General features: G+C 57.6%; 1 protein-coding gene across 1 annotated transcript; it reads right to left on the reverse strand.

The window, feature by feature from the left end:
* Nucleotides 1–24,747: 24,747 nt before the first annotated feature.
* On the reverse strand, nt 24,748–26,733 carry ADRA2C (adrenoceptor alpha 2C). The gene has a single exon (XM_082727546.1). The coding sequence runs from the start codon at nt 26,728–26,730 to the stop codon at nt 25,312–25,314; it is 1,419 nt and encodes a 472-aa protein (XP_082583672.1). The 5' UTR covers nt 26,731–26,733; the 3' UTR covers nt 24,748–25,311.
* Nucleotides 26,734–70,333: the final 43,600 nt, after the last annotated feature.

The following is a 70,333-nucleotide window of genomic DNA, read 5'->3' on the forward strand; positions in this document are numbered from 1 at the left end:
TGAGTCAGTGCTCATGACATGTCCTTGCTCTTCCCCAGAAAGACAACGCAAGTCCAGGGGGAGACAGAATCTCCCGGTTCACGGAGCGGCTACAGCAGGCCGGCCTCTGGGAGAGGAGAGGGACAGGCAGGAGGCCTCCCTGTCCCCCTGCTCCCGGAACTGCGGTCGGCTGGGGGAGGGGGCTGTGTGGGTGCCTCGGGGAGGGGAGCGCAAGGGGTGTGAGGGAGCTGCCATCAACTCCACGCTGCCCGTGGGCGTCTATTTGTGGAGTTAAGTGCTGGAAAGCCCCCCACTTGCTGCCGTTCTATTGGTTTCCCTGGCTCTAGAGTACCCACCGCCCCCCGCCCCGTGAGAGCTGTGTTTTATGTGAAGCACAAAGCCGCAGGTGCACCTCCAAGACGCACCCGTAGGCCCAGCTCTTGGGGGAGGGGAGCTTCCCCAAGGCATGAGACCCCAGAAAACCACAGCTCCAGGAACGCACCACGATCCAGGACTCACAGGCCTGCCAGGCTGCCTGTCCCCGAGGCCCCAGCTCTGGGGCACAAAGGGTGCCCGCCTCCTGCTGTGGGACGTCAGGGAGCAGCCCTCCTCCTGCCAGGGTGCCTCTGCAGAAGTACAGGATGAGAAGGACCCAGAAAGTGCCCTCCCAGGGGGTCCGGGGGTGAGAAGAGAGGGGATGTGCAAGCAAGAGGCTCTGTGTCCCCATCGGCAGCCTGTGGATGGGGCGGGCGCGCGCACAGCACCAGCCGGGGATGCAGAGCAACGAGGACACTGCACCTTTCTTACCCACAGCCACTCTGTGTGCTGCTGCTCCTGCCAGGGTTGCCCGACTGAGCTAAGGGAGGCCCGGCTAAACTTCAGAGAAACAACGAACACGTCCTTCCTTCGAGTACCAGCCTTTCCTGATGTCTCACGGGGCCTCTGAGGGGCCGTCACCCATCACCCGACACGGAAACTGGACTTGCCGTCCTGTACTCTTTCTGCCAAATTGGGCGCATTCCACTGCTCAGCCAGGAACGCGGCAGCCCGGCAGGGTCTTGGTGTCTGGCCTCCAGAGCCCAGGTGCTGAGCTCGGTCTCCAGCCCGGTGGGAGGGAGTGCCATCCCCCTGACACTCCCCGCTCGTTCAGCTCAATCAGAATTCAAAGACTGAACGCAGGGTTTGGGGTGACACAGTCTTCAGGCTGAATCCTCTGACGACCATTTTTGCTGTGCGTTCTTGGGCGGGGGGACTCAACCTCGCTGGGCCCGTCTCCTCGTCTCTGTAGAGTGTTAGAGTGATGAGCAGTGATGCACGGCTGTCTGGGGGACCAGCCCTGGGCACTGGGCCCCTCGGAGGATCCCTCCGGCGGGCCCCGGGCCCGTGCCCCGCTGGCGCCAACCTTTCCTTGTCCCACTGAAAATCCCACGTGATGAAGTAAGCGGTCCGTGGGATCCTGCTAAGGATGCAACAAAGTCACGTGTGGTAATTATTAAACCACCGCTTAGAGTTGTCACCTCCTGAGAGAGAATGACACATTATTCACCCTCTGTGCGCGGTGTCAGGAGGCAGGCGTCTGATTCCTGATCGCTCTTTCATCTGCGAACCCCCTGGAGACTAGTGCCTGCATGTTCCATGCACAAGCGAGGCTTTTGGCAAGGGGTCCCTGGGCCAGGAGGCCACCCCCATTGCAGGAGACTGGCCCTCTGGCCCTGTGTCCTGCTTCCGGCCTTTCCACCCCCACAGGCTCCTACTCAGGAAGGAAGTTTGGCCCAAAGGAGCTGCCCACACCTGCTTCCACAGCTCATGGCCTTCTCCTGATACCGATCCCCATCTTTATCCCATGTCTCCCTGCAGGCAGGCTGAACTGAAGTTTCGGGGGTCACCAGGATGGGATGGGGAGAGCCTCCCCTCCCCAGGGCTCTGTCCTCCAGCTGCCAGCAGGCTCTAGCTGCCCTGCCACTGTCCTGAGCGGTCGGCTGCTCCGGGGGCATTTCCCTCCTCCGTGAGTCCTGCCCCACTCCCGATGGGCTTCTGGAGTCACCCACAGCTCTGGTCCTTCCCCATGAGAGTAGCTCCCAGCCTCTCCTGTCCCTCTGTTCCCACGAGCCTAGGAAGCCCTGACGGGGTTGGTATTCCTAATCCAAGGGAGGTTCTCCCCCAGGAGGAAGGGTCCCCCGAGCCTGCAGCTCAGTCCCACCCAAGGCTTCCCCGCCTCCCGGGAAATACTTCCTCCCGCTGGAGCGGCCGTGTCCTACTGGAGGGAGGAAATGCAGGAAAGAAGTGACCTGTGGTCTAACCACCCCCGCTCCGCTTTTTGAAACATGTGTTTCTGATCTTGGCTGTGTGTGTATGTGCTTCTGGAGTCTCCTGTCCATTGACCTCACATTCCACAATTCAGGACTAGCATCGTCAGGTGCCACTCCAGGGTCATAGGGACCGACCACCAGGACCCCTCAGCATGGTGGCTGCGATATGTCCTGAGCTGCTCCACTGGGGTGGGGCAGCCGGGAGCTGCTGTGGGCCAGACCCCACCAGTGTCCCCGCAGGGCAGGCGTGGCAAGGGTGAGGAACCGCAGAACAGATGAAGGAGTGGCTGACTGCACAAATGCTCTGAAGCCACTCTCAGTGGGGCCTCTCCTTGCTGGCGTGAAGCATGAAGAACCCTGCTGGGACGCGACGTGGCCATTCCTGCAATCCCATCCACCTCTGAGCGCCCAGCCCCTCGCAGCTGAATCTGAGCAGCTATCAGCCAGGCCTGGCCCCTGGTATTCCCTAATGTGCTTGCCCTGCAGCACAGTGACGACCTTGGCCCCTCCTGGCTCCTGCCCCAGCACAGCTCTGCACAGAAGCCTGAGGTCAGGGCGGGAAGGGGACCCGACGCCCGATTCGATCATTTGGAGTTCTGCTCACAAAGTACAGCTCATTCTGGCAGCACCCTGTGCCCATGTGTGTAAATGTCTGTGTCTGAGCGAGTCGGGGTGAGGTGAGCCCCCTCCCCCATGCAGGTTTGGGGTCTGGTTCCCCCCCTTCCATGATCCTGCCCCTAAGCGGCGTCCCTGCTCACTTCATACTTGGGCCTGGTATGGGGGCCACAGCCACTGGCAGCTGGTCCTCTGTACAGGGGCACCCAGGGAAAGGGGCAGTGGCGATCCAGCAGGAGCAGATCAGAGGCTCTGGGAGGTCCTGGGAGCAGGGTCTCATCCTTCTGCAGCTGCTCAATGGCTTTGGCTGAATGTTTTCCCTCCTGGGCCTCACTAGCCTCTCTTCCCAAGTGGGCTAATAGTCCATACCCTGCTGGAAGCTTCTAGAGCAAGTTGGAGAGCGCAGGCCACGCCTGGCCTTCAGGCAAGTAGTAGAATCCGGTTCTTCTTTCCCCATTTGTTCAAGACCCTGAACTCCTTACACGCCACCTCTCTTCCTCTCTTGACTTGGGGAGGGTTTCCAGAGAGATAGGGAGGAGGTCCACGTGGGGTACCTGTGACCCTCAGCAGATTCACAGTGGAGAAGGGAAAGGCATCCCTGGACAGCTGAGTCTGAGTCAGTGAGTGGCCCAGATGGTGATGGGTTGGAGAAGAGAGATAAATCACTGAGGGCTTCCTGAAGGAGGCAGCTTCTCAGCTTAGAGTAGGAGAAAAGAGATCAGACAAACAATAGCAACCCAAGAGTCTCAAATGGAGTTCCAAACGTCTCCAAAGTTCTAGCTGACACATTTAAAGCATCTTTTCCACAACAGACTATCTAGTGGCCATTGCACATTTGGATAGAGACAAATGTTGGGTAATCCGTGAAACCATCCGTCATTCCTTCAAGGGTCCCATCTGGTAGCTCAGCCCCCAGATGACCCTGCCACAGTGTCCCACAGACCTCTGTGCACGGCCTGGATCTAGTGATTGTATCGGGGAAAATTCTTGGAGGACCACCAGGCTCTGGCAAATGCAGAGCCCCCCGGCTCATGGAAGCAAAATAGACTTGTCTAGAGACAAAAGGCACTGGGTCACTAGAGCCCCTGGCATCTGTCTGGCAGAGCTGGGTATTAAATGGATGCCTGATTTATAATCCGCCCCGAATGAAGGCAGCTGCCTGAGCCCCCCACACATAGGCAGGATGAGAGTCAGGAATCAGGGAGCATCTCCAAGCCAGGAGCCTGAAATCCAATTTCCACCCTGTCCTGGGGACTAAAAGCTTTCTGTAAACAGCCACACCAAATTCACAGATCCAATTAGATGGTGCCCGAGCCACTTGCCAAGAGCAAGGGAACAAGCCAGTCCTCTGAGCCCAAAAGGCTCTGGTTCTGGGCATCACAAGCTGGACTGGTACCCAGAGGCAAGAACGGGTCCCAATGAGCAGGCTTCCAGACTTCTCCTCCAAGGCTGATCCTGACCTTCCTGGCCCTGAGCATCCAAGGAGAGGTGGCCCCTGGACTCCTGTTCCCATGGAGCATCCCTCCCTTCAAAGTCCATCTACCTCCGAGCTGCACCCGTGGTGCGTTCATTCCCACTCCGTTCCTCGCTCCTATACTGGCCGGCTCCTCCCCAGAAGCTCATGCCATCCTCAAAGGATTCTACCCAAGAAGGGCTATATTGCTACAAGTCTAGCTTGTCCCAAACATGTCCCACAGAACACAGTCCTGGGTATGTTAATCCGCGGGACATGTGTGCACACACAGGTACACACATACGTACATGTTCAGGACCACAATCATCTCTTGGAAGTTCAAAGGTGCATTCAGTAGCCTATTAAAGGGACTATCAGAAGCCAGGCAATTATAGAGAACTGTTCCATTGGGTTTCACCCAAAATTATCCTAATTACTGAACGTAGATATGTGTTTCGTGGCACACCTGTGATATCCTAAAGAATGTTCTATGGAACTCCAGTTTGGAAAGTCAGTTTGCAGAGGGGTCCCTGGACAGAGGTGACCTACTTGGTGGATTAAGGCAGAGATCTTGATAGAGAATAGAAAGGTTTTGTGAGTAGAACTTACTTTGGGCTTTATGTACAAGAAGGGTCTCATGGTGCCCATCCACACCCATGGAGACATAGCACAGACAGCTGTGTGCCCATAGCCTGTGGCTCAGTCTGCTTGGGCCCAGCTCTGCTGCGGTGATGAACAATCCCACCCTAGGGGCCGGTAATCATAGAAGATTTTCTCCTGCTCAAGCTACACCTCTGGTCTGTCAGCATCCAGGCTGGTGGCAGTTGCCATTCTGTGTGTTACTGAGGGAAAGAGCCCCATGGGCAGCCTTGAGCTTCTGCTCCCAGGTGAGACACATCACTTCCACCTACCTCTCGCTGGCCAGGGTAAGCCACATCTCTGCTCCCAAGTTCAATGGAGTGGGAGGGATGAGTGGGCAGTGAGTATTCGAACAACAAGACAAACAGCCAGCAGGCTCTTCCACATGACGTTGGCGTCCTTGGTGAAGGACGCTGCTCATCTTCAGGGTTGGACAGCCCTGGTGAGTGACCCTCTGCTCCTCCACTCTAGGGCAGGACCAGCCTTGGTCATGCCTTTCTATCTGTGTTCTATACTTACAGTCCCTTCCTCTCAGAGTATCCTTCCCACAAGATGCTTGTAGGTCAGTGTGAACACTGCTCCTTCCAGAAGTGCCACCCAAGCCCCCCAGTGGGAGATGCCTCCTACTCTGAGCCTCTGCCAGGACTTTCCTTCACTCTCTGGCCATCGGCAGTCCATGATCCTCCCCATCCCCACTCCCACCCTCCTGTCCCCACCCAATGGCCCTTAGATGCCACCCTCAGGATTCTTCATGCATCTCAAAACCCAGGAGCATGACCATGACCTGCTGCTGTCACAGGCTAGAGGTAGTCTGCCTACGGGTTCATTGCATCCTGAGGAATTGCAAAATTAGTAATTATTGGCCACCTGTCTACAGCACCCCCTTTAAAGAACTTACAACCTAGTTGCAGAAGCAACTTTGAAATATCTAGAAATGATGGATTGATTTAATAGAAGAGCCCAGAGTGAGATGCAGTTCTTCTGAAGCAAGCTGGGGATCTGGGGAGCTGAGGAAGGTCACAAGGCCTGAAGCCAGAGCTGGATGTAAAGGGAAGCTGCAGAAGGTGGGCAGGAAGAGAGAAGACTTCATGGGGTTGTTGTTTTTTTGCTCTGAACAACAACGGCAGTTGTAGTAATTAAGCCATAGTCACATTAAAAATTTCCAGTAGTGAAGTTTCACCGGTGCTCTGTTCCTACTCGTAGGGGAAAGAACTCAGTCTTCTACCAATGAGCATGAGGTTAGCTTAGGCTTTTCACAGATGCTCTTCCCTGGGTTGAGGAAATCCCCCAATCCCTGATTTACTGAGAGGTTTGTTTTTTTTTTTAATTAGCAAAATGATGTTGGATTTTGTCAAACGCCTATTCTACATCTATTAAGATGATCATGTGTTTTTCCTTTCATAGTCTATTAATAGAATGATTTGTATTGGTTGACTTTTGTGTGTGTTAAACCAAACTGGTATTCCTGAAATAAAACCCATGTGGTCGTGACGTGTTATACTATTTATATATCACTGGATTCAATTCGTTAAAATGTTGGTAGAGCATTTTTATAGCTATGTTACTGAGATATATTGATCTATAGTTGTTTTCTTGTACTGCTTTTGTCTGATTTTGGTATCAGGGTAATATTGGCCTCAAAGTGTTGAGAAGTGTTCTTTCCTCTTTTATTCTTTCTTTCTTTCTTTCATGTTTGGTACAATTCAGACATTATTGAAGCTATCTGGGCCTGCAGTTTTTTGTGTGTGAGAAGGTGTTTAACTACAAAACCAAATTCTTTAATGGGAAAAGAACTACTCAGGCTCTCTATTTCTTCTAGAGTGAGCTTTGGCAGTTTGTGTTTTTTCATGACTTTGCCCATTTCATGTAGAAGTCAAAAGTAACACTGTTCTTAAAACTCCCTTATCCTTTCAACATCTCCAGAATCCATAGTGCCTCACCTATTTCCTTTCTGATATTGGCAATCTGTTTCTCACCTTTTCTCCTGATCAATCCACTAGAAGCTTATCAATTTTATTGATCTTTGCAAAGAACCCGTTTGGTCTTAGTGATTATTCTCTGTTTTCTCTGCCGATATTCCCTTTTTGTTTGGTTGATTTTTGCTCTGCTCCTCACTATTGATTTTCCAATCTGGGTTTAATTTGCTCTTCTTTTCCTAGTTTCATAAGGCAAGATCTGAGATCATTGACTGGAGACTGTTCCTCTTTTCTTGTCTAGACATGAATGTATAAATTTCCATATCCAGGGGCACCTGAGTGGCTTAGTGGGTTAGGCCACTGCCTTCGGCTCAGGTCATGATCTCAGGGTCTTGGGGTCAAGCCCCACATCAGGCTTTCTGATCGGCAGGGAGCCTGCTTCCCCCTGCCTCTCTGCCTACTGTGATCTCTCTCTCTCTGTGTCAAATAGATAAATAAAATCTTTAAAAAATTTTTTTCCATCTCCAATCACTGTTTTAGCAATATCCCACATGTTTTAATATGGTGCTTTTCTTTTCATTCCATTCAAAATACCTTCTAGGTTTCCTACTTAATTTTTTTTTCTTCAATCCATGAGTTATTTAGAAGTGTATGATTTGGCTTCCAAACATTTGGAGATGTTTCAGATGTTTTTCTGTTATTGTCTTGTCCAAGTCCACTGTGGTCAGAGGGCATACTTCGTATAATTTTAAAGTACTGTCACTTGTTTAATGATCCAGACTATGGTCTCTCATGGTCATTGTTCTCTGATACTTGAGGAGAACATGTGTTTTCTTGTTGCTGCATAGAGTGTCTGTGAGTGCCAGTCTGGTCTAGTTGGTTGTTAGTGTTGTCCAAGGCTTCTGCATGTCTGCTGATTTTCTGTGTACTTGTTCTACCCATGATTGAGAAAGGGGGTGTTGAAATCTCAGATCATTTGGCGGATTTTCTGTTTCTCCATTTAGTTCTATCAGTTTTTGCTTTGTTTATTTTCAACCATTGTTATTAGGCACCTAGACACTTAGGACTGTAAGGTTTTCCTGCTGAATAAGCCCCTAAATCATTATAAAATTATCTATAATCATGATGCCTCTTTTCATCCCTGTTAACATTCTTCCTCTGAAATCTACTTTGTCTGACATCATTTTTTAAAATGGTTTGAAATAACCCAGCAATTTGTGATAACTTGGTCCAGCTCTCCCAGGCATACTCTTGATGCACGGTGAGCTGGGGAATGCAAAGCCAGTCTCCTCTCCATCCAGGCACACCTCCCTGCAGAAAAGAAAAAAGTCCCTTTCACTTGGCTTGGAAGAGATAGGGCAATCAAGGGCTGTCACAGTGCTCCCTATGTGGCTAACTGCGACTGTCCCCAGAGGACTTCTCTGCTCCCACTGGAGGTGGCTGGCTGAGGTTGCATGCAACACATTGGCTACTTTTTGGTCAGTGTTGCACAGATGAGCTCCCTGGACTGGAATATGTACTGAGTGCTGCCTGTGAACCTACAGATGCTGTCCAGGAAGGGGAACTGTTCAGCTCTGCCAGGCACAAGGCACGACAAGGTTGGGGCAAAAAGGACATGTTGCCAACCCTGAGAGGCTAATATGGGGTGAAAGGAATCGGTATAGACTTGGGAGACAAGCCAAGCTCTCTCTCAGTCCCTAAAGAGCTAAAGGTCTGTTTGGCTTGGTGGGGACAGTACAGAGACCCTTCTCCTGCTTCCAGGCTGAATCCAGCCCAGAACACTTCTGCCTTGCTTGTGGGGGCAGAGGGGTCTGCGAACACTGGGTTCAGTTCCATTCAAGCCACCAACTCAGCCTCTGCTTGGCACCAGACTCCTGGCAGGGCACTGGGCATCAGGCGTACCAACAGGACCTTGGCCAGCAGGGTGTGGGGCAGACCCAGAGCAATAGTGCCGTGGTAGACCAGGGTGCTGACATCTGCCCGGGACAGCATATGGGAGGCTGTGACCACCCGCGTGAGGCGTGCCATTGCAGGTGGCGTGAGCTGTACGCTAAAGCACGGAGGCACGGGACAGAGGAGGGACCTAGTAACAGTGAAGACTCTGGGATGTCACCTGTCACCAGAGCACCCCTACCCCCCACAGCCAAGCCCACGATGCCCGGCATAGCCTTGCAGACCCATAGTGCTGATCTTCTACTTTTTACTCCTGCCCTTGGCAGACATCGCTAGCCGATGGCGGGCATCTTTCCCACAGACCCCAAATGTAGCCTCCCATTCCTCAGTGTGAGATGGGAGACCTACTCCACACCCCTGGCCTCAGTCCTCTCCTGTCACAGCTGCATGGCCTTCATTGTAACCTGTTGTCATTGCTGTGAAAGCTTAGGGATGGAGGTAACGGTTTTCTACAAGTCTGTTCGCCCCCAGAAGGCCCAGCTTATCTCAGGAGAGGGGCCGATCTGTACACCCAACCCAAACCAAACCCGAAAATTTCAAAACACAAGAGCTGAGGAGGAAGATCTGGGAGAGAGAGGGAGGGAGTGGGGACAGGGAACAGGGAGGCCAGTGCAGAGCCCCCTGACGTGTGCCCGTGGACGCCCCCCTCGAGTCTGAAACTCAGGGAAAGCCAGGAGAGCCCGCGGTCGCTGGTGGAGGGGAAGCTCCACTCGTTATGCTGGGAAACTTAATGGGATTCCTGCAGCGATCAGGGCCCCGATCTGCCCGCACAAGCTCTCTGCAGTCTGCTGGAGACAAGCATTGCTTGTTTTGGTCTTTTTGAGAAGGGAGACACTTCAGTGCAGCCTGCAGCATGTCTCTGGACAGATCACCTGAGGAAGTGCTTTAGTTACACGTATGCGTCAAAATGTGTCCTCACACCCACACACACGCCCCGTGGGCACACTCGATGCCCCCCCGACTCCCGCGCGCACATGTCCCACCTCCCACAGCCCATTTAGACATGCCGCACACTGAGGACCCATCTGTTCTAGTAGCCGAACCTCCAACCTGCACCTGCCATAGGGTCTCATTCCCACTTGAAACCGAGGGACAGGACACCCGAGAAAGAAGTGGCTGCATCCCAGCCCACATAAAACTGGGCTCAGTGCTGCAGAAGCAGGGCCACTCGGGACCTGCGGTGCTTCTCAGAAAGGCTTATTCCGAGTCCCTGAGGTCAAGCAGGTGAGTGGCTGGAGGGCAGTGGACCCTAAGCCACCTCACTCTCCTTCTCTCCTCATCCCTGTAATTGGCCAGCATGTTTGGGGTGCACCAAGCAGGTGCTTCAGAGGTGGTGGGAAGTCCTCTGGCCTTCCAGCCAGGGTCTGGGACCCCTCCGCAGGAAACGATGAGCACACCCTGTCCGTCAGCCTCAGGGAGCTGACCCCGTAAGGGGTCAACTTGTCAACACATTTGTGTGGCCGCTGGCTTAACGGTGCTGACTTAACGGTGCTCTGTGTGTCCTTCAGGCGGAACTCCCGAGACGGAGTAGCTGCCCTCATCTGCACACGGGGCTTGGTCCCCAGGACCCTCACCCAGCCCTCCTCCTCTAGTGCAGTCCCTCTGCCAACAGTTCCCACGCATGCATGCCCGCCCTTCCCGCACTCTCCCCTGCCCCCTCCCCCTCCCCCTCCATGGCACCCCCACCTGCTAGCACTTCTCCCAGAAGACTCCTTGTCCATGCTGCTCTTGAACCCCATGCCCGACCCACTGGCAAAGTCACATCAGAACCAGGCTGGTGGTGGAGAAAAAGGGTGAGAAAGATGCTAAGACTTGGTGCGTGAGGGGCAGGGGGTGCCATGGGAGGGACACAGTGGTTGTTTGAGGGAACCAAGAGGTAGGTTTGGGACCTAATCTGTCAGGGGTGCTGGCTGGACACCCAGGAGATGGAGGATGGGCATCTGGTGATCATTCAGAGAGAGATAGGCAGGACCGTCGCTATAGCGAAGGTCTCAGCAGAGCAGGAACCCCACCAGGGGCTGGCAAGTTGGGGAGCATGTGTCTGGGAGCCAGGCAGGGAAGGGAGCCAAGCCTGCTGGGGGTGGGAAGGAATAACGTGTCCCCCACAGTGTGTACTCCATGGCATGTCCCCCGTGGCCATGCCCCTCCAGTGAATCCCCCCAAGCGCCCCCCACGGTGCTCCCTGAGGCCCCTGGCTATAGGTGCTGGCAGACAAGCTCTCCCGGGCTCCCCAGGAGACGCAGGAGCCCAGCCCCATCGCTGCCTCTGCTCCCTCCTCACCTGCACTTCTGGGGCACACTCAGTAAGCCCTCGCCTCCTGGGCTGCTTTGGGGGAGTCCCACCTAAGGCCCGGCTCTGTACTGGGGCCACGACATGCATGTGCCTAAGTGGCAGGTGGGGCCCAGGCCTGGCTTCCAGCTCTGCTCATGGAGGCTCCTCCTGCTGAGTCACCCTGAGAAGGCCACCAGCCAGGAGGGATGGGGCTGGGCGCCTCGAGGACACAACCAGCACCTTACTTTATCTCAAGCCTATGGGGTGGCACTGAGCAAACCCCGTTTTCACTTCCCATGTGCCATCCCTGCCCCCTTCCCCCAGGCCCCCTCTCAGTGACCCGCCCTGTCCCCAGCCTTGCCTCTCCATCCACCCCATGGGACGCTGGTGGTCCATCTAAAATGCACATCTCATCCTCCCTCCCCTGTCCAACGTCACGTGTCCCTCTGGAGGAAGCCCCAGTTCCCTGACGTGGCTCCCAACACGTCACAGACCTGGGTGGTTTCCCCACACAGCTCCTCCTCCCACCTCCCAGCTCCTCCTCTCGGTCTCAACCCTCTGGCCCCAACGGCGGCTGGCCAGGTGCCACTAGGGCCCCCGAGGACCCAGAGATGAAGGGCCAGGCTTGGGGCTTGACCCCCATGCCCTCCCCACACCCATCACACTGGTCTGCCAGTTCCGGAGCAGGAGGGTCACACCCAGCACTCCTCTGAACTGTTCCCTCTGGGAACATATATTCCACAGACAGCTCACACGTTTTCCAGAATTGAGGCCAAATGCTGCCTTTTCTCGACAGCCTTGGCAGAGCCCCCAGCGTGAGACTTTCGATCTCAAGGTCATGAGTTCGAGCTCCACATAAAATACAATAAAACCGAGAACCAGTCTCTAGCAACCCAGGCGCTCATGCAGGGCCCTCCCACAGAGCTGGAGCCAGCGGGCCGCTGGACGTATGGGGTTTTCCCACGCTCATGTCCCAGCCCCTGGCCTGGCCTCCCTGGGGCTCTGCTCTGTGCGTCTGTGTTGTGTGGCCCTTGTGGGGACACTGAGTTCCCAGGGCAACTGGCTCCCAGTGGCTGGCATGGCCTGAAGCATTGTAGGACATCACTCAGTTACAAAATTGGGTGCCCTAGCACTCGTCAACACCACTCAGCTCCACGGTGACCCACGTTCCAGCCAAGGCAGGAAGCTGGGGCAGGAGCTGATGGAGGAGGCAAGGGGGAACCGGGCCTCAGTTTCCTTTCCATAACGCCTGTGATGCTCTGTGACTGTAGCTGGTCTGGAGAAGGTCTGGAGGTTGTCTAGCCAGGAAGGAGGAGCCGAGACATAGCTAAAGCCTTGAAAACACAACGTGGCTCGCAGACAGAGCAGGCCGGCTGTGCAGCCTTCTGGGATCCTGGAGCGAGGGGAGCCGGCGGCTTGCAGGTGTGCATGGAGCTGGTCTCATCCCCCGCTGGACCCCGGAGTTGGGGCCAGCACCTCCAGACAGGCCCTAAACCAAACTTGAGTTTGAAGGGTTGCTAGAAATCCAAAGGTCAGCTGTTCTCATGTTTCCAGAAAGTATTGATTTTGTCTGGGCTGGAAAGGCAACAAAAAGGCTTTTTCTGCTCGTTTCTGTGGCTGCTTCAGGGGCGCCCAAGAGGAGTGTCACTGCCCTCTCTCGAACCCGCCTGGGGCCCTGCAGGCCAGCATTCTAGCCTGGGCTGTCCCAGACTCTGCTGCCCCTGTTCCAGCGTGCCTGTCCCTCGGCCCTCAGGCCCCACCGGGGTCCGTGAGCGAACAGGATGAGCTCTGCGGTACTGGATGGAGGGTTAGAGTTAGGGTTACTCCGCTCCCTATCAAGACTCTGTGTGCTCTCGGCGGGGCCTTAACCTCCCCGGAGTGAGGGCGGCTCAGGATGCTGGACCCCAGTGATGAGAAGAGGCTGCTGGAGATGAGGAGAGGGGGCTGAGGGTGGGCCAGTGTGGGAAGGTCTGGACGGAGACTGGCACCCACTGAGATGGGGCTCCGAAGTCTCCCTCACTCACCCCTCGTCCGTCCACCCGGGAAGCAGCTGCCGGGCAGCCTTCTAGACCCCCTGCTCTTCCCGGTCTGCTCCTCGGCCGCATCCTTCCAGGGCACAGGCCGGGCTGCCTGGAGCGGCTGCCCTGGGGCCACATTGAACATGAACACATTGAACACAGCCGGGAGGCCGGGAGAACTATTCATCCCTGCCTGGGCTGAGTGTGCCGTTTCACGGTCTGGCAGGTGGGCCCAGCGCTCAGCGGCGCCCTGGACATACCCACAGGGGCTCAGGCCCGTGTCCTGGCTGTGCCAGGCCCCCTCCTCCCTAGCCCCATCCTTCCTTTGCTGAGGGCAGGAGGGCTGCCCTGAGCCCCTCTGGCCCGTCTGAGATGCTGATTTCCGTGAGCCACCAGAAAAGATGCACTGACCAGCAGCCAGGCATCAGGCGGGGATGAGATCAAGCCCCGCCTGAGGCACTGCCCCTCCCAGCAGCCATCACTCAAGCCCCCATCGGCACTGCTCCCCTGCTCACTGCAGCAGGTGCAGAGCCCTCCAGTTGGCATGTGGGGGTGTCTGCTCCCCAGCAGAGCAGCCCCTCCATCGAGCCGGTGGCAGCCCACCCCAGCCTGGCGCGTAATAGATGTTCAGTAAACTCATGCTTGATCGGGAATGGTGGGGACAGGAGCTCAGAGGCCTGAACCTCAGACTGTCCTTCTCCACCAGAGTCTTGGCAGGGGGCTATACCAGAAAGTAGTGAGCACCCTGTCATGGGGGGCATGCAAGAGTGTCCTGAGAACTCTCCGGTGGGGATCTTGTAGGAACGGCTAGGACTTCGGGTCAGCACCAACCTTGGCTTCTTTAAACTCTCTTTCTTGGCTCAAAACAACAACAAAAAGTCATTTGCTGGCTTAGAGTAGCCAAAATCATAAAGACAGAAACTGCCGTGGTGGGTGCCAGGGGCTGGGGCAGTGGGGGCAGATAGGGAGAGGAGAGCTGGTGTTTATGGGGACAGACTTGCAGGTTTCCAAGATGAATGAGTTCTGGGGATGGAGGGTGATGTTTGCCCAAGAATATGACTGTGCTTAATACCACTGAGACGTGCGCCTCAAAATGGTGAAGATGGTGAATTTTATGTCATGTGTTTCTTACCACAATAAGAAAAAGTGCTGTGCTGGGCGCCGGGGGCCCCAAAGGAGCCGTGAACGCCAAGCATGAGATCCTGCAACAGGGCCGCTGGCAGAGACCATCCCCGGCGCACACGTTCTTCCCCGAGCCTAAATGAAAGCTGTTCATTAGGGACGACAGGTTTACCGTTCTGCGGGAGGAAGCGTTTGTATATTCTCCCCAGAGAAGGAGACTGTGCATGTCTGAGCAGCACAGTGGGCAGGGTGGTGCTCCAGGGACGGGGGACAGTCGGCGGGCCAGCTCGCGCAGGCAGTCTGCGGTGGGAGCACAGCAGAAGGAGCCCGCCGCAGCCTGGGGCACTGCCAGGATGCTGGCACTGGGAACCACGCCCATTGTCTGAGCCGGGCATTCGGACCTTGTCTCTGGGTGTTGGCAGCCCAGCTGGGGGGCGGGGGTCTCAGGTTCCTGAGGTTCTCAGGTGGGGGACGGAGCGGGCCTCCAGCAGGCCATGGGGCTGGGAGCCCAGAGTCCAGCTGTGTCAGCCCCTGGCCTAGAATCAGGCAGAGCCTCGGCTCCAGTGATGAAGAAAAGCATCCGAGAGGAGCAAGGAGCCCAGACCTGGGGGAGGTCCCTCCAGGAGAGGACAGCCCTGAGCAGGGACCCACCGCTCTTCTTCTGGCAGAAGCAAGTGCAGAGATGAAGCCAAGGCAGGCCAGGCCTTTCAGCTCATAATCCTCCCAGGGATGCAAAGCCCCACTTGCGTGCAGTGCCTGGGGCTCTGGGAGGGACAGCAGGGCAAGGACTTCTGGATGCAACAGCAGCGCAGGCCCTGTAAGGAGCCAGCCTATAAAAACCCAGAGGCCATTGTGCTCCTGGGACCCAGTGGGCAAAGCAGGGCCCCCATGGGGCTGACTGATCTCTGCAGGCTGTCCTTCACCCTCCTGGCCAGAGCCCCTGGCTGTGCTGATCAAATCCTGTCCAATCCCACCCTTAGTCCCCTCCTCCTTCCAGGCTGTGCATGGAACTTGAGCTGACTCCTGCTCCCTGGGATTGCTGAGCTGGGGGGCAGGGGGCATCATGCTGAGGCTGCAGACAGCCATCCCGCCACCTTAGGTAAGGAGGCAGGGTCTCTCAGGAGAAAGCAGGCAAATAGAAGGGGAACTGGAAAGAGACAGAGCTGCTGACGTCACCTCTGACCCTGGTGTGCCAGCCCCACGCCACCCCAGTCTGAAGCTGGTGTGAATGGAGTCTCCTCCCGCTGGTCCCCACCTGCAGCCCGGATGCATAGCAGAACCCAAGTCCTGCTTTTGAGTGAGCAGCCGGTTACAAGGTCGCCACTGCCCGGAGCTGGGCCCAGAATAGGCCTGAGATCCCGGCACACTGGAGGGAATGGATCACTAGGCTCCTCCTTCCCGAGCTCTCCCTGGAGCCTGAGTTCATAGACGCTCCCCAGGAACTCTGTGCTTTGGCTGAGCTCCTGCCCAGAGCATCAGGCAGTGTGTGACCCCAGGGGTACAGACCTGTGGGACAGCCACGGGCCTCCCCAACATCCGCAGCCCTGCTGGGAGGTCTGCGGAGCCAGGGGACAAGGATGTGCTGCTTCAGGACGCCAGTCCCCACCATTGGGGTTCCTGGGGTTGTGGGTCAAACCCCAGGTTCAGTGTTAGCATGCCCCGGGGGACTTCTCTGCCTGTTTGGTGCCTGGGCAAGTCTGTGGGCACAGGTCGTGGTGAGGTCTGCACAAGGGACGTGGAGTACAGGCTGTGCACGTGTGGGAGGAGCTAGACACCCAGCTGTGGGGGAGATTGGTTCAGAGAGACAAAGAGAGGGGCTGAGGTCACACAGCAGGGCGGTGACAGCCAGAACGTGCACCCCGGCCCTGAGGACAGGCCGTCATCCCAGGCTCTGCTTCCAGGTTCGTGGGGTCACCCTCACCCCATGTGGGGACCCAGCAGGAATCCAGCCCTTTCGCAGGTAGGGCCAGCAGCTGGGGCCTGGAAATGGCCCCTCTTCTTCCCACTGGGCAGACCTCGAGCCCCCCATCAGGGTGCCCATCTCCCGCAGCCCCTCGTGGACAGACCGGTAGTTTTTCATCACAACAGCAAATGACTAATCTCACAGGAGATCAGGTTGGCCTGGAAGACCCGTAGCTCAGCTCTGAACAACCTGGCCAGGGTGCTTTTCCAGAACCCGCGGGGCTGAGCTCAGCGGCCAGGCTCTCCTGCCATCTGCAAGCCTGGTGGCCGGCGGGCTCCCTCCACTGAGTGTTCACTGAGCGTCTTGAGAATCACTCTAGTCCCAGGAGGGCTTGTACCAGGCCTGGAGCTACGACTGGAAAAGCAAGTCAAGAGGGGGTGAACTTGCCTGCATCACACAGCCGTGTGGGGGGCCAGAAAAGGGACTCACAGCACACCGTGGGCCAACCTCCCTCCAATTCCTGTGTTGAAGTTGTGATCCACCCCCCCGCCCCACCCAGGACCTCAGTGTGACTGTAAGAGGACCTTTAAAGAGGTGATCCAAGTAAAATGAGGTCATATGGGTTTTATCCAGTCTGACCAGTGTCCTTATAGGAGGAGGGGGTCAGGACACAGATGCACAGACACATGGAGGGACGACCACGTGAGGCCACGGGGAGAAGATGGAGTCTAGCCAGCAAAGAGAAAGGCCTCTGAAGGGACCAGCTCTGCCTGTGCCTGGATCCCTGACTCCCAGGCTCTAGGACGGGAAGACATGCATTTCCACTGTGCAAGCCCCAGGCTGTGGCCCCGGGACAATGAGCTAGCCCCAGGCACACCCTCCCAGCTGCCCCACATGAAGATGACATTGTGTCCCAAATTGACGAGCCTGGCGGGGGCAGCTCACCTTTAGCCCACCCCCTCTGGCCCCAGCCCTCCCCCCAGCGGCAGGTCACCCCCACACAGCAGCCCATGGTCTGTGATGCTCTATTTGCTTATGTGACTCTGTGGCCTGACCCCCACGAGACCACAGGTGCCACGTGGGCAGGGGCCGGCTAACTCCAGTAGGCTGCAGGCTCTCAACACGTTGTTTGAAGAATTGCCAGTGTGTGCTATTTTGCCTGAATAGCAGTGATGGAGACAGTTGCATCACACCATCATGGGGTCTCATCGGCAGTGTGGGTGCCCCGCATGCCACGTGAGGGCGTGCTCAGTGACCACTTCCTGACCGAGCAAGCAGCACCGTGGGCTGAACCAGCCACCAGAGAATGAACTTGGCCAGCCCCCGCAGCTGCCAGACTGCCAGCCCCGCACGGAACGGGCCTTTTGAGACACAGCACTGCTGGGCAAGTGGCAGACCCAGATTCTCTGTCGCTTCAAAGAGCCTTGGTAATGTTCTTGGTGGAGTGACAGTGGGGTCCCATGGGCCTGGAGCCCAGGGTGGGGGGACACCTGGAGGCTGTGCCTAGGGCTCAAGGCACTGCCACCTCTCCATCTTCTTCACCGTGGTCTCCGCTGTGTGTTGTGTGGTGCGAGTGGAGTCTGCAGGGACAAGGGAAGGTTCCAGAAAGGTGAGGGCCAGCTGGGAGCACTGAAGCATCTCAGGACCCTGGGCCCATGAGGAGGGGAAATGGACTCCCAGAGACCACCAGTGATGCAACAGGCCTGGGCCCCATCTCCTGCAGCTAGTCAGCCTCTGGTCCCTGAACACGGCCATGGCTCTGGAGTCCGCTCCAGTGGCCCAATGCCACTGTTCCCATCTTAGAGAAAAGGACACGAGGACCCAGGAAGGCGGGAAAGTCATGCTGCTGCTCAGCGCCTGCAGCCTTCCCTTCTCCCACTATGTCCTAGCACCTGGCAGAAGTCACAAAGAATCGTGACAACTTCATGAGGCAGGGGCCTGATGGCAGGTAACCCCATCCCTGACACCAGGTGACCCCGTCCCTGACACCAGGTGACCCCAGGTTAGGGTTTCTCAGGCCTCACTGTCCACCCCCACTGGTCAGCAGTGAGAGCCCCTCTGACAGCCAAGCTGGCTCCACTCAGGGTCATGACCTCTCCTGGTCTCCCTGCAGGCTGTGTGCTCCCCAGGGCCTTTATAGGGGGTGAGTCCTGCGCTTCATTCCCACTCTCCAAGGCCAGGGCCAGGCGGAGCGTGGGCTCATGCATGGTTAAGGAAAGCAGAGGAGAGGGAAGAATGTACGAGAGTTCGACCAGCTCTGTGCCGGCCTTGACAGTGGCTGTGGACACTGATCCTGATATCTGGGGTTGAAAGTTCAGGAGGCAAGAAGTCTCCTGCATAGTATGGAAAGGTCAGGGCAGTGCTTACAAGGACCGGACCATCTCAGCGGGTAGTGAGCTCTCTGCCACCAGAATTATGGAAGGGGGAGGGCTGGGCGGTGGGCCCTGTGTGTTTCTTCCCACCTCAAGGAAGCCTGCACTCTTCTCCCAGTCTTCCTGTTGGGGCCTCATGCCCCCACATGCAGGGGCCCCAGGGCAGGCCGACTGCCCCCGCAAGCCCAACTTGGACTCCCTGATGTGGCTTTTCTGATTCTCTGGAAAATCAGCAGGGAACTAGGTAGTACACTGAACGCCTTAGTGACCCAGACACACCCTCCCCAGGCCAGCTGACACAGGGGTTCCCTTGAGGCCATGCCCCCATCATGCCATGGGGGTCCCCACAAAGGCGTGGGTGTGACCTGACCAGACCCCGGAAGCGGCGGGCCCTAAGGTGCCTGGGCTTCGCTGACAGGTGGTCATATCCGGCCACTCCAGGCCCCTCCAACACCGTCACTGGACACTTGGGGCTGGCTGGTCGCAGGGGTGCTGAGCCATGGGCAAAACCCACCAGGCCGCCAGGGCCAGGTAGGGAGGACCTGGGTGGGCAGGACCCAGGCCATGGTGGAGCGGCATCCTGCAGGAAGGCTTCCTGGCTTGGCCTCTTGCGAGAGGTCGTGGCCACCCTTCCACTGTGAGTGACAGCTTCATTTGAACCAATTGAAAGAGGGCTCATTTTGCTTTAAATTCGATTTGTGACAGCAGGGCACTCCAGGAAACGGGTAAGGGAACAGTTGTCACAAATATTTTGGCTGTCTAGATCCTGGGTGGGGTGACCCTCAGCAGAGGCTCCGGCATTCAGAATCATTTCTAGGATGACAAAATACAAACAGGCTGGCATCGTTGGTACGGTGCAGGGACCAGGACTCCGTTGTTTCGTGGAGCGGCTGGGGTTTTACCGTGTGGATGACATAAAAAATGATGAAGCAACAGGAGAAATGTGTGACTCCTGGACCCGGTCTGACCTCAGCCGCTCAACGTTTTGTCTCAGGGTTGCTCATGGTGGGGAAGGAGCGGAGACCAGCACAAAGGGAAGCCACCCCCCTCCATGTACACGACACAGGGCTCTGGAGGGTCCCTCCCACGCCTGGAGCCTGCTTGCTCCCAGGAACATGAGGCTAATGAACCTCAGTGTTATGGGTGGCCCATGGGGACTCAGTGTGGCTCTGAGGGAGCGTCCCTTCATTCATTCCCTCTCTGGAGCTCAGTTTGCTGGTCTGTAAAATGGGACTGTCCTTCCCTGCTTGGCAGAAGCATGAGAAGCAGAGGGAGCTGGCACGCAGAGGGCTGGTGGCAGACACTGGCTGTGGGGCCCACGCTCCTGTCTGTTCCTTTTCATTATGTTCCTTAATGACTCCCCTCTCTGGGGCTCCCCGTGAAGTGGGGAGGGGAGTCTCGAACAGGGCACCCTTCAGGGACCTTCCACCCAGAGCTCTAGGACGGCTGCTCGAGGTTCTTTTGCTTCCGTGGGTGCTGCAGTCAGCTAGGAACTAATTAAGTGCGGGGCGGGAGGGGGGGGACCCGCCCACTAATGTTCGAACATGTGGCTTCAGCAGCCGGGGTGCACGTGCAGTGGAAAATCCCCCAGAGCCCCAGCGCCCAGCCTGGAGCGCCTGCCTTTTGCTGTGAGAGTCGGTTGTGGGGCGTCCCCCCCACAGGATGTCCTGGATGGCCTGGGACACAGCATCCAGACCCATGGGGCATGCCCTGGAAGCCCTCGGGGTCGGGAATCGGGGATGAATCCGGTCGCGTGTCTTCGTGGGTGAGGAAGGACAGCCCTTCCCGATGCCCCCTGGCCAGGATGGTACACGGTCCCCATGTTCAGAGCCTCCCTGCGCCACCTCCCACGTTGGGACGAGGGAGCAGTGCCTGGCCCAGTCCTGGAGACCTGCAGCTCTGGAAGGCTTTCTGGACCTGAAGCCCGGTCAGTGTCGTGAGGGGGTCGTGAGGGGCACTTGGGCAAAGACGGGAAAGGTGCTCCTGGCGGAGGGTGCAGCATAAATTAATAAAGACACAGGAGAGGCCGATCGAAGGGATGAGCCGGCAGGGGTAGAGGAGCTGACAGCCTGTAAGCCAATGGCAATGTGGGCTTGTCCTGGGCCCTGGGGGCCCAGCACCTTCTGAGCTTTGCAGCCCCAAAGCCTCTTTCTGGAGCCAGATGTGTAGGCCCCCATGTCAGCCATTAGGCCTGTCCCTGCCCAGTGACTGTTGGGTCCACAGTCTTACCATCCTCCTGGTCCTCCTATTCCCCCGCCAGCTAGGGCCTGGCCCGGGAATACCTAAGAAATAGCTCATGTGAAGTTCAGCTACTCCCCCTGCCCAACAGAGACCATGGCTCAAGGGCCCCTCCAGGGATCTCCCCGGTCCTGCAAGCCCCCCTCTAGAGGACACCCCTCGGGATCAGGGAGACCTGGGGGGTGGAACCCAGCCCAGGCTCGGGCAGGCTTCCATAGCTGCCCTGCGGGTCTCCGGCTTTGCCTGTCTTGTTTCCCCTCTCTCCATCACTGCCCGGCATCTCAGACCACATTCTGTGCTCGCCCAGGAGAGCAAGATGCCCTTACACGGGGCTTTCTGGCCCAGCTTTCCCCTCCTCCCCACGCAGCGATCCTTATCTTGACAATAATAATCCCATTGTACCCCAGGCTTTCACTGGGAGCAGCCACAAATCCTCTTGGCAAGAAAGAGGCACGATTTTGGTCCCCAGGGCTCTCTCTTGGCCCCGCGCTGGCGGTCAGCTCTGCTGCCCACACAGACTTCAGAGCATGGCCCTGCACCCCCAGCCCCAGGCCTGCCAGGAAAGGATGCTGGGAAGTCGGGTCAGGGTCATGCAGCAAAAGGACCCACCATGCCTGTTGGGGTCCCTCTTGGGCAAACCAGACACTTCTAACCACCCAAACCCCTTACCCTGCTTCTCCACCCCACCAACCTGGGATGCCCTTGGACAGCCCAGTTGCTCAAAAGGGAGGATGGCCCTTAGGAATGGGGGAGGCACCTGGAGCCCCTCCAGACACTCGTGGCAGACCCAGAGCAGGGATACAGGATCCTCCAGGTGGGAAACTCTTACCTGCTCCTCAATTCGGAGGATCTGGACTTCTACCATCCTGGGACTCACCCTCTCCCTTCCCTGGGAGCCCCTCTCCCACGTCTACACAGCACCCCGCAGATGCCCCCTGGCATGCGGCAGGGTTGCCCATCCCTGTCCACAGAGAGCCACAGGCTGACATGTGGCCAGATGCCTGTGGGTCCACGGGGCTGTGGGGCCTGTGGGCACCCTAGCAGGGCATGGGGCATCCTCAGCCCGGCAGCCTCCGCCTCTCCCTTGCATGCGGGGATCTGGCAGTTGGGGGGACACAGCGATCAGCTTGGCCACGAGTGCCCAGCCAGACTCCTGACGGGCCTGCAGGCTTGTGTGTTTTGATCCGAGGCTGCACTGGAATATTTGAGTCCTGCCGAGGGATGTGGTAAAAGCAGCCGGCTGCCAGCACCGCCGCCGGGAAGGACTGCTTCCTCGCCAGCAAGCGGCGCGGCAACGTGTTCCCTCCCACCCCGCAGCCCCACCCCCGGAGCCGGGGGCAGAGCGGAGAGCGGAGCTGCTTTCCTCAAGTATCCATTCTGCCTGCTCCGAGTGATTTTTTTTTTTTTAATTCCATACTGAGCAGTAATGGATTATTTGGATTATCCTTTTTCCCCTTTTCTACGAGCTCAGCAATTGAATTAAAATTCAAGAATTAATTTAAACAAATGTATGTCTCCTAAGAACCGCAAAGGGGCTGGGCTGGGGCTTGGTACGGCGTTCGGGCCGAACTCCCCACTTGGGGCCTGGCCCTCCTTGATCTTTTTGGGGATGCTTCTTTATTCTGTCTGAGATCTCCCCAGAGCCCAGGAAGCGTTGGGCAGAAAGGAGGCCATTTGAAATGCTTCTCCAGAGCCAAAGCCCAGGGAACACCCGAGGTCAGAGGACTCCGGAGCGAGGTACTCGGGGCCTGAGCTCTGGAGCTGGATGGTTCAGGGTTCCTGGCATGCCCCACCCCCTCACACCTGTGGGATCCAGGGCTCAGTGTCCTCAGCCACAGAATGGGGTCGACAGTGAGCCTGGGGGAGATGTGCAGATGCCTGTGTGTGAAGGAATAGGGCATAGCAGACTGGCCAGAGTCTGGGCCCCCCACTCCCTGCGGTACAGAGCTCCCCCCGAAGACAGTCTCCGGGCCTTTACGGAGCCAGCAGCTTCCCCGCTGCTCCGCGCTGAGACTGCACCGTGCTGATGGAGACAGCGAGACTCCAAGCCAGCCAGCTGGCCCGTGTCCCTGCAGCAGGTCAGGGTGAGAAGCCAGGTTCCAGCTCTGTTTATCCAGCTGAAAAGACGGCCTCTCCAGGCAGCAATCACCAGCGAGTGGGGAACATCTGCTCGATGAATGGGGTATTAAGCACCAGGCGCCGGAGGGCCCGGAGACAGCCCTGGAAGGTGCAGCTCTCGCAATTAGGGACCAAGCGGAGCAGGCTGTGCTCCTGTGGCAGACTCAGGGTGCATCCCCCAGAAGCCCTGTGTGGGGGTGTCAGTGCCCCACGGCACTGCATGGACCCTGCTGCTCAGTGGGAGCACCAGGACCAGCCATGCGGTCTCCAAAGGAAGATCCCTTTTCAGGGGGTCCCCCCGATTCCATTGGCAAGTGGGACCTCAGATCGCCCAGCCAGTGGGGTCTGAGCTTCCAACAACCATCCCCCAACTTCACAGAAGGGGTGCTGTGGCCCAGGGAGGGCACGGGTCTGCCCAAGCCAGCTCAGCAATCCTGCAACAGAGCTGGTTCTCTGACATGGACACCCCGGTGGGCCCCTGCCCGGGAGTGTGTCAGGGATGCCCCCACTCAGCCTTGACTAGCCATTCCCACCCCCACCCCATGCTCTCTGTCTCAGCTTCTCCACCTCCCCTAAGCCTAAACATAGCAGGTGTGAGTGCTTTCACATGAGCCAGTGTGGGCATGGTCCTGGGGCTTTCTTCCCAGGCAGGGCGTCCTGAGTACCCATATTTTGGGGTGATGGGTGGGGCAGCTGCAGAGGAAGGTTCTCCAAGGGACAGGCCCCACACATTAGACCAGGGAAGGGGCCTGCCCTGGCTCCTATTTCAGGGGACAGTTACTTGGGAATGAAAGGCAGGACCTGGGGCTCAGCCATCCTGGGGACACACCCATGGCCACCCCAGGTCAAGGACAGATGGGTGGGGATCCAAGAGAAGGCTCGGCTGGCAGGTGGGCCGGCCAGGGAGGGGTACATAGCGAAGGCCATGGGGAGCCCGAGACAGAGTGTCAGGAGGATAGGACGGTCACAGCAGGGGTCAGCAGAATGAGCCCCCACCAACCAGGAGTCTTTAGGCTGTGATGGGGGCTAGAAGAGTCTGGGGGGAGGACGGCTTCACTCCACTTCATGCTGGCTTCTTCTAGCCACCCCTCCTCAAGCCTTTGAGTGGAGTGAGCACAGACATGCTGGGGCATGGGGGAGGGCTGAACAAGAGGGCAAGGCTTGACTGCATGGGTGGGGGGTTAGGAAAAATAAGCAGGGTCCAGCCACCTCCCCGGCCAATGCAGATGGTCCCATTGCTTTTGAGCCTTGATGTTCAAAAAACAATAAGAAATTGCTAAAGGTCTCTGGTATGGTATAAAGATCTGGGGACTCGTCTTCGCCTCCACCTCACCCCATCTGTGGGTGGGGCCCCCTTCTGGGCAGCGCTCACCCACCCTACCTCCTCCAAAGTGACAAACCCACGAAGTGTTCAGGAGCAGGGGACTGACCCAAAGTTACTGGTGGGGGGGCAGGCAAAATTAGAGACTTGGATCAGGGAGCCCTGCCTCCCTCCACTAGGGAGGGTCTCCCAGCCCCGGAACTGGATGGGGGTCAGGGATGGGGACGAGGTTCTTGGATCTAAACTGGGACCAAATCTGAGGGGCGGGGTGGGGGGAGTCTTGGTTTCTTTTGCCTCTGTGCCAACTACAGCACAATAATTTTACCATTAGTATCACAACAACAACAACAACAACAACAACAACAAACCACCTCACTTCTCCTGCAAGAGGGGATGTTGGAATCTGAAGACCAAGACTGTCCTCCTTCCATTGCCTGGGGGAGATCAGGAGGGTGAGTTCTGGAAGATACCTCTCCCCACCCCTGCTGGTGGCTTAAGGACTGACAGCTTCTCCCAACACTTAGATTACAAAGGTTTATTTAGAAAATAGTTTGGTTGTTTTGGCTGTCGTTTTTGGCAAACATTTAAATACTTTCAATAACCAAAGATTGTCACTGCCTCTTTCCTCCCCCAAGACAGCCGCCCCCACGGTCCTGGGGAAGTCAGCCCTTGCTCAGAGGTGATCTGGGTAGCGGTGTGTGTTGGGGGGGCGGGCTCCTTTCTTGCCCCTTAGGGAGGTTGCATTCACTTCTGCTGTCTGAGACTCTGACCTCACAGCCGCACCTCTGCAGGGGCCCCCAGGGCCAGATCCGGGTCGAAGGCCCAAAAGCAGCCCTTTGCTGAGATGGAAAGGCAGAGGGGTTGCCCCTCTCTCCTCCCCCCCTCCCCGGGGTCCCTGCCGTCCCTTAGCCCACACTCCTGCCCTGTGGTACCCTCCCCTATGTCCCAGAGGTCAATCCATCCCTGGGTCTGGGGGAAGCTGCTGCCCCCGCTTTCTCCTGGCGAGGTTGGGGTGGCGTGCGGGTATGCCTTCCCAAGGCGCCGCCTGGAGCTGTCCAGGGTCTGCTCGAGGCCGGCGCCGGGCTCACTGCCTGAAGCCCCTTCTCCTCCGTCGGAAGAGGATGTGCTTAAAGGAACGGCGGAAGTCCTGGTTAAAGACGGTGTAGATGACCGGGTTGAGCGAGCTGTTGCAGTAGCCGATCCAGAAAAAGAACTTGAAGAGCGGGTCGGGCACCTGGCAGGCCTCGCGGCATATGCCGTACAGGCTGTAGCTGAAGAAGAAGGGGAACCAGCAGAGCACGAACACGCCCATGACCACCGCCAGCACGAAGGTGAAGCGCTTCTCGCGCGCCTGGGCCACCTTGCGGCGGCAAACGCTGCTGCGCGCCCGGCGGCGGCGCGACAAAAAGAACTCGACGGAGCGAGAGCTGGCGCGCGAGAGGCGCCCGCCGGGACCTGGGGACCTAGCGGCAGCCAGCGCGCCCGAATCGCTCGCCCCTGGCCCCGGCCCGGGCGCCGCCACGTCGGCGCCGCCCGCGCCCCCTTCCCCGGCAGCGCGCCGCCGCCCGCCCCGCCGCAGCGCACCCCGGCGCCGCCGCCGCTCCGCCGCCGCGCTGCTGTCCTCCGGATCCACGTCCGCGCACGGACGGCGCGGGGGCGCGCAGTGCCCGTTCTCGCCCGCGCCCGCCGCAGCACCCAGCCCATTCTCAGTGGTTGGGGACGCCCCGTCGGGGCCCGTGGGCGCGCGCTTCTCGCTGAGCGTGCGCGTGCGCAGCTTGGCCACGCGGTAGATGCGCGCGTAGACCAGGCCCATGATGAGGCAGGGCGCGAAGAAGGAGCCGATGCAGGACGACAGGATGTACCATGTCTCGTCGTTGAGGCCGCACTGCGGGTAGGCGGCACTGTCGGGTTGGCGGTAGAGCGAGACGAGCGGTGGGAAGGAGATGACGGCCGAGATGAGCCACACGGCCACGATGGTCGCCTTGACGCGGCGCGGTGTGCGCTTCAGGTTGTACTCGACGGCCTGCGTCACCGACCAGTAGCGGTCCAGGCTGATGGCGCACAGGTGCACGATGGACGAGGTGCAGAAGAGCACGTCCAGTGCCAGGTACACGCCGCACCACACTTGCCCGAAGTACCAGTAGGCCATGAGCTCGTTGGCCAGTGAGAAAGGCATGACCAGCGTGGCCACCAGGATGTCGGCCGAGGCCAGCGACACCAGGAAGAGGTTCTGTGGCGCACGCAGCGCCCGACTGGTCAGCACGGCGATCACCACCAGCACGTTGCCCACCACGGTGAAGACGATGAGAAAGCCCACCACAGCAGCCAGCCCCGCCACGGCGCCCGCCGAGTACTGGCCCGGGGGCGGCCCCCAGGCGGCCCCCGGAGCGGCGCCCGAGGCGTTGGCGTCCCCGCCGCTGCCCCCCTCGCCGGCGCCGCTCGCGTTGGGGCCCGCCGCCGCCGCCGCCGCCGCCAGCGCCGCCGCCAGCGCCGGGGACGCCATGGTCCTCCCGCGAGCTACGCGGTCCCGCCTGGAGCCGGGGCGCAGCCGCGGCAGCTCGGGCGCCCCCCAGCCCGGGCCGGCGCCCGCATCGCCGCCTGTTCCCGGGGCGCGCCCGCCTGGGACCGCGGCGCCCCGCAGCCGGCCCTCGGCCGTGGTGGCTCCGCGGGCGAGCGGCGCGCCGGAGAGCGTGGCTGCCGGGCTCCCCGCAGCTGCCGCGCGCGTAAGTGCAGAGCAGGAGGCTCCCGGAGCGAGCGGCGACGCGGCGGCGGGGGGGAGGGGGGCAGGTCCCGGGGTCCTCGCGCGGCCCCGCCCTCGGCCCCGCTCACGGGGAGCGCCCGGGCCGCGAGCCCACGGTGATGCGGCGCCCGAGCGGGCGTGCCCGAGCGGCCCCGCGGCCCCGGCGCCCGGCCGGGGCGCAGGCTGCAGGCGGCGGCGGCGGCCCGGGCGCTCCGCCTCCCATCCGGCCGGCTAGGGCTGGGCGCACCGGGGCGCGGGCCGCCGCTCCTCCGGGCCCCAGCGCCGGCGCGCAGCCTCGGGCTCCAACTTTACTTTCCCGGGCAGGGCGCCGGCGCCGCCGCGCGTCTTCCTCCTGCTGCTCCGGGCGCGGGCGCCCCCCGCGGTCCGCGTTCGGCCGTGCGGGCTCCGCCTCGCCTGCCTCGCTAGCCTTAGCTGCGCCGCCGCCACTGCCGCCGCCGCCGCCGCCTCCTCCTTCGCCGCCGCCACGGTGCGCTCGGCGCGAGTGCAGCCGCCCGGCTTCGGCTTCCAACTTGGGTAGAGTTGCGCAGCGGGGCGGACGCGCGGGGCGGGGCGCGGGCGGGCGGGGGCGGCCTGGCGGGCAGGCCAGCGCCGCCGGCCCGGGGGGGAGCTGGCCGGGGAGCCGGAGCCCGCGGCCGCCTCGGCGAACCTGCCCGCGCGGCGCTGGGGAGGAGTCCCGGGCGGTGGCGCAAGGGGCGCGCGCACGGCGAGGGCGCCCCCTCCAGGGCCGATTGCAGTCTTCGGGACGGGGTTGAGTACCGGCCGACCTGGGCGGTGAGTTCCAGAAACCTGCTCTTTCTAAGACAAGAGCCTCCGAGCCTCCCCCGGGCACACGAGCACGCACACGCGGGCGCGCACACTCGCGCGCAGCACGGGTCGGCTCGGGGTCCGCGGCCTGATTGGAGAGCCTGCGACTCGCAGCCTGGCGGAGGACGCGACGCCGCCTAGGTGCGGAGGGGTCCTGCCGAGTGGGGGTCGGGCTCCGATCTCTGGTCCATCTCTGGTCGGTGTTAACCGGGCAGATCCACGTCCCTGCCTCCGGCCTCAGCTGCCTTCTCTGCCCACTTCCAGGCGCTGCTGGAGCATGAATCATGACGGCGGTGCCAGTGGAAGGCCTGGGCAGGCTCCCAGGCGCTGCATCCATGTTGGCAATTATTGAAGTTTTTAATTCTCGTGCTCCGGGGCCCTGCTTTTAAAAGGTGGGGGGATGTTCAAAATCACCGCCCCTGACAAACACCCAGAATGAATTTCCCGGATGACGGGCGGGTTTGCGTGGGTGCCTCATTCCTGCGGGCTTAGGGGCAAGCTGTTGGGGTACCTCCCTTACCCTCAGCTTACCCCAGCCCTGTGTCTCTCTGCATTCATTCAATGAATGCGCATTGCCGTTTCCCCGTCGCGCGCGAGCGCTGGTTCCCACCTCCAGGCAGCTCAAGGTTGGTGGGAGACAGACCCTGGGGAGGAGGTTGGAGATCCCAGGCCTGGCATTTCTTGCTAGGAGGGGGGGAGGGCCTTTCCTCCCAGCAGTCCAGAAAAGCGCTCAGGCAGGCCAGCAGCTCTCCCTGCAGCCTCAGATGGGAGGATAGGGGTCATTCCTGCGGCTGTGGGTCACGGGGTGGGACGCCTGTGGGTTCTACGAAGGTCTCATGGGGAAGGATTGGAGCATCCCCCTTAGTGGTGTCTAGAAATGTGCGTGACTTTGGGGCTGCATCTCTTTTCTCTGAGCCCCGAGGCTCAAAAGGTCTTATGTAGGAGAGTGCTGACATCTTAACAGAGATGCTCACTGGGAGCCCCAGCATACTCCTTAGCACCCTTACAGGGAGCAGGAGGGGTTAGGCCAGGGTGAGGCCAGCAATCAGAAATTCTGGAGGGTGGGGCTGCCTGAGGAAGACCAGAGCCAGCCCTGGGCTTTTAGGTGCTTTTTGGCAGCAAATCCATGACTACATGTGAGAGGCACATGGCCCAGAGAAGGTAGGAAGCCAGTATCCCTGTGGAAGGTGGAAGGGCCCCCTGGTCTGGGAGGCCTGGAGCACCTTGTAGGGAGGTCCCGCATATGTTCGCATCCTCAGCAGTTGGCATGCACCTCTCCTTGTCTGTACCAGACGTTTTGCCCTCTGGGATGGTGGGTGCCCCACACTGCCTTGCTGAAGTGAATGCCCTCAGTGCCCTGGAGCTCATTCCTAGGCTGGGAGTGGAGTTGTCAAGGAAGGCTTCCTGGAGGAGGTGCATTTGGAGAACAGAGGAAAAGTCATTAGGAAGTGAGAAGTCCCTGTGGATTGTGCTCCCTGGGGTTAGGGAAGGGGCTTTGCCCTGGAGGAGCCAAAAAAAGGAAATGGGAGGGGTCAGATGTAGGTTAGGGGGAGCTCCCTCTCCAGCAGCTGACCAGTCACTTGGGCCTCCTGCAGACCATTGGGGTTCTTATCTTGTGAGGAGCAATTTGGGGGATCCCTGGGGGTGTTGGGACACCCAGGGTCCTGGCTGCCCTAGACATCTCACATATTCATATTCAAGGGCAGCCGAGCACGAAAAATTTGGAGGAAAAAGGACACAGAGCACCTGGGGCCTGAAGCAGGCAGGACTTCCCACAGCCCAGGAAGCGGCTCCCCAGGCCAGGCTGGGGACATCCGGAGTGCCTGGCCAGCCCAGTGACTCAGGCCCATGGGGACGCCCGGCTGGCCTTTTGACCTCAGGACTGCCAGCGGCATCTCCCTGGTATAACCCAGGAGGAGGCAGAAGAAGCGCCTCTCCTGTGGGTCAGGGCCTGGGAGGAGAGAGGAGAGCTGGGTCCCCTAAAGAATCCTCTGGGTTAAGCCCTTGGCTGGGCTTTGGGGCTGCACTGAACTGAGACCTGCCTGTGTGTGAGGGAGGGAGGCCCCAGGGACTGCGGCTGCTCAACCAGGAGCTGGAGAGGCCTCTTACCCCAGACATTGACAATGAGGCTTGACAAACGGCTCCTGATTATCCTGTAACAAGCAAAACAGCATGTGCCTGGAAGGCCGCCTGTCCCTGTGAGTTGCTGGTGGGCAGGCCTGGGCTTGGCAGGACCCGGAGGATGACAGAGAGGGTGTCGTAAGGATTCAGGCTGCGTTGGTAGAGGGGGTGGGGGTGAGGGTGCTGGGGAGAGCTGTGGGACCTCTTAGAAGGAAAATCACATAGCTGGGAAGCATCTTGGGGCTGCCAAGGCCTAGTTGCCCTTGCTCCCACCCGTGATGAGTGGGACTGGGAGGGAAGGGTTGGTCCAGCCAGGGCCATACAGCCACGGGACACTGGGTCCTAGGCCCTGGGTGCTGAGATGGAATCTGGGTTCACACCTGGCATGTCGTCCTCTTGTGCTCCACAAGCAGCCTCTGTCTTGGTGGATGGAAGTTTATGTCCCTGAACTGCTTCCCTGCACGCGGGGTATGAGTGCACACACACAGATGTGCACACGCATACCCATGTGTGAGTGCGTACACACAATCACACGCACACATTTGTGGGCACGCCTACGCTGGTGTGGCCACGTACACACCAACGCATATCCATGCATGCTGCATACACATGCACACACACAGCTGTGTAAATTGTACAGGACATTCGTGTGCATGGCCATGTGCACACCACACACGCACATGCATGCTTCCACAAGCAGGTATCCGTGAGCACACTTGTGTATTTACATGCTGCACACAAATATACGTGCACACACATCCACACACATGTTCGTAGGCAAATATCCATAAACCCACATAGAATGCACGTGTGTTCTATACACACATGTGCATAAATGTGTGTGCACTTCATGTGTGCATGTATATGCATCCCACCCACGCATGTCCATATACGCACATGCACACACAGGGCTGCACACAGCCACTTGCATACACGCGTGCATTCGCATAGATCAACATACGCGCATGCGCATGTGCTCATTTCCGCCCCCAGGAGCTGCGCATGCGCAGAGCTGTCTGTGTCCTCGCTCCCCCTCCCAGGCTGCGTGGAGGATGGATTTGGCCGCCCCATTGCGGGTAGCTCTTCCTGGTTTCAGGTTGGGTTCCACAGCCTCAGCCTGCTCACGTCCACCCAACTCACTCAGATGGCTCTTCAGCCCACTCCCTCAAGGCGGCAAGCCCATTTGTCCCCACCTGCCATGGACTCAGGGCCTTGGCCGTGCTCTTCTCCAGGCTGGCAACCCTTGGTCTCGCTGTCCCCAGGGATCTTCCCTTCCTTCCGAATGCGTTGCCCGAGATGCCCCAGCAGCCCTCCTCCATCTTTCAGGCTAGGAGCCCCTTCCGATGCTGGCCTCCTGTGGGCCCATCAGGGGCAGGACCCCTTGAACCCCGTCCCTCTCCACTGCGGGCTCCTGAGAGCAGGCGTGTCTCTCGCACTGCCCAGTGTGGGGCCCAGCTATGCTCACAGTAGGGGCTCAATCAAAGCTGGCACAGGGTGGGGGGTGAAGGGTGTAGTCAGGAGTCTGGCGAAGGTCCTGACGTCCGTTGAGTTCCTTGGCCAGGCTGGACTCCTCCTGTGTGCTTGGCGCCAGAGATGCCTGGCAGAACGCGGGGGCCCTCGCCGGGGGCTGATTCCCCGCCCCCCACCCCAGGGGCTGCCAGTGCCAGACCCCTGGGCCCCCCACCCAGCGGCCCTTTTCTGCCTCCTTTCTGTGGGGGTTGCTGATGCTGGATAGATATGAGCTCCTGCTCTTCATCTCCTTGCTGCTCGACTTCCCAGTGCCTCAGTTTTCCCATCTGTAAGGTGGGGATATTGGACTGGATAGTTTTAAGGTCCGTGCCAGCTCTGCCCCCACTCAGCTGTGAGCTCCACGGCAGTGGGTGTTGCAGCTGGTCTCCTGTGTCTGCGGGGGGCCAGCACGGGAGGGAAGGGCCTAGAGGCAGGGAGAGGACCCCCTTCCACTTCTCTAACAGGTGTGGCCATAGTGGCGGACTGGCCTGGCTTCTTAGTCTCCAAACCAAGAGGACTTGTTTCCTCCTTCCAGCTGAGCTGAGGATTAACACACACCCCTCAGGCCATGTTTATTTGAAATTTCATTTTTAAAGACAGGCAGGGGGAAATGAGGCTCGCTTCTCCGCGTGCCCCTCCCTGAAGAATTCCAGAACCGCTTTGTCTTATTAGAACGTGGCCTGGTTCTGCTGGCCCGGGGCCTGGCTCTCCATGCACTAACCCGCAGACCAAATCCATTGCAATATTGATCACATTGATGGATTTGGCACAGCTGAGTTCTTACAGAGCTGGCAGAAGTCCCCTCTGGAGGGAGACCTGCTCCAGGGACCATCTTTGATTTGCAATGAGTGTAATAGAGGAAAGCAGTGGGTCAGCACGTCTCCTTAAGCACTGGCTGTGTACCTCGCTAAGCCCGGGGCCTGCTGGAGCTCAGGCTCGCCCCCATCCCTGCCCACCCTGGCTGCTGCAGCCCCCTCCCGTGGCTTCCTGCTCCTGGCCTGCCTCTGTGTCGCACTCCTCCCTCCCCGCCTGGCTCCAGGCTTAACGGGGTCCTCCCTGTCGGGTTTGCTGCTGCCCAAGTGCCTGAGCTTGGCATTCAAGGCCCTCCTCGGCCTCCCCTCCAGTCTGGACTCTACAGTTGGGCTCACCAGGTGTCCCCACATAACCTTGAGAAGCCACCCTTCCCTTCAAAGCCTCCCCAGCTTGTAGAAGGCAATAACAGGGATGTGCAGGCTCTGGGGAGCAATGTCTGTGGGGCTTTCTAGCCCAGGGCCTGCTCCCCAAAGGGGTCAAGCCATGTCCGTGTCTCCCTGGGCCTAGAGCATCTGCTCTCCCCTCTCTTGATTGCACACCTGAGCATCTGGAAGAAGCACTCGCCCCAGCCCCGGGCTCCTGGGGCCCACCCCCCTGCAGGACTGCTGTGAAAATTCCGGATCCAGAGCCCACCCTGGCTACCCTCTGGCCCTCAGCAATTATGCCCAGGCCCTCTGCCCATGGTAGGCTCTGTCAGGGGGCGTCTCCCCCAGGTAGGGTCTGTCCTGAACAGTCCACGGGGTGGTAGGCCCAGTTCACCCTCTTTGGGGGCTTTGCTGCATATTTGCTATGTGATGGTCCCATGCTGCAGGAGAGCACATTGAAGCCCAGGGGCCCGGGAGGAAGTGGCTCCCCTCCATCCCGCCATGATGCTGTGGGCACCCAATGGCTTTTGTCTGGCATCTGTCCCAGGAACTGGCTTCCGTGGGAGGGGTGACCTCGGAAGGGCTTTCTTGGCAATGACCGCCAAGCCGAGGCCTGAAAGTAGAGGCTTTGTGGCTTAGAGTGACCCTGTCCACAGGTCTGTCCACCCACCAGGGGACCCTCCCCTCTCCCCCTCCCTCATGGGCAGATTTTAGGTCCAGCCCCTTACGTCACCCCCAGAAGATTTGGCATCTGTCCAGCAGGTGTCTCCTGGGCACCTACATCAAGCCAGGTGTGGATGGCACCTATCAGCTATGGAGAGCATGGCGTTCCTCAGGCCCAGCACAGGGGACAAGGCACAGGCAGTGACTACCTGTCAGGCACCAGAAGAGGGAAGAAGCAAGTGGCAGGGCCTGAGGGGACTTCTGACCATCTGGGGGCTCAGTGAGGACTTTCTGGAAGAAGTAGGGACTCAGCTGAGACTGGAGAATGAGAAGGTAGCAGCCTGTCCAACAAGAAAGTTGAGGAGGAGTGCTCAGTGAGGACTTTCTGGAAGAAGTATGGACTCAGCTGAGACTGGAGAATGAGAAGGTAGCAGCCTGTCCAACAAGAAAGTTGAGGAGGAGTGCGTTCCGGCCGGGGGTGGGGGGGTGCGGGCATGCGGTGTACCCAGCCCCCAACACTTGCTGCCTCCTGGCCCGCAGAGCCCCCATTGACCCAAGCCCTGGAATGATACCCTGTTCCTGATTGTGACTATGATGGAGAGTCATTGCCTTAGTTAGGCCCCTCATAAGTTGACTATGAATTAATTAAAGGAGATTATCCTGGGTGAGCCTGACCTAATCGGGTGAGCCCTTTGAAAGTATCAGATATGTTCTGCGGACCTCCGAGATGAAGCAATTTCATGAAAGAGGAGTCCAAAGATCTAATCTAAAAGGGTCTTTGGTGGCTGAGAGTGGTCCCTGGCAAACAGCAACCATAAAACAAAGACCACAGATCTGGGAACTGGACTGTACCAATAGCTGTGTGTGCTTGGAGTGGCCACGGGCTTCGGAAAGCTCAGCCTCGGCTGACACCTTCATCTCGGCCTTCAGACCCCAAGCAGGGGACCTAGCCAACCTGCACCTAGACTCCTGGCCCCCAGAAACTGTGGGATAATAAACGTGTGTCACTTTCAGCCGGTCCATTTGTGTAATTTCTTACACAGCCTTGATAGCTAATACACCCATGTACCCGGTTTGTTCTGGTGGAGGAATATCAATTGGCCCAGGAAAGGGAGACCCCCCCCTCCGTCCCAGCTTTGAGGGACTAAGCTTATTACAATGGGCTATTACATAGGACTTAGCCTATTACAATCCCACTAAGCCTATTACAATGGGCCCATCTCCCTTCCCCAGCGGCTGGAGGAGAGGCTGCACAGCCAGTCCCAGCCAATATCATCTCCATGATAATGGGCATGAAATGATCATGAAAGTCAACTGCCTTTCTTCTTGTTGGGTCATGCAGAGGTGCAAGGGTGTGAGGCCCAGAGCGGGCAGTTCTTGGGACCCGAGGAGCAGGACATGGGGATGATAACCAGAGGGGGAGGAACCAGGGTCCTTAGTGCTTTGTTCTGGAGTCTCCAAGCGTACCCTGGAGTCTCCAAGCGTACCCACCCGTGGGCCACCCTAAGCCAGGCTTCCTATGGAGAGCATGCTAAGTGGCCTTGCTGTCTGAGTTCTTGGAGAGGAGGTTCTGGAGTTTGGGGCTGATCATGCCCACAGCCGCCTGCTGCCTCAAGCATCACTGTGTCATCTGTTACGGACAAAATACACACCCCTCTGAGCCCTAACTGCCCCCAACGGGGACCTGCATGTGGTGTTCAGTTGAGGACCATGAGATGGGGTACTATCCCAGAGTGGATCCTAAATGGAGGAATGAGGAATGAAGGAGAGAGACAAGGGGGTCAGAGTTAGAGCAGATGTGATATCAGAAGCAGACGGCAGGTGACAAGAGGAAGAGGCCACGAGCTCGGGCACCTTCTAGACCTCTCTAGAAGGTGGAAAAGAACCAAGAAACAGGTTCACCCCTGGAGCCTCAAGGAGGAGCCAGCCCTGCCAACCCATTTTTAAACTTCGGCCTGCAGAACTAACTGTAAGATAAGGAGTGTGTGCCCTTATAAGCTACTGATTGTTGGTTCCAGCAACAAGAGGGAATGAATAAAGAGACCGTAGGTGTTTGGGGCATGAATGCACAATGAACGATGTATGAATGAGCGTGGCATCCCGTGGCTCGCCCAGGGCCCCCCCATCATGAAGCCTGTCTCCCTGCTCCCTCTATCACTGTGGCCCCATGTAGAATTCGGGAAACAAGTCTGGAGGAAATGATTCATTAAATGAAAGCAAGTTCGCGGCACAATCTCTGACTCTGGTAGCAGGTACAAGGCTGCAGAGTGGGAGAGAGTTAAGGAATTTTTTTTTTTTCCATTTTGTTTGGCTTTGTTTTTTTCCAGCTTTTTCAGAAAATGCAGAGGAGCCCTTGACATGTTTGGGAAAATAAGCGAAGATTGCTCACAGGCAACCTTACCCTGTGAGGTTCCCCCAGCTTCCTATGACGACCCGATTCCCGAGTATTTCTGGAAGGCAGGAAGGCAGGCCCAGCAGCGTGTGCCCCTGGCAGGAGTGCTGGAATGTTTGTGTTGGAACCTGGACACCGTGAGCCCGGGCCACAGGATCTGCTATGTTTCATTCTTGAGATTTCCCTTCCTAGAAGGGCTCTGATGGAAACCAGAAGTTTGTCTAAGGAGGGAAGGGGGTCGATCTGGGATTTAGGATTGGGGGAACAGGGGACCAACGATGCTGCAGTAACAAATCAGCCTGAAACAAGGCAGCCAGAATGGATGGGGGTGATCCCCACTTCCCCGCCCCGCCCTGCCCCAAGTCCCAGCCGTACCTGACTGGCAGGACAGGATGTTGACATCCCATTGTTCAGAACATGGTCACGTGGCCTTACCTAGTGCAAGGGAGGCTGGGAAATGTAGTCTTTAAGCCACATGCCCAGATAAATGCAGGGAGGGTTTCCAACCTGGGGCTGGGACCTCTTTGTTTTGGGTACCGTCCTGTGAATTGCCGCATGTCTGGTAACATCCCTCGACTCTTCTGACTAGTGCTAGGAGCACGCCCCTCCCCAGCCCTTAGCTATGATGACCAAAGTTGTCCTCAGATATTGACGGGTGTCCCCTGGGGTCATCATCACTCAGCTGAGAACCACTGGACCAGATGGAGGTCCCAAAGTCCATTGTTCACAGGGCTGGTCCAGAGGAGCGCTGGGGTGGGGCTGGGCTGGGGTGGGCCCATGGATGGGACAGGGTCCCATCCTGCAAGGTCTTATACAGGAGCAGGACAAAGATCTTGATTTTCATGTGAAATATAGTAATTGCTTGTTGACAGCATCTAATTAAAACAGGAAAAAAGCTGTGTGGTTGCCACTGTTTGACTTGTATTCCCCAAAAGGTATGTCTATATGCTCACCCCCCAGGGCCTGTGAGGGTGACCTTATTTGGAAATAGGGCCCTGGCAGACTTCCTGTGGTTCACTGAGGTTATCCTCCACCGGGGTGGGCTCTGATTCAATGTGGCTGGTATCCTTGTAAGAAGAGACACGTGGAGAAGGACGTGTGAAGACAGAAGCTAATGCCGTGCTCCAGTGCTGGGATTAGGCTCTGGGGCCCCCCACCCACCACAGCTTGGTGGGCCAGTCCGCAGGTCCCGAGCCCCATCTGGGGCTCACAGGGACAGTGAGACAACCCAGTCACAGACCTCCACAGTCTGAGACCGTAGCCCCCACAGAGCCCGGCCCAGAGCAGCACGCAGGAGTCCCCTCCTGGAAATGCCGGGTTCCCCTAGAACCTCATCTAGCATATCGGAGAATCAGATTTGCTTGGGACAGGACAAGGCCTCCCTAAGTGTGTGGTGTTGAGTGAGGGTGCACGCCAGCCCATCATGGATGTCCCTGCCTGCGTTCACCAGGTGACCTTCGGAGTGCCTGCATGGGGGCTGGGACCTGAGGATCCATCAGTGGCAGGTGACTGAAACTGCCCAGGGTGCCAGAGCGCTGGCCAGCCTAGAGCTCAACGGGCACAGCGAGCCCACCTCTGCTCTGCTGGGGTCTGGGTGGGGTTGAGATTAAGGTTGGGGTCAGGATTTACTTGGGGTGGAGGGTCCCAGTGAGAGAGAGATCAATTGGATTTTAGTTGGGACTTGCGTTGGTTTTCTTTATAAACAGAATTTGTGTTGCAGTGAGTTACGGTACATTTGGGGGTAGAGTCAATATTTGAGAAGTAGTTTGGATCAAGATTAGGTCTAGTATCAATTCAATATTAGGATTTGGGTCAGAGTGGGGGTCAGAGTAAGGGTTGGGATGGGGTCAGGGTGGGATTAGGGTCAGGGTCAGGGTTAGGGTGTAGGGGGTAAAGATGGGGTCAGAGTGAGGTCAGGGTGATGGTTGGGAGGGGGTCAGGTTGGGGTCAGGATCAGGGCGAGGGTGGGGAGGGGTTAGGTGGGTCAGCATGGTGTCAGGGTCTGGATGGTGAAGGTTATACCACTTGCTGTGCTGACCACTCCTGGTCACCTGTTTGTCTCTGTGTCCCTCTCCTTCCAGCATCTAAACTGATTTTCACCTTCATCTGGTGCTCTGGAACCCTTGCCCAGGGCCCTAACCGAACCAAGTGCCGTGGGTAGGACCATCCCAGCTCTAGGAGTCTTCATCAGGCAGGTGCTCTAGGTGAGCTTAGATTATGAGCTTTTGTCCCAGAGGAGCCCCGGGGCACAGAGACCCGCTCAGAGTGGGAGTCATGACCAGAGGTCACGAGCAGAGAGCCTCAGTGCTGGGAGTGCACTCAGATATCCTTATAGCGGTGTTGGGCGTTGCTGCCCTGGGACACCGTGATGGACTGTCTCAGAAAGCGTGTGTGGACAGGACTTGTTATGGTTCCGTGTCTGGGAAGGAGGAGTAACGAGAGGCCTCCTTGCAGACACTGTCTCAATCACAGCAGAAAAAGGACATGAATCCCGGGAGGAAGCAAAGACCTCCTTTTTCTCACCAAGGAAGCACACTTTTCAGTTCCAGAACAGCCGAGAATAACAGGAAGCCCCGCGGCAGGGGTGGGGGGTGCCTGGGAGTCTGGCAGCCTTGCCCTTTGCTCCAGAACTTCATAGATTAGGCAGCTGATGCTCAAGCTGCTTAAGAGGGAAACCAGGTGCATTTTGGAAACTGAAAGCATCATCTCTCAGCGTGGTTGCAGAGTGAGCTGGTGTCCAGGAGGGGGCGACATGCTGCAGCCCCGCCCCTGCAGGCTGGTCCCCAGGGCTGCAAGCCCAGGTGGGAAGAGAAACACTGGGCCCCAAGCTGCACACCTGGGGGTCACCCTCCTCCCCCAATGATGGCCTGGCCAGTGGTTCCCACCCTTACCCTGCACTGGTGACCGGTAGGAGCTGCCCAGAGCCACACCTGGCTAGGCTTCCCCTCCAGCCTCCCTGATGGTCCATAGGGATCCTGTTCATACCAGCTCAGCTACCTCTACCAGGAAGCCCTCCTGGAAGACACCGAAGGCTGCCAAGATCCCCTAATGGGGATGGAGCCTCATCCCTCATTCTCCTGAGTACCCGTCCACGAGCTTAGGGCTCCTCCGCGCAGAGACCAAAGGTTTCACCTGCAGCCTCCCAGGCTCAGCCTCCAGTGGAACCCTTCAGATGGACCAAGAGAAATGCAGTGAGCGAGTGATGAGAGAGCCAGCAAGGAGCCCCGGGAGCCCTGGGGCGGGGTGGGGAGGGGGAGGACCCTACCCTATGCTCAGGTTTCCAGATCCAGGGCTGCCCCAGCTGTCCCATCGCTGGTCTCCCTGTGGGGTCCTGCCGCCCTCCCTCTGCACACACAGCCACCTCCTCCCAGTGACCCCTGCTCCTGACCCTGCACTCGCCTAGGCCAGGGAAGCTTGCAGCAAAATAGAAGGGCTGTGATGTGGCCACAAAGGGCGCTTCCAGGCTTCCCAGTGACAGGGGGCCAGCTCTTACCCCTCCTCCATCGGCCACACTGCACCTGCTGTGAACACCCCACTGTATGGGTCCCTGTGAGGATTCGCTGAGACCAAGGAGGTGAACCCCAGCCACCAGAGTCCCCACTCAGATCCTGAGCCTGTTCCAACAGCTCTTCATTGTCCCTTTAGCTCCGTTGGAAATTCTGCAGAGATGCGCTCCCCCATAGAGGATTCCGTGGGCACCGCTGCCTCCTGGCCTCGAGCCTCATGCCATCTAAGCAAACACGGTCCACGCACTGGACTCTAGGAGGAAGGCCAGCGTCCCCTGGATCCAGGATTGGGGCCGCTTTCTCTCCACATCTGCACTCCAATTGGTGGAGAATTGGGGTTTACCGCCCAGCCCTTGGTGCCTGCTTCTAGGTGCCCCAGGCTTCACCTGCAGCCATGCTGAGCCCTGTGGCTGGAGCACCCCCGCCACTCCCGATATTTCTGGGAGAGGTTGCATCTCTCATTCCCCGAGGGACAGAGGCCCCGGTGTCTCCAGGTCCAGGGCAGACTTAGGTCAAGAGCCAGAAGTTCTGTGGGCCACTCAGCACACTTCTGTCTTCTCTGCTCAGCCCTTCAGCTCCCCAGGTGCACACCATTCCCAGCGGGTCTCTGGTTGGATGCTGCCAAGGGCAAGTACACAGGTGAGGTTTACAGGTCAGAGAGGTGTGACCCATTCCTGCTCCTTGGACATAGGTGGGCACACCCATGGGCTTGTTCAGACCCGATGCTTCCCTGGGCCCGCGTTCTTGGGGATGCCCCCGTGCTTTCCCCGCAGCCTCCTGACCCTGACCATCACGTTCTTGGGAACTTTCCCTGAACATCAAAGGCGCATAGAGCATTCTAGAGTCAGCTGGGAGATAAGCAGAGAGTCTGAAACCAGCCAGCCTGAGAAGCAAGGGCAGGTCAAGGAGAAAGGTCAGAACAGGAGTGGGTGGCATGCTCCAAAGTCTTTCAGCTAGCTCCCAGGGAAGGATCAGGGTGAGACAGGCGCCACCTACATCCATGCAGCACGGCTCTAGAGGACAGCCAGGCCATAGCCACAGGGTACCTGGTCTCCGGACCCCACACTGCCAGCATGTGACACACAGGGTGCCCAGGGAAACCAGCCATGGGGAAAGGGAGGCAGCACAGAGCAGGCCCTAGGTCCTGGTGACAGTGTGCCGGGCTGGGGCTCAGCCACATGGGGGGGACCCACAAGGCCCCCTCTGTCTGCTGTCTCTAGCGGGAAGTTCACAGGGACCGGCCTGTGGGGTGCGGGCGCTCACATCAGTGCCGGGGTGCCTGCTGGCCTTGAAAACCCGAGCCCTTGTCTAATTAAGCCATTAGGAGTGGGTATCCATGGAAACCACTGAACTGGCATTTTCAACACAGATGAATATTTATTCAATTAACAGGGCAGGGAGCTGGGGAACCTTGACATCCTGCTGGGACCGTCGTGCAGGGTCCTGGGGGAGTCAGGTTTTGGAGGACCCACTGAGGCCCCAACCTTTCACCTGCATGATCTCATATTCACAGACACCCCCCCACCCACCCAGAGATGGTCCCTCTCACCCGCCCTGTATGGGAGAAACGACGGTGCAAAGCCATGCAGGCACCCGATCAGAGCCAGAGGCTGACAGAAACCCCAGAGGGTCTGGCCGGACCTGCCGGCTCCTTCTCCAGCCTGAACCCTAGCGGGAGGCAGGGTCACAGCCTTCTGCATCCTGGATACACTGGCGGTTACATCCGCGGCCGTGCTGCCCACAGCTCCAGATGATGTTGCCTCCATGTGATGCCTGTGGGACCGTGAGCGGTCATCTGAACTGCCCGTGGCCTCGTGGGTCATCTGTGACTGGCTCTGGTCACGGTCCCTCAGTCCTTCCCGACCACAGACCATTCTGAAGCTGGATGCCCAAGATCAAGGTGTCCGCGTGCTGAGGTCACATGCCGTGAGGACCCTCTTCCAGGTTCTAGCACCTTCTCACTGAGTCTGCCCCAGACTGGAGGGCAGGGGGCTCTCAGGGGCTCTTTCACAAGGCCCTGGCTCCAACCATGGGGGTCCACCTTGCAACACAAGCCCCTCCTGGAGGGACCACCTCTTCCCACCATCACACAGGGGGCCAGGACTTCAACACGAGAGCTGGGGGGACATATTCAGACCACGGCTACCCCTCCTCAGGCCACTGCAGGCACCCACAGGGGAGGGTGGCTGGGGTCTGGCACCGTGCCTGACACACAGAAGGAGCTCCATCAACACTGCCTGGGAAGACCAAGAAGAGCCAGGCCTCGGCCACCACCAGCCCTGGGAAATGTCCTGGGGGCTCTCCCGGGGGCTCATAGCAGCAAGGAGCACATGTCATCCAGAGCTGTCTGGGTCTGGAGGCTTCGTGACGCCTTTCCCTTTGTGCTTCTGCATTTGCTGCTGTGTATGGTCTGGGAGGGCCCACAGGATCTCCGCCCAGTGCCCTGGTGGTGGTCCAGGGCTGGGACCCAGCACCCAGACCCCCAGTGGAAACCCTGTCTCTCAGCAGCCCGATGGCCAGGAGCTGGGTTTGAGGGGAACTTATTGCTTCCCAGGTGCTGTTCAGAGGCCACCTATCAGCTGGCTGCCCCTGACAGGGTCAGTGTGTGTGTGTGTGTGTGTGTGTGTGTGTGTGTGTGTGTGTGTTTATGCACATGTGTGCACACGTGTTCCCTGAGGGCTGGCTCCCACCTGGAGCATATCTGCAAAGAGTTCAGCTCCCATGAATGTGCACTGAGTGACAGGGCGCAGGGGGCCTCTTCTCAGGTTGCACCCCATTTCCGAGGACACTGCCCCGCACCTCGGTCCTGGGTGACATTCTCTAAAAAGGAAAGCACATTCATTTTGACCATTGTTGCCGGCCACCTGGAAAGTACTATTTGGTCCATGAGCGTCTTCCAAAGTTGGGGTTCTCCATGAAAAAACTATCTTTGCTGGTGGAAGGCGTGAGGTCACAGGTATGTCCCCTTCATTTACTGTGCAGGTGGGCATGGTAGTACCTCTATGCAGGATTTGGGGTCCTGGCTTGGCTACCTCCCTGCCTGGTCTCCTCTCCTGCACAGGTGTGTGCGGACTACCCCATGACAGCCTCCACCAGAGATGCTCGGGGTTCATGGCCTGCAGGGCAAGCACCCAGCTGGGAAGGCCCCCTGCGCGCTGACTCCTCTTTCTCAGTGGGACCGCCTGGAAACACCAGACATGAGCAGCCCCCACACCTCTCAGAGGTGCCACGCTGGGCACGTGCTCTGAGGTCCAGCCCAGGTGTGTGGGAACAGCCAGACCTCAACCTGATTGGGATCCCCTGGGGACGGACCACAATTTGAGAAATTCCCAAAGCCTGAAATCTTCTGATTCCATGGCGTCTTTACCACAGCAAAATACATAGTATAACCAGCCCCCCGCCTTTTCAAACTGTTTCACAACTGCATTAAGGCATAATTTGTATAACCCAAATCTGACCCTTTATGTGTATATGTGAGGACCGTTGTGCAGTCCGAACAAGGTCTGGTAAACGCTCTGTAGAGGAAGTCCCGGGCCTGCGGGGGTTCGTTGTTAGAGCAGCTAATGATTGTCCTCGCTATGCATGCTGTGTAATTCTCACGGGGCAGGGGGGCGGGTGCTGGGCAGGGGGCATGGGCCAGCTGCAAACAGCACAGATTTACACGCATGTGCTAGCCCACGCCCCACTCACACTCGGTGGGAGAGAAGGTTGTTGCTTTTTTTTTTTCTTCTGTTAACATTTCATTTGGAAATAATTTCGAAGTGCAGAAAAGTTACAAGAACAAAAATAGTACAGAGAACACCATATACCTTTTACCTGTGTTCAATTATCGCTGGCATTTTACCCCATTTATCATTTGCTCTCTGTCTTCCCTGCCTCCTCCCTCTTCCCTCGTCTTCTCCCTCCTCCTCCCTCCTCCCCCTCCTCCTCTCCCTCCCCCTCCCTTCTCCTCTCCCTCCTCCTCCCTCCCTCTCTCCCCTTCCTCCCTCCCCCGTGCCCCCCACCCCGCACCATCTCCCTCTCTATGGGAGGGGTGTGATTTTTCTGAACTAACTCAGACCAAGCTGCCTGCATCATGGCCCTTCGCCCTCGAAGACAGGGCTGTGGCCGATTGTACTGAACCACAGAGAAGGGACACCTGTTCGCGGTCCAGCACCCGCAGTCCCCTCCTGCCAGCTGCCCCGACAGCCCCTTTTTACCCCTTCCTATCCAGCCCAGGACCACTCTAGGGTCAGGCGTTCATTCATCTGGTCTCTTTGGCTTCCTTTCATCTGAAACATTCCCATAGTCTTTTTTTTTTTTTTTTTTGTCGTTTATGTCACTGACATTTTTGAAGAATACGGTGCTTTTCTTAATAGAAGAGTGCTTGCTTTAGGTTTTTGGCTTTTCCCTCATGATTAGATTTGGCGCATACTTTCTCAGCTGCAGGGACACACAGATGATGTATCTTTCTCCAGGTTCCTCATCCAGAGCCCCAGAGGCCTCTCACTGGTGGTGTTATTTTTGATGAGCTGGTCAAGGAATTGTCTGAGTTGTCTGCTGTGTAATTACCCTTCATTTCCTTGCAACTGATGAACAGTCTGGGAGAGACACATTAAGACCATGGAAATAGTCTCCTTCTCAACAAAATTTCCCCCTTGATTTAGCTCCATTAATGATTCTTGCTGACCCAATCTTTAGCTGCAAAGTGTTGATTTTTTCAAACCTAGCACTTCCCCCATTTTAAACAGTTGGCTTCTATTACCCTACTACAGCCACATATCTCCCAACTCCTCTGCCAACCACCTACCCATCCATCCACCACCCACCCACCCATCCATCATCCAATCATCCATCCAACCACCCATCCACCCATCCATCCATGCATCCATCCGCCTATCCATCCACCCATCATCCAACCACTCATCCACCCATCCATCCATGCATCCTTCCACCCACCCATCCAACCATCCATCATCCAACCATCCACCCACCCATCCATCCACCATCCATCCATCCATCATCCATCCATCCATCCACCATCCACCCAACCATTCATCCAACTATCCATCATCCATCCATCCATCCTTCTATCCACCATCTATCTATCTATCCAATCATCTACCATCTGTCCATTCATCCATCCACTACCATCTACCATCTATCTATCCATTTGTTCATCCACCACCCATCCATCCATTCAACCATCCATCCACGATCCATCCATCTACTCAACCATTTACCAACCATCCATCTGTCCATCCATGTATGTACATACCATCTATCAATCTACCATCTATCTACCTACCCACCTATCCATCCTCCACCATCAGCAGGAGCACCTACAGCCCATTTCATTATTCTTGTGCTCAGATTATTCTGCACTCTGGCGAGGGCAGCCTCACGAAGTTGGCTCCTGAGTCTTTGTGACACACACACTTTTTTTTTTTTTTAGCACCTCCTTAATTCCTGGCGTCATAAGATGTTCCAGGCTCATTTTGTGCTTTTCCTGCCCAGTCCTAGAATCAGTCATTTCTCCAAGAAGCCCTGTGTTCCTTTCAGTGGGAAATGGATTAGAAACCAAGCTCTGGGAGCCCAGATCACACCACAGGGTCTGCCAGGCCTTGGCAGACCAACCTAGGAACTGTGTATATATGCACGCATGAGGTGATGCACACACACAGTCACACACAGGCAAAGCCCCACACGTGCACGTCTCGGAAATCATGACTGCACACGGAGAACTCTAGTTCGGTCCCTTTCCACAGGGGCTCTTCCTGTCCTGCCTGTCCCATGCTTGCCTCCCGTCTTCCAACAGCATGGACACATCATCTCCTGTGTGCAATCCTGTAATACACCACAGTGTCTTCAGAGTTGCTTTGTCCATTTTACTGCGAGAGGAAAGAACAATGCCACTACATGGTATTCAGGACGTGGGTTCACTTTCCTCCACCTCTGCCCTCAGTCTGTGTGCAGGACAGAGCCTATGCTGGTAAGTACTGAGCTCTCAGGATACTTGAGCTCGTTCTTGCCCCTGGCCGCTCTTTATGTGGAATAGAGTCGAGTGAGTGTATTGTTTTCTGGTTTGCAAATGGTTTTGTTCCTCCCCTGCCTCACCCCTGTTAACTGAATTGCATTGAGTTGGGTTGAATATGCAGAATGTGACCACGCTTCCCCAAAGCCAGCACTGCAGGAAAGGCACGGAGCTCACCTGATCGCTTTCCCATGCGTCTTCATTCAAAGACAGGCAGGCAAGTGTCTGTTTTCTTACTCCTGTTTTCTCGTTGACATAAGGCAGCACACTGTGACCGTGCTGTGCTTGGAGTTTGTCACTCGAGAATATACTCTGAGAGCACCCCCACTGCCTGGCGAGCCCCCTCGACCCTGCGAGACACTGCCTTGGGGCCGTGCCTGTAGGGCCCATGCACATGTGCACAGTTTGCTCACTGCACTGCCCTCCTGAATGCGCCGCACATCCACCGACAAACAAAACCGCAAGATGCTTTGAGCAGACATCGTGATGTCCCATGAAGGGACACACCATGGAAAGATTTCCCATCGACTTAAGTGACCCATCTGTCCCCTCACGTATTTATCTCATATTTATCTCTCTTTTGGGTGAGATTTAAGCTCCACTTTCTTAGTAGATTTCAATTCTACAACACAGTGGTGTCACCTGTGGTTGTCACACCCCACACGAGGTCCTCAGACCTCATCCATCCTACAGGTGAGTGTTGGTGCCCTTTGCCCAGCTGCTGGCCCCCAGTGCCAGCCACCACCCTCTGCACTGTGCACCTAGGAGTTTGGCTTGTTTCGGTTTCCACACAGAAGGGACGCCGCACAGGAATAGTCATTCTCCACCTGGCCTACGTAGCTCAGGAGAACCGCACCCTCACCGCCCCGGTCCATCCAGTGATGCGAAACAGCCTGGTTGTCTTCTTCCTCCCGGCAGGGACCACTCAGCTGTGCACCTGCACCGCGGCTCGGCCCCCCTCCTCTGCCGGGTGCACACCGGGATTGCTTCTCAGTCCAGGCTGGAATGAGCGAGCGTGGCACTGCAGGTCCTGCATGGACATCTTGTCCTCATTCCCTTTGGAGAGGTACCCTCCCTCAGGATGGCTGGAGTGGAGGGAAGTTCTGTCTTCAATGTTTTGGGGAGCCTCCATCCTGTTGTGCAGAAGGTCGGCACCATCTCATGTGCCCCCAGCAGACCTCAGGGGTCCCCTTTCCTCCACATCCAGACCAGCCCCTACTCTCACCTTTCTGACCGCCGCCATCTTGACAAGTGTGAGGGCGTGTCTCCCTGTGGTTCTGATTTGCGTTTCCCTGGTGATGAGGGATGTTGAGCATCTATCTCCTCATGGGTCTGTTAGCTCTCTGGATGTCTCCTTTGGAGAAATGTCTGTTTCGTTCTTCTGTCCTTTTCTTTTCTTCTTTTTGAAGGCAGAATGCCACCTGCAGCACCTCACTGGGCTGTGTCAGCAGTCTTGCAAGCTTGACGAACCTACGTCCTCCTATAAAAGGACCTTGAGAGCTTGGTTGGCGGTCATAGCAGGGGAGCTGAGCTACTCATATAACGGTCCTCTTCTATCAGGGAGCGGCGGCCTCTCCAGCCAAACGTACAGCCTTGGGAGGGACACACATAGAGCCGTGAGGGAGGATCAGGACACCCCCCCCCCCCAGTCAGCCAGATCAGCTGAGTCAGTGCTGCCGATCACAGAGTGACAGGTTCTGCGGCGCCAGCTCACCCTCACACCCCCTCCGTCCATTCTGTCACGAGCGATCCCTCTTCCTGCCTTTCTGGCTACTGAGCTGTGAGCTCTTAACATATTTTAGACATAAACCCATGATCCCATATACGCCTACAAGTGGTCTTTCTACGTCCCTAGGTCGTCTTTGCATTTTGTGGATGATGCCCTGAGCTGGGCAGGATACAGTCCTGCCTGTTTGCTTTTTTATTTTGTTGCCTTTGAGTCTAGTGCCAACTGGCGCACACCGTTCTCACTGCAGGACGTCCCCATCCCCAGGCCAGCCCCCCATCCCGCCACTGGAGGCCCACTCCCTGCAGAGCCTTAGCTGTCCTCTGGGGCCAGTCCCCCACCGCACACAGTGCTTCCCCTTCAAAGTTTCCTTAGCTGGTCTGGCATGTTTATTTTTCCATATGAACTTCAGTGTCAACGCTAAGCTCCATAGAAAAATGTTCGCTGGAATTTTTATTAGGATCACATTAAACTTATACCCTAAATTAGAAAGAACTGACATCTTGATGATGTTGGAATGTCCTGACCTCCCTATTTTGGGTCTCTGTGGGCCTCGCAGGAGTGTTTTATGGTTTCTTTCACACGGGCTGTGAACGTTTCTCGTTAAACTGACAGCTGCAGGTTGGTGAGCAAGGGCTGGGCTGTGAGCCTGTTGTTCTCTGCCCCTCCAGATCCTGCTCACCGCCTGCCCCCCGCCCCGGCCCTGGACATGGTGGCTGCTGCAAGGGAACCCCCTTGTCCTCGGCTTCTCACTGGGTCTGGCCAGCGAAGCCCCCAGAGAGAGTGCAATGACAGGAGAGATGAGGACTTTCCCTGTTGGGCCCGTGTAGGCTGCGGTTTCTCTGGGGCTGCCCTGTGCCTCGGCTATGACCGTAGCCTTCTCTCCGGAGCCAGCAATGCCCCCTGCACAGCCCTAGGATCTGGGCAGCCCTGACTCCCATGGGACTAATGCCCGGGATGCTTCACTATTCACTGCAAGTTTCCTTTGACTCACTGAAGACAGTCTCTTCTTCACACCCTAGGGATCATCTCGCGGGTGTGAGCCCCCTGCCTGTCAGCCCTCACCGGTCCCCTCACCTTTCTGTTCCATGGGGAACACACCCCGTTCTGCTCTCTGATTGTACTCCACTAGACTGACCCCGCTCCAGGTCCGAGGGTGGCCCGTGACCAAAGCTGGCCACCCCCCTGCCATCCCCCTGCCATTGCTGGTGGGAAAGTGGAGGGGCAGCGTGACGAGTTCAGGCCACCTTCAGATGTCCGGCGAGCCCTGGCTGGAAGTCAGCAAGGGGTGGGGACTCAGTTCCGCAGCCATGTATAACAGACCAATGGGATGTGTGCGTACAGAGGCGGAGAGAGTTATTTTGAGGGATTGACTCACATGATTGTGGGGCTGACAAGTCTGAAATCTTCAGGGTAGACCAGCAGGTTGGAGACCAGGAAGGAGCGAGCTGGTGTTGCAACTGGAGTCTGGAGGCAGAATTTCCTCCACCTCATATTTTCTCCTTAGACCCTCAACTGATTGTGCAAGGCCCACCCACATTATAGAAGATAATCTGCTTTACTCAAAGTCCACAAGTGCAAATATTAATCTTGTTTTAAAAACACCTTCACAGCAACATCTAGAAAAGTGTTTGGCTAAATATTTGTGTGCTGTGGCCTAACTAGGCTGACACATAAAATTAACCAAGACAAACCCAAGAAACTGAACTCAGTTTCAGTTTTGCAACCTATGGAGTTTGGAACTGGATTCCACCCCTGCAGAGCATAAGTTGGCCCACACCTTTACTTTGTCCTTGAGCATGCAACCAGCCACATGGGAAGCAGCCACGTGCACAGAACTCGTGACCCACAGAACTGTGACATGATACATGTCCACTGTCAAAGCCGCTAGGTTTGGACCATCTATCCCAGCGGCCACAGGAGAGGAAAGCCGGGCAGTGTTATTCAACTTCCAGGGGCTTCCCGGTTGAGTCTTGCTCCGCCCTCCTCAACTCCAAGGTGGGGAGCTCCCAGACACCCTTCTGGCTGATGCAGCACCACGGGGCCACAGGCCAGGGCTCTCCCTCTGCTCCCCCCTGCAGGGCAGGCCCCGGGGCACAGAGCTTCTGGAACCACAATGCGTGTGCAGAGGTTTTTGAGAATTGGCTTCTGTGCCTGGAGCAGGTTTACAAGTACGGATAGGATCTGTTTTCTCCATGACCTGGGAGAAGTAACGAGGCCCCAGGAGCAGGAAACCTTGCTGGGCACACGGACCCCAGCTGGGACTCAGACGTGAGATGCTCACACCCACCATGCTTTGTGTGCCACCCGGGTGGCTAGTGCTGACTGCATCATCCCGTGTGCAGGTGGCATGTTGATCATTAGTGGGGGTCAAGTTCACAAGTGGCGGGTCACCCAATTTGCAGGCAGAGTGGCTAATTACAAGCAGAACTGGCTTCTGTCCTGTGCTAATGGTGGCCACGACCTGCTTTACCTCTGATTCTCCCATCGCTTGGGAAATTGGGAAATCTTCCCACCCCGGCCCCCCATGGAAAGGCTCTTTGGGGAAAGAGCCCACGGGAATGACATTGCCGTTCTGGCCCTGTTGCTGCTGGGCTTCCAGACAAGATGTCCCTGACCTGGAAGGCACCCAGGGTCGTGGGCTTTCACCACAAACACCACTAGGCCGGGGGCTGCAGCTCTTCCCTGGGGAAGGGCTTCTGTGCTGTCCAGAGAGCAGGTCTCAGAGTCCCACTGTCCCTGCCAGGCCAGCCAAGATCCTGAGACCTTATAAGCCCAAGGACTGGGCTAAGGAGAGGTCTCTTTGCTAAAGCTTGAGTGAGCCTGAAGACTAGGGGTCTGGCAGAGCCCACCTGGGCCAAGGTCTGGGACCCTATCCTAGAGGGGCTCTCCGCCCAGTGGAAAAACAGTCAAATGGTACATGATATGGGCCCACAGAAGGCATCGTGTCTCACCTGCCTGGGGAATCTGGGAGGGCTCCCTGGAAGGAGTAGTATCATTGGTTTGTGCCTCTGGGCTTCTAAGGAAACATGTCAAGCGGCTTTATCAGAGGCCAGCCCTGTTCACACACCTCAGCCCCAGCGGGGCAGCCTCCCCTTAAGTCTGTGGGCCACCCAGGAGGTGGGAGCCCAGATCCGAGCCAGATCCACAGGGAGGGAGATGGCCCAGGATGGCACAAAGGTCCCCATAGCAGAGAGGTCTCTGGAAAAGGCAGCTTGCAGGAAGAGGGTTATGACCCAGAAGCAACCGCTCTGAGGCAGGAATGGCAATGTCATGGAGCCCTCCTGTGTGATAGACTTAGAGCAAAGGAAGGAGCAAGCCCACTTGCCCTGCGGTCTCCAGAAGTCTCCTTGGAAGTCCCAGGGCTGCGGAAAGGGGATGGCCCCTTCACACATGCAGGGCCAGCCCTCAACAGTGTTTATGTGCCCAACCATCTAAACCTCCATGGATCCTTGTGCTTTTCCAAGCCAAGCCAGGCTTGGGGCGAGGCGGAGTCGGGGTGGGGTCACAGGACTAGCTGTGAAGGTCAGAGCTTCACCACATGTCCCACTCTCCCAAGTCGAACCCCACCCCAAAACATATGGCTGGGCCCACCACTCAGGGAATGCAGGCTGCGGTCTCCCTGTGCCAGCCCTGCCCCTCCTGAACCCCCAGTCCGTCCTGCTCCCCCTCTGCCCAGCCACCTGGTGTCTGCCTGGCCATGCTGGGCCTCATCCTCTCTGGGACTAGGAGTCTCCAGGGTGCTGGCCCTGGCCTGCGGCTTCTGTCAGCTCTGGGCCTCCTGGGGCCTGACATTCTAATAAATCAGTTTCATTCCACTAAGCACCTGGGCGCACCGACCTCTCTCCTTCTGCTTGGCTTCTGCTGAGTGCCAGAGGGTTCAGCCAAGTGTCACACAGATGACTGGGTGAAGTCTCCCGACCTCTGATCACGGTTCTCCCCACCTTCCCCAACAGCACGCTATGCACTGCTGTGATTATCAGGATTTTGGGGTCCCTGGAACCCTTGGAGGGTGCCGAGCAAACCAGGTACAGGGCAGATAAACAACAGGCGTGGCCACCCGTGGGTCAGAGCCCTGAGACCCCAAGTGTGGACACGGCCAAGGACCACAGTCTTAAGGTCAGATTCCTTGTCCTGCCTAGTCCTTAAAGTGCCGTCTGATGTGTGAGGAAGTCGCTGGGAGCCGGGGCCCGGATCTGCGCCCACACAGTGCACCCTGGGCTCACGTCTCTGCTGGTTGGCTTGCTTCCAGACCCCAGTCCGCATGGCTGAGAATGGAACAGATTTCATGTGGATATGGGTGTCTTCAAGCCCCATAGGCTGTGAGCAGAACAGCTTAGCCATGCCTGGGGTCCGGGACATTGGGATGGTGCTGACACTCGCAGGAGGATAACATCTGACCCTTGTGCCCTCCTTAGGCCTGGGAGAGGCGGTGCTGACCTCCGCTGGTGGCCATCCCCGCCTCTGATCTGGGCTCCCATGTACATCTCATTACTTGGAAAAATCTCTCCAGAGTCCTATGAGGTGCTTGATCTGTGAAATTTCTGACCCTGATCTCTGGGGCCAGCGGCGTCCCCATGGTCCCCGCCTTGTGCTGAGCCAGATCTAAGCCTGCAGGCAGACAGGGGCCCCAGGAGTCAGGCTGTGCTGGCCTCGGCTTCAGTCCCACCATCCCCAGGACGGTGCCCACCAGCCAGCCCCGGCTCAAGGAGGGTGCCTACTCCCTGGAGCTCTGTTCCGACCACTCAGGATGCCAAGCCTGTCGTCCCCAGAGTTTAGCGTCCTCTCTGCCTGCTCATCCCATCCCGTGGAGGGAGCCTCCTTGAAGAGCAGGTGTCCTCCCCGCAGGGCGGGTGTCCCTCCTTCACAGACCACTGACCCCGCCTGCTGGGCGCTGTGCACCCAGTGAGCCCTCTGGAAGCCACCACTCCCCCCCTTCCCACAGGTGGTGAACATCTCTTCCAGCTGATATTCACTGAGAACTCCTTCTAAACCGGGGGCTGCTGTGTACACCCAATAACTTACTTGCCCTTGAAGCCACCTCTCTGAGGGAGATACTATGATCATCCCAGTGTCACAGATGAGGAGCAGAGGCTCGGAGAGGTTCATAAACTTGCCCGAAGACACACAGCCTCCTTCTGGGTCACGCTCCCTCCCGTGTTAGCCAGTGGGGAACTGCCGGTTGCGCTGTTGTTGAAGGCCCCAGCTCCTGCGGGGTGTCCAGGAGCAGGCAGCCCAGCCGGCACCGCAGGGCGACTCGGCGTCGGGACACAGTCCCCTCGAAGGAGCAGCTCCGTCAGACTGAGGGCGGGCATCCAGGCTCCAGAACATGCTTGTTCGCTTCCTGCGTTGCTGCCTCTGTCCTCAGCAAGCCCAGGAGGAGACAGGCTGATGAAGAACAGCCCATTGATGTCTGGAGAAGCGCAGAAGTTTCCTTGGAAACAGAACCAGCTCCTCTTGTCTGGGAGGCACACAGCGTCCATCTGCTCCCGGTCCCCCAGCACACGCGGCTCAGCCACCGGCCACGCCAGCAATGGAGGCTAACTGCTAGGGCGACTGAAGGGGTGAGGGCAGGTCCCCAGCATGGCTCAGGCAGGGGGAAGGAGCCCATGGGTCCCCATCATTCAAGTAAACCAGACTCAGTCCGGGACACCGTTCCAGGGGAGTTGTGCGGAATCCCAGGGAGGGGAGCGAACAGGGGAGCGCTGGTGGTAGGAAGCCGCAGCCTCGTGCAGATAGTGTCGGGGACCCCCGGCCTCCAGGACAGAGCACCCAGAACTATGTGTTAAGACTGGATAGGAGCAGCTCCAGGCTGAAGACCCGCATCCCTGCACGCGCTCTTCCCAAGGGACAGCACACCCGGACCTCCTATGGAGTGACGGGCCAGGCAGGCGGCCGGTCAGGCCAGCCTTCGAACCAAGGACACACTCCCACGGAGGCTGGTCTGCTGCTGACCACTGGTCCCACACGGAGGCCCACGCTGTCCTGCCAGGATCGGGGTGTCACAGGGGTGAGCCCAGGTCCCCAGGGAACGCAGTGAACCCAGAATGGGTTCGCTCCGGCTCCCCCACATCCACAGTGGTCCCAGCCTGACCCCGATCCTGCACTGTGCTGCAGATGCCCCCCAGGTCAGGGGGCCGGGGGTGGCTGGCCTAGTTCCTCCCTGCTGCATGGCTGCAGGAGGAAAACGCCAGGGTCCAGGGGACACAGGCGACAACACAGGGTCGTGCTGGGAACATTTGTGTGTTATTAGGTACGTAGTTATGATTTTCTAGAGCAGCTTTAGTCCTAACAAAATAAGCAGAGAGAGAAGGATTTCCAGTGTACCCCCCAGCCTTCCCCACCATCACTGTCTCACACTCGGTGGCAGTTCACCCATGTCCCTGCACGTCCGTGTCCCCAGTGCAGGTGCAGACAGCCATGTGAGCAGGACTGAGTCCTCCCCAAGTCCCGGGAAGCTAGGACGGTGGATGCCCTCTGGGGACAGGAGAGGGTCTGCCCTGGGGGTGGCTGCCCTGTGAGTGGCCCCCTCCGGAGCACAGGGAACCAGGAGCTGGGAGCAGAGGGTGGGGTGAGTTGAGAACCCAAAGAACGAGGAACCCACCTGCCTCTCCCATGTGTGTCTTGATGGGAAGAGGAGTTATGCATGCTGCTCTTCGGGGAGACTCAACATCGGGGCGGGGGTGGGCTCAGAGTGTCAGATCTGCAGGTAGGACCCACGCTGTCGGGCATCAGCGGCTGAACTCCGTGCTCTATGGGGAGGAACACAGTGAGAAGCACTCTGGGAGCCAAATCTGTGCCCTGGGAATCCCAGAGCTTCAAATATTCATTGTCTGCCCCATTCTCCCCAACACCCCAGCGCTTGCAGCAGCTTTCAGCCCAGGGCTGACACAAACCTTGAGCAGTCCAAGGACAGAAACTCAGTCCGCGTGGTCGTTAGCATCCCCACTTCTGAGATCTCACGGAAATTGAACGATCAATTTTTCAGTGACTTTAATGGAATATTATTTCCTTCTCCCTTGAAATCAGTTCCACCAAGGCCACAGCTTTAGATTAAGTTAAGTAGCTACTGAAACGCAAGGGGTAGGATCCACCAACAAACAACAAGCTTTCTCCACAATCAGCCAATGGAGAACAAGGAGGTGCCAAACAACCGGGGAGCCATAGATGGTTCTGAGGTTCCGAGACCTCTGGAGAGAGCAGAGCCTATGGTTTGTTCATTAATCATTGACACAGGGTGTGGCCAGTAACTGCTAGTCAGTGATGGATGGGTGGCTGCTGGATGATGAATGGACAGAAGGATGGAGGGATGAGAGTGAGAAAGAGAGCCATGTGGCCTTCTTCATGGGAGTGACAATGCTGCTTTGCCTGCTTCTGAGGCATCCCAGGTAGACCCCATGACCCTCTGGACCACCCCAGGGGCTTGATACCTGGTAGGGTTAACCACACCGTGGGTCTACCCTGTGGCTCCCATTCTGGCCCGGGGGCCCCAGTTGAATGGCAGAGGGATGGACGGACTGGATATGTAAGCACAGTCGGGGCTCCATCCACGCAGAGGGGAGGCAGGTGCAGTCCTGCCCTGAAGAAGCTCAGTCTAGTGGGGGATACACATGTGTACAAACAGCCCTGCAAGCCAACAGGCAGGGCAGAAAGCAAAGTTCTCTGAGCAGCTAAGAGGGAAAGGGCTTCTGCCCCGGTGGGGTTTCTTTTCGGCCGGGTGGGGGAGGGTCAGAAACTTTCCCCTTGTTTTCCTGAACCCCAGCCCTTGTCTCAGGGCTCTGATGCTGTAAGGACTTGGGAAGGTCACCGTTCCCCTCCGAGCTCAGGGCTTTCCTCTGGGGAGCAAGGGGACCCTATGAGAGGGTGGACACCATGCCTGGGAAAATCCAGAGGCAGGATGTCACAGTCCATTCTGAGCAGCAGACCAGACCGGGGAGACCAGGAGGAGAGCAAGGCTGTGGGAGGGGTCTGAGAGCAGCATGTGCCCGGTGTGTGTACTGGGTGCCAAGGTTCAGGGTCGCCAGGCATCACAGAGGAAGCAGCAATTCTTGTGCTGTAACCCACTGGAAGGAGGGTCCGGGCCTTCCCGCTCATCTCCGTGTGCTGAGAGATAGAGGCAGCCTGCCTCTGGACCCGCACGTTATGTGTGTCCCCACCCCCAACTGGGACAGGAGGCCATCCCCAAAGGCCTGTCAGGAACGTGGTTCGTTTCCGTCACCATGAGGGAAGAACCCCTCATCTTGCTTTTTTTCTTTTCTGATTTTAAAAATAAGCCAGTTAGTTGCATTGTAGAAAATTGGGAAAGCATAAGAAAAAGCAAAGAACACAGAAACCACCCGCATCCCACCCACAGTGAGCAGGCGGGGGGAAGCCCGTGGACACAGCAGGGGCAGGCGTCTCGTGGCTGGGACCCAAGTGGAGGGGACAGACCCTCCTGCTGGTGCCGGGCGCCGTGCCTTCATCAGTGCGGCCCAAGCAGCAAATGAACCGGCAAAGTCACTGTGCTTGGCGAGAGCATTTGGGCAAATTCCCGTTACCTGGTGAGAAGGGCAGATGCCAGGGTCAGTGGTCCCGGAAACCAGCCAGACTGTCCCGACCACATGGGAGCTCAAAATGTCTAGTCTCCAGCTGTCTTATGGACAAGGGGGACAGCCTCCTGCTGTGCTTCCCTGCTGGCTCTGGAGGCACTGGTGATCCGCACATGGGCAGGCGGTGGGGCCCTCCTGCTGGGGTCCCAGGGTCCTTCCCTAGACGGTGACCACCCACAAGCATCTGTGGCCAGAGGCTGAGGTCTCAGCGGATTATGACGTCATTGACCCCCGAAGATCCTCCTTCCCAGTGGACGGAGAGAAGATGGGGGCGCTGAGGCCAGAGGAGGGACTGTCTGGCCTGAGGTCATGTGCTGGCGGGAGCTGGATGGCACCAGGAGCCGGCTCTGTGCGGGGTCCCCATGAGCAGGGGTTCACGGTGGCCGAGGAGGAAACCCAGCTGAGTCGTGTTGCTGTGGGGAGGGAAGCATTCCTGTGGAATCATGACTTTCTTCCCTCAGAAGAAAGAGGAGACAGCCACACCAGCTGGGTGGGTGTTGACTTAAATGACACCATAAATGACAAAGCAGTTTGCACTGGTCAATATGACCTGCCCACAGGTCTTTTTTAATGACTGTCCTGGACTCTGCCCTCCGAGCAGGTCAAGGACAGCAACCCCTGATCACCGTCTGGGGGCCTAAGCCTGGACTGATCTCCGCAGGGTCTCTGGTTCAAGGAGCGAAAGAACAGCACTCTTTCTCATCAGAGGGACCCATAGGAGAGGGTCTTAGGAAGGGGCTGCCACAGGCCCAGTGCTGCTCAAATGCGGCCCTAAGCCCGACTCACTCCAATCTCCCCAGCCGCAGTGGGGGACGGTTCAGCTGGCCACATCCACCATGAGGAAGAATTCTGGCCAGGGGACAGGGACGTGGGGAGAGGGCCAGCGGATGCCACTCTGGGCGAGGCGGACAGTGAGCCTATGAGGGTTGTGGGCCCCTGAACTTGGCGGCCCCGGCATGGAGCCAGTCCAGTGACCTTGGTGGAACGTGGCTCTAACATTCTCGGTAGAACAGGGAGGAGCCGTGAGGTGTTCGGCACAGGCCGGTGTCAGAGGCCACCTCTCCAGTCATTGTATTCCCTCCTGCCGAGCTCCTGAGTAGGAGGGTCAAGAAGACTGGGAGGGTATGGGTGCCGTGCAGAAGCAGCCTGTCAAGCTCTCGAGGAGCCAGATGGTGGCATGGTCCTGCCACCTTCTGCAGGCTAGTGGAAGGGCACCTGCCCCGCGTGATGACCCTCCTGGCCCACAGCCCCGCCTTCCGGGTCCCCAGGCAGAAACTGCCTGCTGGGGCAAGCTTTATTTCAGAGCATGCAATGGGGTTTGTTGGCAGGTTGGGCGGAGGTGCTCGGTGCTGTTCTTGCCAGGAGGGACACGAGCCAGCATGAGGTCTCGACACTGGAAAAGGCCTGGTCTGAGTCAGGCCACACCGTTCTGCCTCCTGCTTCTGAGAGGCCTCGGGCAAATGCTTTCTGCAATCATGCCTCAGGGTCCTCCTCTAAACACAGGCTCAGCTATGGAGTATAGGGCTGTTCCCTCGAGGCACACTGTGTCCCCTCCCCCTGACCACCCAACTCAGCACTCCTCTCCTCCTGCCACATGCGTAAATTGTGTTGCACTGCTTCGGGTAGATTCTCGGGTAAATCGTCACCCAACATCTGTTTGAAGTGTCTGCCCACACTGGGGTCAGGGGCAGGGGCAGGTCCCCAGGTGGTTGGGGCAGGTTCGAGTTTGCATCCTGCTCTGCCTTGTTTGGGGCGCATGTCGGGAGCGTCTCCAGAAGCTCGAAGCTGGGGTTTCCCACGTCACCCCTGACTCAGAAGGTGAGCTGCTCCCAGAGCCAGAGAGTCAAGCGGGCCTCTGGGGAGGAGGTGCGTTCTCTGCCAGTCCTGGTCCAGCATTGCCTGTGCACTTTCTTACTGACTCCCTGCAAGAACCCGGTAAGGAAGGTTCTTGCCCCCTTTGATCAGAGAGGATTCAGAGGCTCAGGAAAGCCCTTGTCACCAAGAAAAATCCCCTTGTCCTCCCCACCCCCTCCTTGTCTTTGCTCTCCCAACAGCACAGCACCCCTCGCCCCTCAGGCTGGCCCACTCTGGGCCAGGAGGTGCCCAGCTCCCTCCAAGTGCGTCGAGGCCGTTTCCTTGGCAACTAAACCCTTCTGCCTCCCTGGGTGGAGCTGACTTCAATGCCAGAAGCCCCTCTAAGACCCCCTCTTGGGGCGCCACACAGCCAAGTGTCCCCGGAGCCTCGCAGACGTGGGTCTCTGGGCACCCCTCAGGGCCCCCACTCTTGGAGGCCGTGGGCGGAATTTTAAGCTCCAGGATTCTTAAAATCACCCATGTGGCTTAGTTAAACCTCCTAAAATAATTGCAGTCAAGCAATTACTCCTTTTAAAGGCGTTTGGAGGTGTTGAGATCCAGGCTCACATTTTTCATGACAAAAGCAAGCCCCTTTGTGTGCAGAGCCTGGGGTGGCTCAGCTCCGTTCCACAGGTGCTCCCAGGACACCGTGGGTGCTCCCGGTGCCTGCTCCCCTTCTCCGGGCCCACCTCCCACACCTCGTGGGTGGAGTCAGGGAGCCTGAGGATAAGAGAGGAAGGGAGAGCGGGAGAGAGAATGAGCACTCTCCCATCGCCAGCTCTCCAGTCGCCAGATTGCCAGACGGGGAAAGGGCGAGTGTGCAGAGCCCATGTTTCCCAACGCCAGGGCATACAGGCACCTGCACGGGGCTCTTTGGGCCAAGCAGCCTCCACAGTCGGGGGCAGCAACAGAAGAGCCCAGAAGTGCACGTCCTCAGCTCCACTCCCCACGCTCTTGAAATGCACCCCTCCCCCAGCCCCTGGAGCCAGACTTCTCATCATCTTCTGGTTTCTATTCCTCTCTGCCTGTGGCTCTGTCTCTCTCCCTCCTACTTTCATTCCTCTGTGCAGACAGGGAGGGTCACAGTGCCCTTGGGGAGCTTGGGAGCTCCATGTGCGCAGTGACAGACCCAGACCGCAGGCTTCTAAGGCTGGGATGAAGGGGGTGCCTGGGATGCCAAGGGGGTGGCTGTCTGTCTCTTGGGGATCCAGGGAAACTTTATAGAGGAGGCAGGTGAAACATCAGATTATGGCAAAGACCCCTCCATCCCCCCATGGGCACCACAATGATGCTGGGCCTGGCCATGGACTTGCTTTGGCTGGTGGAGGATGGGTGGAAAGGACACCAGGGGCATTCGGAGCCTAAGCCTTAAGAAACAGGGCATGATTCTGCTTGTCTGGGAGCTTCCAACCTCCACAATGAGAAGGACGTGCCTGGGTGGTCCGCTGCTCCTGGAAAGAGGGACACACGGACTCAGAGCTGAGGTGAGCCCACATCTGCACCTAGACCCAGCTCTCCTCTGCTCGGAGCCCTCAAACCCTAGCTAACCGCAGACTCACTTGCAAGAAAGAAATGTTTTCTGTTGTAAGCCAGTGTGCTGTGATGGTTCCGTACACAGCTCTGTTGTGACCAGAGCTAACTGAGGCAAGGTGGCCCTTGTTCTGGGCCTTAGATCCAGCAAGGGTTGGCCAGGCAAGGGAAACAGGCACAGAGGGTGGGCCAGTCCTGACCAGCCCACCCTGGCGAGGCCCAGGATACTACTCTTTGCACCTGCCGTCCAGTGTGCCCAGGGGAAAAATGATCATCCCCAACTCTGCCAAGACAGCGTGGGAGGTACTCCCAGACTCGGGCTCTCCTGAACCTCCTCCCTCAGGGCCCATCTCTTACCTAAAGACTTCATTTTTGGAGAACTCAGCCCCTGTTATCTCCCCATGGGGAGCATGGGTTGCAACCCAAACAGACAGCCCTTGATTCTCCCCAAACCCCCACCCAATTTTCCACCCTATCATCTCACCTGACTCTCCATCAGATCCCACCTGACTCTCCACCCAGCCCCCTGCCACAGGGCCTTTGCCTGTGCTGTTTCCTCCACCTGGAAGGACAGTCCTCTCCCAGCCTTTCCTTCCCACAGGCCCTCTGCTTACAACAGAAAAGCAGGCCTTCAGAAAGGCCTCCTCATGCCACCTGCCCTAGGACGGGCCTCAAGTGGGCCAGTGGTGGCCTCCCGCCACTTAGGGCATCACTCCACTGTGGGAAGCATCAGTTCACGCATCCGTTGCAGGATGGCAGTCCCTGGACTTGGGCGCGCCCACCAGGGCACTGTGGGATGCAGATTCCCAGGCCCCCCTCCTTCATTTGGTTCAGGGCAGGGCCCTGGGATCTGCATTTTGTCAACCACAGGCTTTGAGAAACAGTAGCCCGGGCAGCAGAAGGCCTTGCATCTGACTCACCCTGCACCCCCACACACACACCGGCGGGGCACGGCTGTTTGTCCCGTGACACCAGCCTCCTCCTCCTCCTCAGAGCCCTGTGCCCAGAGCACATTCCAAGTTGTCAGCCTTGGAGATGAAGAGAGATGGGCTGTTTGCCCCTTTAGAAGGAACACCTCATTTGGGCCCCACCCCTCGGCTGTGTCCTGGGTCCCTGCCTGGCCCCCAGAAGCGTGGCACAGACCAGATGGATGCAAGCCTGCAGGCCTGGCCCCTCAGAATCCTTCAGGCCCACCCCTGCCTCTGTCCTGGGGCCCTAGGATTTACCCCAGGAGGTAGGCCCTGAGGATGAGGCTGCCCCGGGGCTAGCTGATAACGGCCCCCCAAAGGCCCCGGAACCTTCCCTCTAGGCCAGCCTGGAAAGAGACCTCTCTCAGTTCCTTCCCCACTGACAGCCCCTGGGTCTCCTTCTCCCAACCCTCTTCCAGTCGCAAGAGCCCCCAGGCCAAGCCCTCCCTCTTGGCTTTTAAACAAATGGAGGAGACCCAGGTAGTTCAACCCGAAGAAGGAAAATAAAATAAAATCCAGCTCCTAATGGCATTTGCTGTCCCTCCATCCTGGAGCTCTCCCTGCTGTGCGTGGAAATTTTACGGGCTTGGAAGCGAGACCTTTTACCCCCAGGTCTCGAACAGAAGAAGCCTGAGTAATCCCGAAACAAATTAACTCCCAATTAACCAGCTTATCTCTAAAGGGGGAGAGGGAGAAAAGCAAACATTAAATTGGTTCCTTCCTTGTATTTAAACGTTACTTTGAACAATGGGGTGACTATTTATACACACACACACCCATTAAAATCCGAGGTCTGAACAATTAGTCCTGCCTTCCAGAGCAACCCTTTTCTGACTTGTTAAGGAAAGCACCAATTTCCCAGATAAATAAAAGCCTTCCTAACCCCTCTATAAACCGTTTTGGTTTTTTGGGGTTGTTTTGGTTTTGGTTTTGGTTTTTTTTGCATTTATTTCGGCTGAACTGCTCTTCTCCTCCAGACCTCTTCTGTCTCTCACCCAGAAGAGAAACTGTAATGCTCACTAACAGCTTGCTTCCCTTGCTCGCGCGTAAACTTGACTCTCTCCTTGCTCACAAGCCTCTTCCCCGAGTACTAAGTCCCGAGCACCTGCTGGGCCTCTGGCGTGTGTGTGTCAGCAGAGAAATCCCCCGTGAGCCATCCACGCTCATGGTCGTGTTCAGAGCCCATTAAAGAGACCAGAGGACAAGCCATATGCCCACATCCTTAACCATGACGGCAATATGGGTGAGTGCCCCCCCATCCCCCAGTCATGCAGTTCATGTGAGTCTGTGGTGGGGAAGGCCCAGGGCAACGCTGGCAGCCAGTGCCCCCCACCCAGGCACTGCCAGGAAGAGAGGGAGCAGGGGCCCAGTGAATCTGGGACAAGCAGGTGCAGGGTGGGGTTGGCGCCAGGAGGAAGGGGAGTGCCCTTTGGGAAGTCTCTGAATGCTTTGTCAGGTTGCGTTTGCTGAGCTGTGGGGAGCCAGCCCAGGCTTTTAAGCAGTTAGGGGTTTATTCAAGTGCGTGATTTTTCTTCCTCCAAGATGAAAATGGCTTTTAAAAAGGCAGCACATGTTTGCAGGAAAACATTCAGATCATGCAGAAAAATAAACAGAAGGGAGTGGAAGTCACCCCCAAGCTCGCCACCAGGAAATAAGAATCACCAGAAGCTTCGCAATCAGCATCCTTCTAGAGGTCGGTCCCCACGCGCCTATGGATCCCTATCCAGGAGCAGATGGGGCTGTCCTCCGCCTGCTGTCCCTCTAGGGACCGCCACACCTGGCCGTGGGTCCAGGGCTGCCCCATCGCCTGAAATCCCACAGTATTCCTGGGAAAAAAAGAACCCAAAGGCACGTACCAAATGCTCCAGGGAAGCACATTTCAGCATGTCCAGCTTCTCGGCGTCAGAAAGAGCTCCGCACTGAGCACAGCAGTGGGGAGGATGGCGGGGAGTCAGAGCGACTTAGAAGCTAAGTGGTGGAGGAGAGGGCCCCGTGTGGAAGGAGAACAGGAGAGAAGGTGGAGAGGCGCACGCCCCGCCCGTGGCCCCAGAGACGGAGACCCCCGCATGTCCAGGGGAAGGCCATGTGCCAGATTCCGAGGGGCCTCAAGCATCTAGCACAAGGCACGGAGTACATCACTATGAAATTTCAACACTCTGGGAGCTCGGTTCCCAGGAGACAATGGAAATAAGTTACCAAGCAGGATTGCAGGACATCAGAAGGAATTCGGATTTGTCCGTTGTCACCTTGGGAGCAGGGGGAGGGTGGAGTGCCCAGGGTCAGGCGGGCATGCCCACCTCAAATTCTATACCCAGCTCTCTGGCTATGCAGAGCCCACAGAAGGGCACTGTCCATGGACCCTCAGCCAGGACATCCTGAAGGCCACGCACCCCACGAGGGAGGGAGACAGCAAAGAAGAAGGCCCAGGCTCTAGGATGCAGGGGTCATAGGGGGACAGAGAGGTTTCCCAGGTGGGTGCCGAGCCACAGAGAGCTGGAGGGAGATGGCGTGTCCTGGAAAACTGGGCCGGAGCAGTGCCGCTGCAGGGAGTACCAAGGAGGATCAGTGAGTGCTCCCGCCACTTTGTTGAGAAGCTCGGGGAAAACTTGGCAATGGGACCCAAAGCGCTCAGCACACAGAACGTGGGGCTTAACACATGGGAAAGTGCAGAATGTCTTGCTCAAGAATGACCATAGCTCACCATGGAGGGAGGGACGTATTGAAGGAGACACAGCCCTGATCTGACTGGAGAATTGATTTATTGATTAAACTCAATGGGAAAGATTCACTCCTACGTTGACATATTGATAAATATTGAAGAGGAATGTAATCCAAGATGTGATCGCAGCGATCACACTGCGTGGGGGGATGAGTGGGAAGGGGCGTGGGGCCCAGAGAGAGCTCAGCACGCACCTGTCACTGAGGACGTCAAGGGGCGGTGTTCGAAATTGAACCTCAAATGCTGCAGGGTGAGCATGTCGTTTGGAAACAGGGAGAAACACACCAACTGATAAAACCAGACCCAAACCAAACCAGATGGGAAGCTGGAAGGCTTTGCTTCCAGGGAGGGGGAGGCATAGAGATGAGGGCTTATGATAAACCTTGAAGAGCGATCTGGCTTTGTATGCACTTAGCCTATTGTTTCAATAAAATGGAATCTTAAAGTAGAGGACACAAGTGAGCGTACAGATGTACAAGCGGGCGGGAGCGTCTTTTCCTCCATCGTGTGGCTTCTGTCTGAGACAGCGTGGGAGCAGGGGCGCCCCCAGACCCAGAGAGTCCTGGCCAGCCCACCGTCACAGGCCAGCACTCAACAGCCCCCCTCCAGTCCTGCCAGACCTGAGCCTCCGAGCAAGAGTCCAGGGAAGGAGTGCGGTCCCTGCCTGGAGCGGGGAGGTGACTGCTGGAGCCAGAGGCCTTAGAGGGTGCAGACAGAGGGACCACAGCTGAGGCCGGGCAGGGGTGGGGACAAGGAGGCCCACAGGTGGCAGGAGGCCCGGGTGGGGTGGTGGGACACCCGAGGCCCCTGACCAGGACAGATCCGGACCATGGGTGATGCACTTAAGGGACTATTGTTCTGCAGTTCCGCTCTCCTCCTGTGGAATCCTTCCCAACCTCGGAACTGGAAAACAATTGTGCAAATTGCTTTAAAAATGGATTTTTCAGAAACGCTTCCTGGTCGCTGCCCAAAAAAGGGAGAAACACTGACTCAGGGGTCCTCGGCAGCCTGGTCTCTGCTGGTCAGAGACAGAGGCTGCTCCCCACTCAGGATGCAGAGAATGGCAATATTGCTTCCCCAAAGCCCTCTGCCAGTGTCCAGCTGGCACGCCCCTGTCTGAGCTCCTGCTAAGGCCTGGGCTGTGTGGCCACAGTGTGCGTCAGCCAGAGATAGCAAACTGTGCCCAGAGTTCACGCACACTGTGGGAATCCGAGGGCCCCAGCTGGGCTGCAGAACCCTGTCCCTGCCGAGGAGCTCCTCCAAGGTTGCCATATGACTTCCCAAGGCCCCAGAGATTCCCAGCCTGAATTGGGGGTCACCATAGAGCTCCAGACAATGGGATGTCCCAAGAGTATCTGGTCTCCCTGTGCAGTGAGACCACAGTCCGAGAACAAAGCAGACATGGAAGGCTCTCTAAGAATGTGGCCAACACATTCAACCTGTGGCCAGGTACCCCCAACTCTGCCAGTGTCATCCCCACATCTTCTGAGCAGGTGCCCACAGAGGGAGGAAAGAACCTTACAAAGGCAGGGGAGCTGACCCCAGTCTGGGAAGGTACTGGGTGGTTGGACAAGTCCCCATAGTGGGGGGTGGGTCCACCAGAATCCTGTTCACACCAGGGCCAGAGCTCCCAGGGGAGTCTGCCCTGAATGGCGGGGTCTGGACCCAAGCCCAGGGCCCCTGAGAGGACAAGGGTTAGAGTTAGGGCTAACCCTAACTGAGACTCACTCTACATCCAGCCAGGGCCCTGGGCACACACCAGGGTTAGGTAGGGTAAACCAGGCAGGCAGTGTGGGCCCACTCTGGGCCCTCAGGACTATTCGACATGTGCCTGGGAGAGAGATGCCACAGCCCTTCCAAGGCCACCACCCTGAGCTGGTCAAAGCCTTGCCCCATAAGCAGTGAGGGGCCCCAGATGGGGAAGGCCATGAGCAGTGGGCACAGCTGGAACAGCTCCGTGTGAGCCCAGATGACCCCTTCACCTGAGTTGCTCAGGAATAACGCATTGGGAGTGACCACCTGTGACATTTGAGCTATTTGTGGTAATTTCAGTGAAAACCTGCCAAGTTGGCTAAAAATGCAGGTTCCCAGGCCCTATTCTAACAATTCTGATCCTGGTGCCTGATCAGGGTGGGCCCAGAGATCTGCATTTTTTTAAATCAGTATTCATAGTTTTACTGTGGAGCAAGGACATCTAAGCCATTGTTCATGCTGCTCCCCCACCTGTAAACCTCCTCCTCTTCTCAGTCTTCCCCTCCCCCACCCCCCATCCTTCCCCCACTCCTTAGGCAAATTTCAACTTTGCCTTAAGACCAGGTTCTGATATCGCTTTGGGAGGTCTCCTCTGACCCCAGGCTGGACGAGGGGCCTCAGCATGCCCCCAGCCTTTCAGCACCTCCCATTCGGAACAGTGGCCCCACAGTTTGGTGATTCCTATCGGGTCTCCAACAGCAACAGGCACACAGCAGGTGCTTCCCAGGGGGCCAAAATGCTCTGTCCCTTTGCCCCCCACCCACGACAGCAGCCCCTCACATCCAGGCCCCCGTTAAGAGGGAGGAAGGGAGCACAGGTGTGCCTGACACAGCCAAGGGGAGACCTGACTCCAGGCGGTGCGGGGAAACTTCTCTCAGTGCTGGGAGCCAGAGGCCCACTTGGGGGAGTTAAACCCTGTCAAGACGATCCCAAAGCCTGGGACACCACAGGCATCCATGGAATCCAAAGACTCTCTGTCCTACCCGAGGCCAGAGAGGAGATCGAGACTCGGGGGAAGGAAGGGTTGGACTGGGTCCCCTTGCTCTGTACCGTTGGCATGTGGGTGAACTGAGGCAGGCAGGGGGGAGGGGCACAGTGGTGATGGTGACCCTCGAGTGGCCCTCATTCCATGCCCAGCCAGTGTCCCTGTACCAAACCCTCACAAGGACCCCATGAGGCATGGAGGGACCCAATAAAGGACTCCATCCCCGGCCTGCTGGCTCCCAGCACCCCCCACCACAAAGGGGCTGGCTGGTCCGATGGGGGCTCTTCATCCTTGACTGACCAGAACATTTTCTCAGGCCTGGGGGTGGGGTGAGTCAAAGTCAGGAGGGCCCTCAACCACTCATCCACTGCCCTTGCGCCTTCATTCAGGAGAACAGCAGACTGGTGCAGGGCCTGAGCTGCATGCCCTTGGGGCCCGGCTAAAGGCAAGGGACAGTGGAGAGCAGAAGCCCCTCCGTGGGGTAGGCTCTGGGACCTCCACCCCCATCCCAGGGGGCTGTTCAGGGTGAGGCCTGGCATGCAGACCTCAGAAATGTCCCCAGAGGCCTATGATGTATTTTCATCCCTGTACTCTCCAGATTTAAACCCATCCCTGTTAGGGACACCACGTGGGGCCAGGCTGGCCAGCAGGGCCCCTGTGTGGCATGCGGGTCAGAGGGTCTGTCTTACATTCACTCAGACACACCCACCTGCCCCATTCCGTTCTGGGGGAGCCAAGACCAAACACAGCATTCTGCAGCAAGAGAACAGGGGCAGCACCCCACCATACTCCCCAGGGTTGCTTTGAAGCATGTGCATTCATGGGACGGTGGCAGGGTCAGGCAGAGGTCAGGTCCCCCTCATGCCCCATGGACATACTGCTCAGGGGTTGGAGAGCAGCCCCAAGTCTGCCCCCAGCCCGGGGGCCCAGTGGGGTCTCCTTCCAGAGATGCACCCAGGGTCCCCCCACATAAGCACTAAAGGTGTCACTTCTCACAAGGTCTTCAGGCCTGCCCCCCAAGGATGCAGCTTTGCCAGAAACGCCCTTGCCTCCCTGTCAAATGCACCTGCTGCCTTCATACTGAGTCACTCAGGTTACCTAGCAGAGCCTCCAGAGGCCACAGCCTGACTCACACCTTCCCGGGCCATCCTGATGCCCCAGCTGTTCCCCAGCCTCAGGTTGTTCAAAACCAAGTGGCTGGGAGAACAGCACCATGTGAGCAGCCCTGTGGAGACTGGGGTACGGGGACATTACCCTTCTCTCCCAAGAGAGCTACTGGGGGACAGTGGGGCAGGCTGCCTGTGAGGGCAGGAAGAGCTTTGCCCTCTCAGGCACGCTACTGTTCTCATTTTCCAGACAGAGCAGGTTTCTTCATGGTTATAACCTGGCCATAAAACAGATGGGGCCATCAGCTCTCATCCACAGACGCAGCCCCAGGATGCTGCCTCCACTCTGCGTGCGAGTGTGCATGTGCGTGTGGGCTTTGTGGTCCTGCCACATGAACCCCAGGATGTCACATGGCCTTCAGTGCCGGCTCTTGTCCCAAATCAGCACGCTCAGAGAGCACAAACCCTCTGAGTGGGGGAGGGCCGTGCTCGGGCTTTATCTCAGAATCCCTGACACCCAGGTGTTCATTCACTCAATTCATAGTTACTGTCCACTCACTGAGAGTGGGGATCATGCCACGGAGCAAACTGGGACCCTCACCTGCCCTCGCAGGGCTCCCAGCCTGGATGGAGCTGGCTGGAGCACCAACTTGTAGCAATGGATGTAGCGTTGCCTGGCACTGCTCCCTGTCCTTCCTGGCCTCCCTTCCCATCTTCCTCCCTCTTGTTGCCTTGAGATCAGACCTCCCAAGTAAAGCATTGGTTCTTAATCCTTGCCTCAGGCTCTGCTTTCAAGAGAGCTCAGCTAAGGGGTGCCTGGGTGGCTCAGTCAGTTAAGCATCTGACTCTTGATCTCAGCTCCAGTCTTGATCTCAGGGTCATGAGTTCAAGCCCTGCACTGGGCTCTATGCTGGGTGTGGAGTCTACTTTAAAAAAGAGAGAGAGCTCAGCTAAGGGGAGGGGCACAGCAGAGGGAATTCCAGTCAGAGGGAACAGACCGTGCAAGGACTCCCTACAGAAGGGTAGGTCCAAGCGGCTCAGGAGAAGGATGTCTGGTGGGACCTGAGTAATGGGGACAGAGCTGAAGGGGGCCCAGTGGCATGTGGGACCAGGCTCCAGTGTTGGGGCCGGCCATCCTAGGTCTGACCCCGCTCTGCCATTTTTGACTTCACTAAGACAGGCTCCTTTACCTCCTGAGTGGCAATCACCATGTGTCCAGGAGGGACGGTGACACTGCTTCTTAGGGCTACTGGTGGCTGGGGGTGGGAGTCGGCTGGCAGCTAGGTTCCCAGAGAGGGTGGCCTCCTGGCGCTCTGACCGGCTCCTCCCCATTGCTCCAGACCCAGGAGCCAGAACAGAGACAGCCCCATCGGTTCCGAGGAAGGGCAGCCCCCCAAGGCAAAAAGCAGGTACCCAGCACACACCCCTCACCTTCCCCTCAAGACTTCTCTCCAACTTTCCGTCTGAATTCCATGTGTAATTCAAGAGACACGCAGACCATTTGTTTCTGATTGTCTGCGGCCGCGTGCTGGCCAAGGCTGCCCTGAGCCTTTCCTGAGTCCTTTCAAGTTTGTTTGTTGGCTTGTTTTTGTTCTAAGTCAGGAAACTTTTTTTTAAACCAACACTAGTGAACTGGAAAGTGTGGAGTTCAAGTCGGGGTCAAAATAACCAACTGTGAGTTCAAGGTGGGCTCATGGCTCCAGGGCGGTTCTATCCCTACTACTCACACATGCACACACACTCACACACATACATGCTCACATGCATGCGCTACTCACGTGCACACACCCACATGCACACATGCACACACTCACATATATGCACACACTCACACATATGTACACACTCATACACGAGTGCACTCACACACAGTGCACTGTCTCATGCACACATGGGTGTGTCTGATCAGATTCCCAGACCCACCCCTTCCCCACAGGAAGGCAGGAAGGGCTGAGGGGGGCCCCCAGAGGAAAGAGTAGGACTGAATGATGACCCTCTTGGGCCTAGTCCCATCTCCATGAGTTGCCGTGGCTCTGGATGAACCCCTTCCACTGTGCGCTCCTCAGTCTCCCATCTGTGAAATGGGATCATCCTGCCTCCCCAGGTGCTGTGAGGAGCTGTTGAGAAGTTATAAATCAGTGCTTGGCCAGCTGCTAAGTGCCCTGCCCTACAGGGTGGAAGCCCGATGATGACAAGGCCATCACCCTGGGCTGGAGCCCAGGGCGCAGACGACAAGCTGTGCATCAGCACCTCTCCCAGTCCAGATCATGGGACCAGTGCTGTCAGGACCTGCTGTGTGATCTTGGGGAACGCTTACTCTCTCTGGGTCTCAGAGTCACTTTACTATCAGAGCAGCCACTGCCCTTCTCATGGCTGGGAGAGAGCCAGGGGTGCCAAGCCCACACGCTGGTGACGCAGCCTTTCATCACTGTGTCACGAGGGAAACTGAGGCAAAAGGACAAGACAGGGCCAGGGAGGGAGGCCCAAGGCTGTGGCAATGGTTTCAACTGTGTCTATAAGCTAATGGTGGGTTTCATGTGTCAGCTTGTCTGGGCCACAGGGTCACACATGACTCTGGGTATGTCCAGGCATGTTTCTGGGTGAGATTAGTGCTTGAACCAGTGGACTGAGGGAAGCGGCTCACTCTCCCCAGTGGAGGGGACTTGTCTAATCAGTTGAAGGTTGTGACAGTGAACCACAGTTACCACCTATCTTCACAGCAGCACCTCAGTGGGGGTTTGATCAAGGAACTGGGGACTACGACTAGGCCCAGCCGACATTTCAAACTGACCATTGCAGCTGGGCAGAGGCCACAGTTTGGAACAAGGAGGCCCAGCTGCCAGGCCTAGCTGCCAGGTGCACACAACTGGGAGACTGGCTTCAGGTGTGGCCTCAGGGTCCTCGTTTGACCCTCAGCAAGTGCTCCCACAGAGTCTGCCCCAGCTGGGGACAGCAGGGAGGACAGACCTCATCTGCACTCTGGGTCAGGGCAGGCCTTCTGGGTTTGGGCGACTGTATAGGAGTCCCTGGGCAATGTGTGTGGGTGTGCAGCAGGTGGCTGGGTCGTGGAGAGGAGCATGGTGTGGGGAGAGGAGCACTGCCCCCACATCAGCTTTCCCTCTCTTGTTGGTTGGCGGGAGCCAAGGGGGCAGGCTGGCTTCTGTCTCCTCTCCCTGACACCCACCCACATGTGTAGCAGAAGAGGGAAGGGCTAGTTCTCGACCACATAGCTGACCACGTGATTTCCCAGTCTTAGCCTCTCAGGGGCTATGAAGACACCAGCCCAAGGCTCACCAGGACCCAGGACCCCACCCAGGAGGGAAGGAGGACATGCAAGTGAGTCAGGCCTGGCTGAGACCATGGAAACCAGCCAGAGCCCTGCCCCCAGCCATCCAGTTCTCATGGTCCCCCAGGATGAGCACGATGAGACAGACAAGTTCCTGGGTATCTTCACACAGAACAGGTTTGGGGCAGCAGTGCCATAATTCTCATCAAACTCACCTCCAGCCTCACTTCCTTGACCCAGGACATGGAGGGCCAAATAATGCCACTGCTTCCAACAGCTGGGCCAGGTATTAAGAGGGAAAGTACCAATGCCAAGCCTGGCACTTTGGGGAGAGGGAACATGATATCCACCATCAACCCATTCACCCACCTGTTTACCTACCCCCCCACCCATCCATCTACCCACCCATTCACCCACTCATCCACCCATCCAACCATCCACCCATCCATTCATCTGATGTGGGAAACAGAGGCAGAAGAAAAAAAATTATTAAATTTCCTTACCCACTGACAAGCCCTTGAAACAGGCAAAGTGACTTTCCTCTAGGGGCTCAATTACCTCCACCTTAAGGCTTTGTTAAGGGCAAAGGGCAATCCTAGCCTGACCAACCCCTACCCCCAACCAGGATCCTGTAGGTCTACTTTA

The sequence above is a fragment of the Mustela nivalis genome (genome assembly GCF_964662115.1).
Source record: "Mustela nivalis genome assembly, chromosome: 4".
Classification (NCBI taxonomy): domain Eukaryota; kingdom Metazoa; phylum Chordata; class Mammalia; order Carnivora; family Mustelidae; genus Mustela; species Mustela nivalis.

What these genes read in the sequence shown, in the direction of transcription:
- ADRA2C (XM_082727546.1), bottom strand. Translation starts at nt 26,730, where the DNA reads ATGGCGTCCCCGGCGCTGGCGGCGGCGCTGGCGGCGGCGGCGGCGGCG.